This window comes from Chenopodium quinoa, unplaced genomic scaffold (assembly GCF_001683475.1).
Source record: "Chenopodium quinoa cultivar QQ74 unplaced genomic scaffold, ASM168347v1, whole genome shotgun sequence".
Taxonomy (NCBI): Eukaryota; Viridiplantae; Streptophyta; class Magnoliopsida; order Caryophyllales; family Amaranthaceae; genus Chenopodium; species Chenopodium quinoa.
The window spans coordinates 3,830,489-3,902,577 of NW_018744662.1; the positions used below are offsets into that span (position 1 = coordinate 3,830,489).

General features: G+C 35.8%; 3 protein-coding genes across 8 annotated transcripts; all 3 read left to right on the forward strand.

The window, feature by feature from the left end:
• The first annotated feature begins 26,290 nt into the window (after positions 1-26,290).
• On the forward strand, positions 26,291-28,120 carry LOC110702121 (S-type anion channel SLAH1-like). The gene is made up of 2 exons (XM_021879784.1): positions 26,291-27,389; positions 27,780-28,120. Exons 1-2 carry the CDS (start codon positions 26,508-26,510, stop codon positions 28,044-28,046), a joined length of 1,149 nt encoding a protein of 382 aa, XP_021735476.1. The 5' UTR covers positions 26,291-26,507; the 3' UTR covers positions 28,047-28,120.
• Positions 28,121-30,122: 2,002 nt separating this feature from the next.
• Positions 30,123-44,756, forward strand: LOC110702122 (reticulocalbin-2-like). 2 transcript variants are annotated; one of them, XM_021879785.1, is made up of 7 exons: positions 30,123-31,024; positions 34,081-34,183; positions 34,284-34,349; positions 40,730-40,912; positions 41,099-41,195; positions 43,891-44,021; positions 44,343-44,756. In XM_021879785.1, exons 1-6 carry the CDS (start codon positions 30,334-30,336, stop codon positions 44,008-44,010), a joined length of 1,260 nt encoding a protein of 419 aa, XP_021735477.1. In that variant the 5' UTR covers positions 30,123-30,333; the 3' UTR covers positions 44,011-44,021; positions 44,343-44,756. The 2 variants fall into 2 exon arrangements, with proteins under 2 accessions (XP_021735477.1, XP_021735478.1); XM_021879786.1 differs by lacking the exon at positions 44,343-44,756 and adding an exon at positions 44,121-44,136.
• An 830-nt stretch (positions 44,757-45,586) lies between these two features.
• Positions 45,587-50,068, forward strand: LOC110702124 (UPF0548 protein At2g17695). 5 transcript variants are annotated; one of them, XR_002507447.1, is made up of 7 exons: positions 45,765-46,272; positions 46,399-46,463; positions 46,558-46,734; positions 46,826-47,024; positions 48,364-48,413; positions 48,481-48,584; positions 49,626-50,068. XR_002507447.1 is itself a non-coding variant. In XM_021879791.1 (6 exons), the coding sequence occupies exons 1-6, from the start codon at positions 46,243-46,245 to the stop codon at positions 48,524-48,526; spliced, it is 567 nt and encodes a 188-aa protein (XP_021735483.1). In that variant the 5' UTR covers positions 45,766-46,242; the 3' UTR covers positions 48,527-48,740. The 5 variants fall into 5 exon arrangements, 4 of the variants coding, with proteins under 4 accessions (XP_021735481.1, XP_021735483.1, XP_021735480.1 ...); XM_021879791.1 differs by lacking the exon at positions 49,626-50,068 and having other exon boundaries at positions 45,766-46,272; positions 48,481-48,740; XM_021879788.1 differs by having other exon boundaries at positions 45,771-46,272; positions 48,364-48,584; positions 49,626-50,059.
• The last annotated feature ends 22,021 nt before the right edge of the window (positions 50,069-72,089 follow it).

A 72,089-nucleotide genomic window follows, 5' to 3' on the forward strand; every position in this document is an offset into this window, starting at 1 on the left:
AAGTTCCTAAGAAGAAAATAATGAATCACCCCTTTTTCTCCTTAAAAGTACATTTTCTTCGTATGTCTTTGACATATATATATATAGAAGCACTTTTATCAGCCAAAAGTCACGAAAACAACTGACAAATAACAAAAGCATAATGGAAGAAAACTGTCAGCCACAAACTGAATTGACTCGCGCCCGATCGGGCCAACCTAAATATTGAATTCGCGAAATTCTTCGTCTCCCTTGCGCCTGGTAGGGCGACGCCTGCCCGATCGGGTAGCGGAGATTAATCACAGGTCCACCCTCGCGCCTGGCAGGGCGAGCACCACCCTAACCGGGCGGCTGACCGGGCAGTGATAGGGGCTGCAATTTCAGCTTCTCTAAACCGAGAGCTGTAATACCTTCACCATTATTCTTTTGTTCTTCCCTTTAAACCAAGTTCATGCTTCTAATATTTGTTTAAAATTAAATTACAACACCTTAACCTAAGTAATTTAATTTAAACAACAAGAATCATGTCTACCATTCTCTAAATTATTCAACAATTACAACAAGTTTAAAACTTTATAAAAATCTGAAAATTATTTTAAAACACTTAATTAATCTCTCTTTTAATGGGTAATCAAACACCTTTTATTAAAATCACAACACTACTTCTTTAAATAAAATTCCAGCAATATATATTTGATTAAAACTCCTTAAAACTTCCTTTAAAACATGTTTTTATACTTAATTAATCATTAGAAATGCAATAGGAACAAAAGCACCAAATTAATTGATCATAAGAACCCTAGAATCTCAATTTAAATAAATTAATACCCTAGGTTTTTGTAGACATCCATTTGTGTCTCCCCAAAACCAAACCCGGTGATGAGTACCTTTCACATCGAATCATAATCGAATGAAGTAAAAGTGTGGAAAGTCTAGTGTTGCAGATAGTTTTAATTTTTTTTTCTCTTCAATCTGTTTTTGAAAATCTATTTTAAGAAAACAGTCAATCCAGTTTGGTTGGTCCATGATATGGGTCCAATAGTAGTGTAGTTGGATAGGGATTGAAAAGAGCTCTCCAATGATATATTATAAGCCCAATTCCGATGAATATTGAGGAAGTTTGGCCAAATTACTAAACTGAGCCCAGTTTGAGCCTTATGTGCGGCCCAATGATCTAGGGGAGGGCCTAATATGGATTTATCATTCCTAATGCAATTAGGAATGGTTTTAGTCTTCTAGAAGATTCTTTTCATTCCTAATTCAATTAGCATTGATAAATTGACTTTTGTTGACTTTTCAGAGTTTTAATCAGAATAAAATACTGGTTTTGAGGAAAATACGATTTTATCCTCCCGTACGGTTAATTTTTATCTGATTTTAGAAAACGCGTTAGAAATTTAATCAGCGCCAAACGCCAGCCATTAGCGCCTGGCGCTAATGTTAGCGTCTGGCGCTAACCTTGTTTTTGCGCGTCAAAACTCTGTTTCGATTTTCTATATTTTTGGCTGATTTTCTCTATAAATAGCCTTCTAAAAACTCCGTTTTGATTCATCAGTTTTCACCAATTCTCACCAATTCTCATATAGAATCATCAACTCTCTCTCTCTTTTCTAAACCTACTTTTTTTCATACAAAATTCCGCATTCACAAGACCTAGAGACACCTAGCCAAATTCGAAGTTGCCTTCGCCCTAGACGTGAAAGGTTTTAATTTCTGAGGGTTTGGTCCCAAATCTCTCTTTTAATTATTTAATTGTTTGATTTTATTATTTTTCCTTGAAGTTACTAACGCGTGTATTTTGTTATTAGAAAGAGGTACGAGGCATCCAAGTAAGTACTTTAATGGTTTTTATTGATGTTATTATGTAGAAATCACGGTTAGATTGTTATTTTGATTCCTTGTATCATGTCTAGGGTAACTTTAATATCATGTATGATTAAAAGTATGATGCTTCCTATGTTCTTCCTAATATTTATGATTGTTAGTATTATGTTAGGGTTAAAGCTTTGATTTTTATTGCTTAGTGACATGCTAGGGTTTGTTATTAATCTCGTTAGTATCATGCCTAGGATCTTGTTATTATGCTTTATCATGATTATTGTTATAATTATTATTTTATTTATTATTATGTTGCTTGATTTATTGTTATTGCTTGATCACACCTTTTATGCATGTTTAAAGGGAATTGGTGCTTGTAATCACGCTAAATAAGATATTTAATAATCTTGTTTAGGGTTATTATGATTATAATTCAAGTGATCGCCAATAATAGTTTTATTTGTGCATTAAATTCAACCAACATACATGCATTAAACAGGTTTAGGTTAATCCTATTGATTGCATGTTAGTCAGAAAGCGCACATGAATACGAACAGAATAAAGTAGAGGCCTATTATTAGGGCAGGTTCAATCTCTTTTAGGTTGGATTTGTACCTTCATCCCCGAACTACTAGTCATGGTTCAAGACCTATTGGAGTTAACGATCTCTTGGATCGTTAAGGGGTGTAACCTTCACCCTGTGAACGGTTTACAAGTTCCTAAAACTTGTTGGCAACTCTTTTGCTCTATCTTCTTTCCCTTTGGACGCCACCGTACTTTAGTGTATGATCACAGTGGGGTTCAAGCTGGTAATGCTTGAAATATTCCCCTACAGTTTTATAATTCATTAAATCTGAAAAATTAACAACAATTCTAAATCTAAAATTATAACTTTAAATCACCAAAATATAGTTTTTCATACTAATTAAATTAATTTCAAACAATAAAATAAAACCCAAAACAATTTAATAAACATTGAACAAAAACAAAAGGAAAACAAAGGAAAGAGAGAGAAGAGCAAGCAAGCAGCCACGTGGGCCGCGCTGCTGGTGGTGCGTCAGCGGTCAGGGGCGGCGGCGCCGGAGTCCGGCGGGTTGCAGGTGGCTGGCGGCATAAGGGGCAGCAGTCCGAGCAAGCTAAGCAGTGAGTGAAAACTCACGTAAAAAATGAAGAAGAAAGAAAGAAAAAGAAAAGGAAGAAAAAGGAAAAATAAAGGAAAAGGTAAATAAAGAAATAAAATAAAGAGAAAAGAATTTACTAACCTTTTTGTGTGGGGAAAATTTTTGGGGATGTATGGGATATTTATAGGAGAGAGAGGGTGGTGTGGGTAAGTAGTAAGATTGGGCCTCATAAAATTAATGGGTCAATTAAGTAAGTAAAGTGAGGTTAGCTTTGATAGTTTGGACATGAATTATAGAATGAAGGTACGTATAATAATTTATACCAAAATAATTTTCGACCCAAATTAAAAATTGAAACTTTTGAAATCAAATTCCGGGAAAAATACAAATAAATATTATAAATAAATATAATTTCATTTATTATATATTTAAAAATACGGGGGATTACAAGTCCATTTGATAAGACAAATGATGGAGTTTTATTGGAAAAATAAGAAGGATTTTCATATGGTGTTTATTGATTTAGAGAAGGCATATGACAAGGTGCCAAGAGAGATACTTTGGTGGGCAATATTGAAGAAAGGTATTTCACGAAGGTATGTGGACCTGGTGAAGGATATGTATCGGGATGTGTCAACATATGTGAGGACATGTGGAGGGTTGACAACATATTTTTCTTATTCAATCGGATTGCATTAAGGGTCTGCATTAAGCCCTTTTCTTTTTACAACAGTTCTAGATGAAGTAACTAGACCAATTCAAGATGAGGTTCCATGGTGTATGCTGTTCGCGGATGATATCGTATTGGTGGATGAAACTAAGGATGGGGTTAATGCCAAGTTGGAGCAATGGAGGCAAAGGTTGGAACCTAGGGGTTTAAGCTAAGTCGGAGTAAGACAGAATATTTGGTTTGTCGATTTGGTACTCATAGGGGGACAAGCAATGAAGTGGTGATTTTGGATGGAAAGAATTTAACCATGAGTGATTGTTTTAAGTATCTTGGTGTTGACACCCAAATGTGTCTCCCCAAAACCAAACCCAGTGATGAATACCTTTCATGTCATTTGATTATCGAACAAAGCGAAAGTGTGAAAAGTCTAATGATGAGGATGTTTTTATTAGAATATCTCTTCTTCATGTTTTTGAAAATATTTCTTTTCTTACCTTATTTTTGAAAAATGTGCATTCCAGTTTAGTTTGGTCCATGATAAGGGTCCAATAATGGTTTAGTTGGATAGGACTTGAAAATACCTTTCCAACGATATATTATAAGCCCAATTCCGATGAATAATGAGGAAGTTATGGCCAAAATACTAAACTGGGCTCGAACCGGATCTTACCTACGGCCCAATGATCATGTGGAGGGTCCAAAGGTCTAATCCTATTCCTAAACTAATTAAGATTAATTAGAAGATTCTATAAGTTTCTAAAATATCTTAATTATCCTTTTTAAAACTTTCCTTTTTTTTAATCCTAATTCTATTCGAATTTAAAGATGTTCAAAGACAGTCAGTTATTATTTTTGTGCCTCATAATATTTATCCAAATTTTATATGGTTGGATAGATCTTTAAATTATCTTTCCAATGATATATTATAATATTAAATCCGAGCTATAACGGAAAAAATATGAATGAGATATGAAACTCTATCCAAAACTGACACCGTCCTACTATTTCGGACATATAATTTTATCTAAAAAAGATTTAATCTTATTCTAATTGGGTTGGAAAGTAGACTTCAAGAGCTTTCCAACGACATATTATATGCCTATTTGGACTTCTGGATCAAAAGATATGATAAAAACAAAATCTGCAAAAACTGTTGTCCATCGAGTTTTATTTCGATTTGAATTCGGATTCTTTTCTTATTCTTCGACCCTCTTTTTTCTCCATAAATAGAGATCATATCTCCCCTTTTTCAATCATCAAATCTCATCAAGAAATCTCATCAAGAAATTCTTGATTCTCTCTCTCTTTCTAGCCTGGCTTTTTACAAACACAATTCCTCATACATTAACACTAGACATACCTAGCATTGTTTGAAGTTGTCTTCGCCCTAGACGTGAAAGGTTTTAATTTCTGAGGGTTTAGTCCCAAATCTTTATTTCAATTATTTAATTTAATTGTTTTAATCATTATTTTCCTTGAAATTACTAACACGTTTATTTTGTTATTAGAAAGAGATACGAGGCATCCAAGTAAGTGCATTAATTGGTTTTATTGATATTATGATATAAAAATCATGTCTAGGTTGTTATTATGATTCCTATTATCATGTTAGGATGCTTGATGTTTTGAATGAAAACAATGATTCCTAGTATTATGTTTAGGGAAAAGGTTATATAATATCAAATATGACAATTATGATTCATGCGATGCTTCTTATTTTCTTTCTAATATTCATGTTAGTATCATGTTAGGGCTAAAGCTTTGATTTTTATTGTTTAGTGACATGCTAGGGTTTGTTATTAATCTTGTTAGTATCATGCCTAGGATCTTACTATTATTATGCTTTACCATGATTATTGATTATAATTATTATTTGATAATATTGTGTTGCTTGATATTTATTGTTATTGCTTGATCACACCTTTTATGCATGTTTAAAGGGAATTGGTACTTGTAATCACGCTTAATAAGATAATTAATAATCTTGTTTAGGGTTAATTTGATTATAATTCAAGTGATCGCCAATGATAGATTTATTTGTGCATTAATATTTAACCAACATATATAAACAGTTTATGGTTAAACCTATTGTTTGCATGTTAATCAGAAAGCGCACATGAATACGATCAGAATAAAGTAGAGGCCTATTATTAGGGCAGGTTCAATCTCTTTTAGGTTGAATTTTTACCTTCATCCCAGAACTACCTGTCATGGTTCCAGACCTATTGGAGTTGGCGATCTCCTGGATCGTTAAGGGGTGTAAGCTTCACCTCATGAACGGTTTACAAGTTCCTAAAACTTGTTGCCGACTCTTTTGCTCTATCTTCTTTCCCTTTGGACGCCACCGTACTTAAGTGTATGATCACAGTGGGGTTCAAGTTAGGGATAATTCTTGAAATATTCCCTATAGTTTTTGGCGACTCCACTGGGGAGGATTTCTATTTTAATTCCTGAAATTTATTTCGGCAATGATTTAGAATGAGTGGATGAGACTCGAAAAATTCTAAGTATTTCATGTGCGTAATTTTGATTAACATTATTGTCATATGCATAAAAAAAAGATCTCATTGGAAAGACCATCCGAAATGAGTTAAAAACATAGGAATTTTACACGTAGGAAATTTGAGGAATATCTTTCACAACTAGGATCGAAATAATGCTGTGCGAAACTAGAAAATTTGATCGAGCACAGAAAGCTGCTGAGGCATGTAGGAACTAGCGTCAGCGAACAAAGATTAGCGCCAACATTTTGACTTTAGCGCCAGGCGACAGCTTCTGTTGCTAGGCGCTAAAGCCAAATTGTGGCGCTGGCCTCTGTTTGCTGGCACCAAGTTCTTCCAATACCGAGCCAGAAATATGCGTTCTAATTTTGACCAGTTTTTAGCACTGTTTGCTCGATCCTACTTCCTGATTGATTTTTTGTCACTTTTCTGAAACCCATATATGTTCTACATATGGACATAACCCCCTAGGAATTCATGCTCTATCTACCTGATTGAACGCTCTGAGCAACAAAAGGTACATCCGAGAATGTTGAATTAACCAAACCATGGAAGCGAGTTTTTCTGAACTTGCGGTGTCCCATCCACTCGCGCCAACCCTTCACGGTTAGGCTTCCGCGCAGTGCATCCGGACAATTAACCATGAACCCTCTTTGACTAACCCATATCCTAAACTTTAGAGAACTAGAGCCATGGTTAGGTTGCAAACTCATTGCATCATGTTGTGACTACTTGACTACTTGTGCATCTCTTACTTGTGCATACTTATTATGTGACTAAACTAACCATTTGGTTTGACTTGTGATTAAGCCTAAATAAACTAATTAATGACTAAAGGAATTTGCTTAATTAATTGATGAATTAATTTGAGCTAATAAATATGCCTAAAATCGAGTCATAGTTCCTTTAAGTCGACCTGGATTTTTATTCCCGTATACTGCACAAACGTCAAATTGTTTTGGTCATAGACGGAGTTCTAGGAAGAAATACGAGTCGTACAACCTATGGATCTGTAGCCCCGAGTTTTATCTTTAATTTGGCGTTGGTTTCATTCCAATCAGAGTCACAGATCAAAAGTTATGACTAAAATACCACATCCTGTCCAGTTTAATGCATATACGCGAGGTCTTAACTTAGTCTTTGTTCGAGTCTAGTCACATAGTCTAGCCACATGGTCATGACATGAGTCTTAACATGTCACCTACACTCACTAGTCTTAGAACACACTAATATGTATATGTCACCATGACCATGTCTTAGGTTCATGCATGAGTCGGTTTTTTCCGTCATTTGAGTTGGGGGTATATTCCATTCCTAATTTTTTCATATCTCTCCATCTACATCATCTTTCCATTCTCTACGTGCTTTCTCCATATCACAACCTTCATTCTTCCTACTTTCTTTCATGCATGCATGTTGAATCGAGTTTGAGTCATGTGATTGACACAAAATTAAAAAATGAGGGTAATGATGAAACAAATGCACAAGGCAAGCTTCTCACCAAGATTTCATGCTTTTTTATTATTTTTTTCAAACCCTTTCCCCCAATAAGTCTAGCATAGACACTTTTATTTTCCCTTAGATTAATTTTGTAGATTCTTTTTTTTCCCTTTTAATAAATTGAGCATTTATTTTCTTGCATATGATCATTTCATTACATTAAAAAAAAAAAAAAAAAAAATTCATGTCGAATTAAGCACAAGGTATACCAATGATTTGAGCACCCCTTGTAGCCACCTCATATTACCTTTAATCCTTCAAATATGCAATCCTTTCTTCATAAACCACTTTGAGCCTCGTCTAACGATAGACCCTTCATTTTTCAACCTATATCTACCTAACCTTGGGATGGGATTGTGTGCAAATTATGCAATTTTCAATTCATAAAAAGCTTGAGTGACTTCAAAAGATAAAAATAAATAAAAATAATAATAAAAGTGTACAAAAGGGCAAGTGTTCCAATGTCTTTGATATGAAAATGTCTTCGATATGAACACGTTTCAGATTGCGTCTCTTATCGAGTGCTCGGTACCGAGCCTGAGAAACATGAATGCCAAGTGAGTGATAGACCGCGTGATCGGAATTGCCTACACTTATAAAAATATAAAATGCAAAAGCAAAAAAAAAGAAGAGAGCGGAAATTAAAAAAGCAAAAAAAAAAAAAAAAAAAAAAAAGAGCTAAAAAAGAGTAGAAACTCAAGCATAAAATATAAATATTTCAAAAACGAGGTTGCACACCTTGTGGGCTTATCTAGGGTCTTGAGCCTTTATCCCCTTCTTCTTCAAGCCTTTAGCCTAACCACGTTACAACCCTTAAAAAGACCTTTTTGAGGTATACACACACTTGTGCAAGGTTCGGCTAGAGCTACGTTCGACCTGATTCCTAACGGATACGTAGGCAACCTCGCATCGAGGTGCGGCCGTAATAAAAATGCATTCATATTCACATTCACACACTCACACCATGATCATATCAAGGGATCCCCTGTGCTCATCCATATTCATTTAGAGTTAGACTTGGGGGCTTGATCCTTACATCATTAGCCTACCTAGCCTAAGAGTCACCATTATTTGACTCTTTTCAATATATTTTCCACATACTTAGCCCTTGCGGCCTAACCTTAGTGTCACTATCACACACATCACAGATACATGACCAAATATACTTCCCTTAGGAACCCTTTGTCATGAAATCTTAACACAACGTTGAAGCATGTATTGTCATATCAAAATCACTCATCAATCATAATCATCATTGCATCGAAGTATGAAGTGCTTAGCCTCCGCGCCTAAGTTACCTAAATACTTTCATTATCGAGTCAACTAGGATAGTCTAAGATGTTACAATCCTTGTACTGTGAGAAACAACATTTGACTAAGCTCATTCAACATGCACCTTCAAAAACTTCACTTCGATTCTTTTTCGTGTCTTTCTTTTTCGGGAGAAAGTCGGTACCATCTACAAAAATGACGGAAAATTTTTGCTTTTTTTTGCATTTTCGAGTCGCAGAATCATAATACAATGCACACACGGGTCATGAGTCACACGTGTCATTTCACTTCGAGTCGAGTCAACCTCGAGTCAATTACAGCGAGTCAAGTTCATACCTTGAGTCACAACAAGTCAATGAGTCAAGTTACACTAAGTCTTAGGTCAACCCTAAATAAAGATAAGCAAAGTTCTATAGTCAAAGATTAAATGCAGGTGCATCCCAGCAAGCAAGAACATTCCCGGATTTTTTCGAAAAAAACCGCGAATATGATACATGAGATTCTTCCAAGATGAGAGGAGTTTGAGCAAAATTACATAGATCAGTAAATTAGAGATGAAGAGCTTTAATTTACAAAAGATTTAGGCGGATTTGGTTGAAAGGAAACGACCAAGTACAAAGTTCGAAGCGAAACCGAGCAACAGCGGCAGCAAGAGCAGAATAGGGAAGACCCGACTCCAGCGCCAAACAACAACATTTGGCGTTTAGCAACAGATTTCAGCGCCTGGCACTAGATCTCAGCGTCTGGCGACAGAGCCAATTCTTGGCGCCTGATGTATCTATTTTATATAGTATTTTACCCCCGTCCCTTGGTCGTAATTAGAAGTGTTTTTGGCTCTTTAGAGCCACTTTTATTACTAATTAGTGTTTTCGTAGATTTGGTTGACTTTTGCAGGGATTTATGCTTTTGGAGTATTTTCCCGAGATATTTTGGAGCAATCACGAGCATTGGAGAAGCACGACCAGATTTAATAGCCCAGGGCCGGTTAGAGCCATCGAACCGGTGATTAAGGGCTTGGTATAGGTGATACCGGGGCATTTGGACCGAGTATTCAAGACCCAAAGAGGAAACCCAGATTGGCCCAAAGAATTGGAGCCCAATCGAAGTCCAAATAGTGGCCCAAATGAGCCGCCCGGCCAAAGAGGCTGGTGCCCGGAGGCGCGCCCGGCCGGGCGGGAGAAGCTTAGGCTGGCGCCCGGTGACGCGCCCGGCCGGGCGCGAGTTTAGTATTAGAGAGCAAAAAGGCGCGCCCGATCGGGCGCGTGTTTTCTTAGTAGACAATTAACGTAGTTTTAATTTGTTTTAGTTTAGGATTCTTGTACGGAGTATAAATACTCCTCCGTAATACGATTTTATCACTTCTTCTTCTCCTTTTTACTCTTTCTTTACTCTCTTAATTATTCTTTTAGAATTCTTTCTCTTTAAACCTTTGTCCTTAATTCTTCCATTAATTCCAGATTACTTTTTGGTAACAATTTCTTCCCCTTTAATTTCAGTTATTTTATTTACTCCCTTGATTATGCTTTTATTTATTTATTTGATTAGTTTAGTCATGATGATTTGTGAGTAGTTTAATTTCTAGGGTTTATGGGGATCTAATAAATAATATGAGGGGGTAAATTATTGTTGTTGATTATCAATGCTAGATTAATTTTCTATTGATTGATTTAATGCTCTGTGACTAGATTAGGCCTATCTTTTATGCATGAGTTTGACAATATTGATTCAAGATTCGAGAGATGAGAATTAATGTTTAGGTCTAGTTTCAATAGGCAGATTAATTTATAAATGGTTAAGTCGAGATTCGAGAGATGAGATTTAATACCGGTAGATTAATTCTGTGATTGTAATACGTAGCGAAAGCCCTTTACAATCTGGTTAATTGATGCATTGATGATTGACTATTATTGATTATTGGTATTGCATGATAATTTCTTATTGAATTGTTTTAACGTTTTACAATTGCGGCTTGTAAAAGTATAGCAATATTAAATTGATGAATCGAGCAGATGTTAATTTGATATTAAAGCTATTTTCAATAAGAACTTAGATCTAGTAAATTGCGAGAGCCTGTTAGATCTATGTTGATTAATAAATTGCGAGAGCCTATTAATCATGTTATTTATGCAATGTCAATGATTGATTACTATGTTTTACCCTGGAGTATTATTTATTGGTGAACCTATGCCCTAGATCCTTTTATATATTGTTTTCTCCCTATTCCTATTCTTTGTAGTTTAGTTTCATACTCAAATATAAATATTGGTTACTTAGATAATTTAGATTATAATAATTAATTAAGAGTAAAAAGACTTGTTTCCCTGTGGAGATCGACCCTACTTCCCTATCTACTTTAGTTAGAGGATTTAGGTATTTACTTTTGATTAGGGGATACGACTTTACCCTGTCAGCGCTAGTGATATTTCAGCAGCGACAGAGCTCGAAGCCTCCCAGAACGGTTATTTTCGACTTCATACAACAATTTCGGGTTCCTTGGTACGCCAGTTAGCCCCTATAAGCAAATTGACATGATTAGTAGTCGGCTCGATTACAATCGTAGTAAGTGATTGACCTGACAAAAAAAATGGTCTCACTTAGCTTAAGCGCCTAAGCACTAGCTCATTACAAGAACCAACGCATCGGTTTAAAAGCAAGCACTTAAACGACAATATTTCCAAGTACGGATTGTCGCGCATTCTTCTTAAACGACAGTATTTCCAAATATGGATTGTCGCGCATTCTTCTTAAACGACAATTTTTCCAAAAAAATATTTCCAAATATTGGATTGTCATCCCCAACTGACAATATTTCCAAATATGGATTGTCGTGCATCTTCTTCAACGACAATTTTTTCCAAGATTGGATTGTCATCTCTGGCAAAGTTTCCAAGCGTGTATTGTCGTGCTCCTTCTCTGTTTAGCAATTTTTTTCCAAGTTCGGATTGTCGTCGCTGGCAAGTTTTCCGAGATTGGATTGCCATACACCCAGTTCCCTATGGCAAAATTTCCCAAAGGATTGTTGTAGGTCTCTATTCATCATAAATTTCGGCAAAGGTTCCTCAACGTGGATTGTCATTCATTTCAGTAAGTGGCAAATTTTCCCGAAGTGGATTGTCGGTCGACTCTTTTTTGCAGATGTTCTAAGACGCGGATTGTCAATAGTGGCAATATTTTCCAAAAAGGATTGTCACATAGCATTGGCAAATTTCCAAGGTGGATTGCTTTCAAGAGTTATATTCCAATATGTGGTTTGTCGATCGTAGCAAAGTTCTTATGACAGATTGTTACGAAGCATTGTTAACTTTTCCCAAAAATTGGATTTTGGCAAATTTTCCGAGATACGGATTGTCGCTTCATCGTGGCAACATTTCCAAGGATGGATTGTTACGAAGCATTGACAACTTTCCCTAAATCGGATTGTCATACATCATACAAGAGTTGTGTTGGCAACTATTCCCAAAGAAAAGAGGATTGTCATCACAGCAAAATCACCGACATACTGGTTCACAAGCAGCAAAGCGCCGACGTATTGGCATAACAGTACTAAGGATCAACAAGCAGTGATCATTTCGAAGACTTATCACAGCGGAAATTGGAGGCAGTTACAGGCGTAGCAGTCTTCAAGCGGTATTCTCTAGCTTGCGGAAGATCGTCATAACAAATCGGTTACCTCTAGAGACGTGTGCTCGACGGTGCAAGATACGCGTTTCTTAACTCTCTTATCTGTTTTAACTAACGCTAGTTTTGCAGGTATCGGCGTTACAAGAATGATTTAGGATCGCAGAACGTTTTGAATCATTCTCCGTCCCTATCGACACTTTGACTTTCGTTTTCGAAACTTGCATTTCTCCAAACTCAGTCAAAGTATCTTGGGTTGATCATCCAGAAGAATGGTGACACTGATCAAGACGTGGTTCATAGGATTAAGTTGAGATGGCTTAAATGGAGAGCGGCCACAGGAGTTTTATGTGACCAAAGCATTCCTTTACAGTTGAAGGGAAAATTCTATAGGGTTGCCATAAGACCATCTAGTGTTGCTCTATTGTATAGATTGTTGGGATTCTAAGAATGAGTACATTAGAAATATGGAGTTTACGAAAATGCGCATGTTAAGATGGATGTGAAGTAACACTCTAAGAGATAGAATCATAAATGAAGTTATTCTCAAGAAAGTAGGTGTGGCAAGCAGAGATAAACTAATAGAAAACCATTTGTGTTGGTTTGGGAATTTAAGACGGAGACCCGAGGGTGCACCGGTCCGAAGAGTGGAAGAGTGGGACCATGGAGGGCTTAAATGAGGGAAAGGGAGTCCGAAAATGACTTAGTTGGAAGGAGTTAGGAAGGATATGAAGTATATGGATTTGCATGAGGATGAAGCATTGAACCGAAAGAGATAGAGGAGAAAGATTTATGTCAATGACTACACGGAATAATCAGCTTTGGTTCATGTTAGCCAACCCCACTTATGGGATTAAGGCTTTGATTGATTGATTGCATAATTAAACATTACCTTTATTAGGTCCCTCCCTTCTTCTTCTAATTCTGATGAAACATTTAACTCCTCCTATACAAATCAAACATTCATACATAAGTATATAGTTACTTACTTTCATAAATTTTACATAATTACACATTTTTTGAAGTTCATCATATTTTACTTCTAAATCGAAAGCTTTCCAATTCTTTGGAAAATTGGGGAGTTGAGTGACACCCGGCGAGCTCAATTCCGCGGGTGTCCCTTACAACCTTCAAATAAATTAAATAATAACTCTTTTATAAAATAACATAAAACAAAATTTGAATAACATAAAAAAATTTGAAGAACATAAGATCTGTTTATAGAGAAATTTTGGGCTATTTTATATTATTTAGTTCATTCTATAGTTTAGAATTATAATCATTCAAATTCTACTTAGTACTATTATTATGATCTCACATATGAATCGGTGCTATTACAACAGATCATACATGCTCAATGACCAAATATCTATGAGATAGTTGTTCATAAATTGAGGATAATTTATTTTATTTATAAATATAATTTATAAATTAACAAATTACGTGAAAATATATGGAATTAATCATCATCAATAACTATATACTAAAAGACACACCAGCAATGACACGTGTCATTTTCTAATGTGTCCTTAGTAGATAATATACGCAAAATAATTTTTTCTAAAATATAGGAAAAAATAGTAAACCAATATATTTACCAACTTAGATATCTAACAATGAATAATTAATATTTAATGTATATAATCTAATGTATATAAATAAAGTAGGCATTTTTTGGGAGCATTCGGCATGCCTAGGGGGTGAAAGTAATATAGTTTAAAACCAAAAACCAAACTTAACCAAATGGAACTAACAATTCGGTTTAGTTTTTTTTTTCGGTTTTTGGTTTGGATCAATTTCAAATCCAAAACAGAAATAATTCGGTTTTGATTAAGTTTGAGGCCTCAAAAAATCGAACACCAAAAATCTAAACCGAATTATGCAAAACTCAAATATCCCAGTCCATTTCCCTTTCATATATATACCTAAACCCTTATTTTCTCTTTTTCATGTCCCTTTCTCTTTCACTCTCTCATACACACTCAAAGATAATTGATCTATTCCCAAATGTTCAAATTAAGTCCATTGGTTAATTTTGTTTTCTTATTTTTCTCTAATCGTGTTGGTTGCTATGTCTGTTGTTAGGTTCGAAATAATCTCAAATCGTATTGCCTTTGTTAGTTAGCCACTTGTTTTTTTAGATTATACATCATACTTTAATACTTTAATTTAATTGTTTTGGTTGGGTTGTTCTGTATTTTAAGTTTGGAACTTTAAGTTAGATTATATGTTGTTCTGAATTTTAAATTTGTTGTATTATATGTTGTTCTGAGGTGTTTATATGTTGTTTCGAATTTTAAGTTTGTTGTATTATATGTATTTAAGCTCTTTTACTTCTCTATATATGGCTATGCATGGTAAATCTTTCAATTATTAATGCCTTAGTGACATGTATATTCTATACAGTATGAATTCGTTGAAGCTTTGAAGAGTTGAAGGCCCGAAGCTGCTGCCAATGTATGATGCTGCTGCCTGTTGCTGTTATCCTACTGCTGTTTCAATTGTTAAAATTGTTGTAATGTTGAACAAGTTTTTTTTTTTGGAAAAAGTGTGAATTTTTTTCCAGATTGCCCTTGCAACTCTGAACTTGAATTAGAAGTGTTGAACTTGTTTTAATCTTATTATGCTACTACAGTATTGGTTTATATGGTTTGGATTTTTGAAAAATTGCAGATTAAGGCCCAAATTAATAAGGCCCAAAAAAAATCGGTTGCGTTCGTTTTTTTTTTTTTTTTTTTTTTTTTTTTTTTGAAATCAAAATTTTTATGGTTTGGTTTGGTTTCAAAGGTGAAGTGGTGCGGTGTGGTTTCTAAAATTGAGAAACCGAATTAAAGTGGTTCAGTTTCGATTTCAGGTATAAACCAAATCGAAAATTAAACTTTCACTCTTAGGCGCGCCACATAAAGAAATAGTCTTATTTCGACCAATAAGAAAAAAGATTTGCATTTTATTTTTGCATTAAAAAATTATATCTAAATTTTAATGCCACATAGATTATAATTCACGAATTAAATTATTTAAATGAAAATAATAAAGTAAAAGATAGGAAAAGATACATCATTTATCTATAGATGTAGTAGGTTGACTGTGAACGAATTTGGTGATTATATCGAAATAAAAAATGGTAAACAATGAATAATGATTTAGGATTTAAATTATTAAAAATATTAAAAATTTATTTTTTTTCACATTAAATATGTTATATAACGGATAAATGATCATATTACCATTTATTTATATTTAATAAATTCTTTATGAATTACAGTAAAAAAAATTAAAATTAAACTTTTGTAATTTTGTCTGAAATTATTAAATACGAGTAAAATAATAATTAAAAACGATGAAAAAACTGTCCATCGCACAGGCTTTCATCTAGTTATTATATATTGTAGTAAAAAAAATCATGAATATAATCTTTCACCTACCAAAACATAATTAGTGAATGAAATATTTTGAAATATGAAATAAAAAATAGAAAAAAAAAAAGTTTGAATAAAAAAATATAATATGTAGTCAGAAAAGATAAAATATAATAGTAGTATTTTAAGTTGCTTGATTTGGGATAAATAAGAAATAGATTATGGACCAAATTATTTTTATATTTAAATATAGTTTTAATTGATACTCCGTAAAAAAATAGTGCATGGCACGAGATCTAACCCAGTAATTAATATATTCATATATGTTTGTGGCCCTTATATTTATTTATTTTTATTTTTTTTTGAATTTTTTTATTTGCAACTTAAGCATGGTATTGATAAAGATTTATGTTAAGGTTGTATGTAATTTTTTTGCCACTACTAAGTTTAGTGCTTTGAATATTTTACTTGGATCACGAGAATACGATACAACCATTGACATATGGTCATATCAATTAGTTGTATTTTTGCTATAATGATCCAAGGAAAAATCCATATAGCAACCATGCATGTTTGTTTGATTACTGAACTGTTTCAAACAAATCTCAGTCAGGGCATTTGATGTCGACTTTTGTTCACAATAACATATTTAGGTAAATTACATTCATTATTTAAATTATTTATTTTACATTTGTTTTTTTTTCAAAATTATTAGAAACTAATTAATTGTTATTATTTCTATAGGGTGTTGGGCACACCATTCGAATCGAGTTAGATAGGTGTTTCTGACATCCTCAACAATCTCAATGATGAGAAATCTATAAAATGGCAGTAAGTAAGTTTATTTAGAATTTTTCCCTATATACTCCTGAGTTTTTTGTTTATTCACCATATACCCTTGAAACTTTTCAAATTTACTATATACCCCTGAGTTGTTATAAAATTTCACCATATATTCCTAATGACTATAAGATGAGTGGAATATAGTTAATTATGCATCGAAACCACCTTAAATCTCTTTCCTCCATCCCCGCAATCACTCATCTCCTTACACCAACCCCCAAAACCACTCTAAATCTCCATAATTATATCCGTAAAATTGATTTTGAGGATGAGAAAAGGAAATTTGGGAGTGATTTTAAGGGGCGGGAAAAAAAATATCCCTGGTTTCGGGGTAGGGGAATGTATTTAGGGTGGTTTTGGGGGTAGAGGAATGTATTTAGGGTGGTTTCAAGTCACAATTAACCCTAAAGACGGACGAACATAACAATCATTAGTCATCAAATATATATAATGCATTTTTGTGAAAACTCGAGGGTATGTGATAAATTTAAAAAAGTTAAGGGGTATATGGTGAATAAACAAAAAAAAGTCAAGGGTGTATGTTGAAAACACCATTTAATTTATTTTTTATTTGTAAAAAGAATAATCATATACTCGTATATTTTAATTTAAATCCTAATAATTTCAAGAGTTCACTATTATGACAAACTTGGAATAGAAAGGAAAGGACCTGCTTAGGGTATGTAAGGTTTATACTTTTTGTTTTAAATTATTCTATTATATATTATTTTATATTAAATTTAAATAAAAAAAACTATTTTTTTCATAAACTGCCCACAATTAATCCTAACCATAAGATTTTGGCCAAGGAGACTCTTAATCATCCCTACTTTAGGAATCTGGAAGCTTGGGATATAGAATTTCAAACTTTGAGTTTTATTTTCTTTTTTGTTAAAACTGTCATATTGAGATTGTCAATGATGTTAGACCAATGTGGGTGCCAACGCATAATTGCAAAACCATTTTATCATATCTATCTTTCAAAATCTACCACTGACGGTATTATTTGTAATTCCTAATGTTAACAACATTTATATTGACCAATTAATGACCATTTTTAATTTTATATGCTACGACTATAAGATTCCTTAAGAAATGAGGAAATATCTAATCTTCTATCTTTTATATACTCTAAACTTTAAAATTTAGGCCTTTTGAAAATATGGGTAGAAGGATAAGTGAAATTCACACCTCAAAATGTGCATAATTCATTATGATACCACATCGAGAAGATTAAATTAGATAGACCTACCTTGGTGTGACAAAAGGAAAGTATGATAGGCATTTCATATTTGTTTGAATAATTAACACTTTGCATTTATTATTTATTCTCCTCGTATTTACTCCCTTTGATCTTCAATGATAGACCGAACTTTTACGTAGTACTGAAGTCCACAAATATTAGGACAATACTCTTAAGTATGCACGATGCCATACATTCACCTAGAATTGGTATGATAGAGATTATAAACTTATAATTGTATAGTGTATTGTTGTAATTTATATGGTTTAATGGATGTGCATGGACTAATTGAGTCGTACGTGCAGTGTTTTATTTGCAAGCATTTATTATTTTGCCATATTCTTGTGTATTGGATTGGAGCTACTCGTATTAAGCTTCACCATGGATTACTTGTCACTCATGATCGAGGGATTGTTCTTTAATGCATGGTTCCATTCTATCTTGTGTTGTTTGCAGCAAAGATTCGTTAATTCTAAGCTAGCTCAGGTCTTGCTTGAGGGAACCTCATTCATTTTAATCCCCGCCTTAAGTGTCAGCCCTTTGTTCCTTATAGGTTCATTGTTGACTCCAAGGTGCAACTCATGAGTCATGAGTGAACCTGCCAACTGCTCGATATTGAACTTGGTAAAGTCCTTAGTTTCCTGAAGGGTTGTCACCTTATCTCTCCATCTCTCATCCTGTGGGAGGCTTCAAAGGACCTTCTTGACATGCTCATCTAGAGGAATCTGTTTACCCAGGGAAACCAACTCATTTATAATGTTAGTAAATCAGATTAGCATCTCTTGAATTGTTTCTTTTGGTTGCATATCAAATCTTTCATACTTAAACATAAGTAGATCAATTTTTTAGAGTTTAACCTCATTGGTTCCTTCATGAGAAATTTACAACAAATCCCAAATTTCCTTTGCGTTCTTGCACCCCATAACACAATTGTGCTCGTGAGGTCCAAGTCCACAGTGGAGAAATTTTACAGCCATAACATTGATTTCCATTTTATCAAAATCCTCTTTCTCATATTCAAATATGGGCCTAGAGATTACCTCATTTTGAACGTTTGTTTTGGTAACTTCAAAATCACCAACTTCAATGACCCTCCAAACTTGGTAGTTCTGTGCCTTGATAAAGATCTACATTCGGTTCTTCTAGTAAGTATAGAACTTACCATTGAATATCAAAGGCCTATGAGTTGAGTATCCTTCATCGAGCTTTTCATGCGTATTCATCCTTTTCAAGATCTTTCTTCTTCATGGTTTCCTGATTCTTCGAGAAGTTAGGCTCTGATACCAATTGTTGTTTCAATTAATGCTACAAGAAAGGAGTTTGAATTGTAGTATGACAAATTAGTCAAACTTTTTGCGGAAATAAAACTAAGTAAGCTAAAGGAGCAAAAAGTTAGCTAAAGGAACTAAAAGTGCAAGAGAGATTTTCATGTGGAAAACTCCTTGGCCCTAATCAAGGATAAAAACTATGACCACTTGGGATTTTAAGAAAAGAATCTTTACTAGAACAGGGAAAATGATCCTATTACAAACTAAAAAGACTCCAACTTTGAGTTCCTCAACGAACCCAAAGCCCCGATGAACAAGTCACCCAACTTGTTACTCTTCTCTTTCTCTCTTCTCACTTCTCACTTCTCTTCTCACTTCTCTTTCTCTTTCTCTTTCCCTTATCTTTCTCTTCTTTTTATCACATATAGAAGTTCACTCAAACTTCCCAATTCTCCAAAATACAACTCGAAAATATTAACTTTAGTATAAGGACATTAGAACACTCTAATCCTCTAGGGTGGAATTAACTCTTAACTCGATTAAATAAAACAAATATTGAAATCTATTTGAGCAAGGGTAAGTTTTTCCATTTGAAATCAACAACTATTTATAGACCAAAATCCGTTTGGGAAAAACCTCTTTGTGCTGCAAATCCATAGCGCCACTACTCCAACCCATTAAGAAGAACATGTCCTAAAATTAAGGAACATGAACTCCTCAATGTGCAAAACCATGACTTAAGAAAGATCATGGGGAGTGTAGGGAATATTACAAGCATCCCACACTTGAGCCCCACTGTGATCATACACTTAAATCATGGTGGCGTCCAAAGGAAAGGAAGCTAGAGTAAAAGAGTCACCAACAAGTTTTAGGAACTTGTAAACCGTTCACAGGGTGAAGGTTACACCCCTTCACGATCCATGAGATTGCTAACTCCATAGTGGTCTAGAATCATGACTGGATATCCGGGGATGAATGTACAAATACAATCTAAAAGAGATTGAACCTGCCCTAAAAATAGGCCTCTACTTTATTTTTCTCATATTCATGTGCGCTTTCTGACTAACATACAATCAATATATTAACCCTTAATCTGTTTAATCTATGTTGGTTGAATATTAATGCACAAACAAACCTATTATTGGCGATCACTTGAATGATAATCATATTAGCCTAAACAAGATTATTAATAATCTAATTAAGCGTGATTACAAGTATAAATTTCCTTTAAACATGCATAAAAGGCGTGATCAAGCAATAACAATAATATCAAGCAACATAATAATAACAAATCATCATTATAATATAATCTCAATCTCATGAAAGCATAATAATATTAGCAAGAACCTAGACATGATACTAACATGATTAATAACAAATCCTAGCATGCCACTAAACATTAAAGATCAAAGCTTTAGCCTTAGCATGATAGAAAGAAATAGAACGCAACCTAACATGATGCGAGAAATCAATAAAAGCATCCTAACATGATACTAGGAATTAAAATAATCAAAGCATGCTTTTCTACATCAAAAGAATAATTAAATTACTTACTTCGATGCCTTGTATCTTTTTCTAATAACAAGATACACACGTTAGTAACTTCAAGGAAAATATTAAATCAAACAATTAAATTAAATAATTGAAATAGATATTTGGGACCAAACCCTAAGAAATTATCAACCTTTCACGTCTAGGGCGAAGACAACTTCGAACTTGGATAGGTGTGTCGAGAACTTGTGAATGAGGTATGATGTATTTTGAAAAGGGCTAAGCTTAGAAAGAGAATAGAGAGAGAATAAGCTTTATCTTAGAGAGAGGAGAGAGATGATTGGTGATTGTTGGTGAATAAAAATGAGGAAATATGACCCTATATATAGAGTAAATAGTCCGAAAACAATAGAAAGGAGTTAGAATTCGAATCGAAATAAAATTGGCTCATGTCACAAACGACAAGACCCAGCGCAAAACGACAGGAATCACGCATGGCGACAGAGTCTGTCATCGTGCGACAAGGCTGTCGTTTGGCGCTGCGACAGTTTTTTTGCGGATTTTGTTTTTAATCATATATTTAGATACAGAAGTCCAAATAAGTCATATAATATGTCGTTGGAAAGATCTTGAAGTACAATTTTTAACCCAATTAGAATAAGATTAAAATCTTTTGTAGATAAAAAGATATGACTGAAACAGTGGAAGGGTGTCAGTTTTGGACAGAGTTTCATATTTCTTTCATATATTTTTCGTTATAGCTCGGAATTAATATTATAATATATCATTGGAATATCATTGAAAAGATAATTTCAATATTTATCCAAAAATATAAGATTTGTATAAATACTATGAGGCACGAAAATAATATCTAAACATATTCCATTTCGCACAAAACAAAGATTCTCAAAAAGAAAAGTTTTATTCAATTTCGAATTCTTTGATCTTATATTTTCAAAAAAGGATAATTAAGATATTTTAGAAACTTATAAAAGATTATAATAAATCCTAATTAGTTTAGGAATGGGATTAAACCTTTGGACCCTCCACATGATCATTGGGCCGTAGGTAAAATTCGGTTTGGGTCTAGTTTAGTATTTTGGCCTAAATTCCTCATTATTCTTCGGTATTGGGCTTATAATATATTGTTGGAAAGGTCTTTTCAATACCCATCCAACTACACTATTATTGGACCCTTATCATGGATCAATCTAAATTGGAATGGCTATTTTCATAAATAGAGTAAGAAAAGGAATATTTTTGAAAACAGAAAGAAGTATGTTAATTAAAGCGACCGCATTATTCACAAGGCTTTTCACATTTCACCTCGTTCGATAATCAAATGACGTGAAAGATATTCATCACTGGGTTTGGTTTTTGGGGAGACACAATTAGATGTCTACAGGGAGTATGCCGCAAGTTTTGGAATACAAAACATATTTTATTTGTTTAACAGATTTTTGAAATTGAATAAAATAAAATCATTTTCATAAAATAAAGAGATAAAATTTAAACTCAACTGTCTTCCTAAAAACTAGCTTGCACAATATTATCTTTTTAGACCAATTCCACACAGATATTTTCGAGTGTAATATTATCCTTACACTTAAATACATCCTAATATATAAAAATATCTTAGTCTTCATGATTCTTTGCTGAAGCTTCTACTCTGAGGCTTCTGTTCCTTGAAAGGAAATTCTCTTCTCTGGCGAAGCATCCACTCTGAAGCTTCTGTTCCCTGAGGGAAAACTTCTCTTCTAAAGTCTTCATTTCTGAAGCACCAGTTCTTATGAGGGAACTCTTCTCTTTTGGATTGCTTTGTTCATGGCTTTCTCTTTCCCCATGGAATTTTCACAAGACACTCAATTCTCATAGCCATTGCAACTAATCACACACTCAAACAATCAAGCTCTTATTAGTTTGTAAATAAGTTAGGTTGTGTCATCATCTAAATCATTAAGTCCAACATGGTGTCAATTAAAAAAATTAGATGAAGTATTTAGGAGCTTATTGGGAAAAAAATTACTTTGTGTACATCTTTAATTTGCATTTTGTAATTAAATGGAATAAATTATTCAACTTTATAATTAAAAGAGAATGAAAACTGGAGAATGTGCACTAGTGTTAATATCTCAATTTGCACAAATTCTTATATGTAGTTGGCCACACCATGTGGCTAGCCATCATAGGGGTTAATTCGTTAGTGTTATAGAGGTTCCTTGGTTAGTGTTAAAGGGGGTAATTCCAAGTTTCTCTCCATGAGAAACAAGGAGCGTTTTTCATAGGGATAAACTTGTCTTTAATGCTAGTAAAACAGGGATTAAAATGTAATTTTCTAAAAAAAATTTCTCCTTTTGCACAATTACTGACATTTTTTGTTGTACCATTGAAGCAGCTTCCCTCCTCCATTGAAGCACCTTTTTCTTCACCATTGAAGCAACTTTTGAGGTTAAAAAGACATACACCTACCCTCTAATAGGGTTAACAATGCCTTTTCTTCCTCCACTTTTTCTTAAGGTTTTCGTAGAATTTGGCTACGAAGCCGCTGAAAACCGCGGAAGAAATTGCCGCAAATGATTGTCGAGATGGTGGGTTGGGTTGGTCTATGCTATGGTGGTGGCTTGTTGTCTAATCTGGGTAACGATTCCGCCATTGTCACATTGATAAGCGGTAGAAGAAGGAAGTAGGAGAGAGAAGGGAATGAGGGAGAGGAGTGAGTCAGCAATCAATAAATAAATTAAATATTAGTAAAATTGCTTTTATTTACAATTCTTGCCATTTCAAAAAAAAATTTATGTTTCTCAAGAAGAGAAACTAGGGCTCCCCCGTGTTAAAGGGGTTTTACGTACTCGGTCAGTGTCAAAGGGGTTACTCGATCAATATTGTAAGGATTACTCGATCATTGTTATAGGGGTTACTTTGTTATTTTAAAAGCGGTCACACAATGTGTCCAACCGCACACAAGACATGTTGTAATTACTTTATATTTGCATGATTTTCAATGTACATCGCTGACTATTAATATCTTAGGATACATATAATTATATAAGTGAAAATTATAAAAATTTGATTTTTGAAAAATAGCAAGCACTAAGTTAAATCTAATAATTTCTTTTTTTTAGGAAAAGGAATCTTATAAGAATGTACATGCTAATTACAACTCAACAATGCTCCCCATTATTAGTTATTAGTCTTTGATTAATCTCCTCTAATAGTCTAATGGATGGATTACACATATGGAAACATTAAGGTTTCTATTTATATATTTAAAAATTTATATTTATAGCTCTTAAGTCAAGTTGATTAAAGGTGACTCAAGTTGATCAAAGGGGGCAGATATTGTGTCCAAAAGCCATAGAGAGCAACTCTTGTCTTGACCCATTAGCATGTACGTCACCATTGATGTTGCTATAATTAATAATATATACAGTATATGCCATATTCATAATATTTTAATGTATTTACATTTTTGTTGCTTAAAAAGAAACGAGTAATTAATAAGGAAATGCTATATGTAGCCCTAAGGGCTATATATAAGTATTAAATATACTCTTAAAATTGTATAAGATTGGAAATTCATGACAAAAGTACGCGTAAATCAGTGTAATTAGTGTTTATATTTTTATAATTTATTAACTTTTTACGATTTTCAAGTGTAAATTTAATGCTTATATGTAGCCCTAAGGGCTATGTATATATAGCATTTTTCTAATTAATATGCTCTTAACTCTTAAGTCTTAAATTCATAAGTATTGAACTTTATATTTGGGGCTATAACACAATGTACATTCTTGTCTTAATTAAATCCTAATTTTCCACCTCATTATAGACCAGCACTAGTGCCGCGTCATCCAAGAAGAGATCTAAACGCAATTACATTTTCATTTCTAAATTTTAATTAAAATTTGGCTAGAACTAAAAATAAAAATAAAAGATCTAAATGAAGTGGTGTGGTAGATCAATAGAATAGTTTACATTCCTTTTTAATTGATAGGCTGACGAAGTACCTAACTTATGGCTGCATGCGATATTTGATCGTATAGTTTGATAGGTTATCTAAATCTTGGAAGATAATAATAAACATAATTATAAAAAAAAAAAAAAAAAGACATGAAATATAATTGGAGGTTTAATTTGGCCATTAGGACATCAGATTAAATGATGTACGTGAAAGGACTTTATTAGTAAAATGGAGTCTTAGGTGTAAAGCTCTTTAAAAACGGGTCATAAATATAATTGTTATAAAATAAATAAATAAAAACAAATATTGGCCTTTATTTGTAGTCCTCAGTGGCAGCAATATGCAATCCTACTAACCCCTATCTTACTTGCTTCAATGTTGAATGTTGTTTGGTGCACTACCAAGATCGATTTATTAGGTCATTTTTGGGGTGATATAATATTCCTTCTTGTTGTATCTTGGTCGTCAATCTATACACATATATTCTTCCTCTTATTTCATAAACTTATTATATATTTAACGAGAATTATTAACATCGTCATCTTATTTTTGGGTATGTTTAAAGTTAATTAAGTGTATAATTGGAGGCTGAGAATTCTAAACAACAGTAATGATAAAATGAGTACCTTGAAAGATAAATTAATAAAATACAAAAACCTTGGACACATCATTCTCTAAGTGTATTTCCCATATAGAGTTTGTATCATTATCCATAGGTTAATAATTACGTTCATTATATGTGCTCACAAAGCATGCTTTAGATTTCTAAATTAATACAAAATACTTCATTCAGTTTTTTTCACTGACCTATTTCCCGTTTGTCCATGCTTAGCTTAAACTATCAATGTCTTTAATTTTCAATTATTAAAAATTAAAATACCGCCTCTATTTCATATAAATTATATATGTGAAACAAATACCTTGACAAGGACTTCTAGACAAAAATTGTTTGAGTGCTAAATGAAGAGAGAAAGATGGAGATGCATGTGATGAGAATAGAGGTAGAGGGAGATGATAACTTCAAAAGGAAAGAAAACATTTGTTGCACCTACTATGCAATGTCCGTTTTTAGTCAATTCTAAGAAGATCTGCATGACGATATTTTTCCTTACGTATACTCGTAAATCACAAAAACAATCAAAGAGAGTTAGTGATTGTGGCAAAGTCAAACTAAGTCATCAAATAAAAAAGACTAGAGGAAGTGTACACAAACCATTTTTACAAAAAAAGTGAAAAAAGGAATTCTTGATATTTCACTTGGAGACCACTATCTCACCCCGGCCGACCATTGACTTATATGAAAGAGATAATACTACTTTGCATATCTCATTAATGCTCAAATTTTACTGTTATATAAGATCGATGTTATTTTACACTCCCTTTTCTCAAACAAACTCTAGTAAAATCTCGTGTAGAAACTAGTGATGGGATTATTGGACGGTGCATACTATATTAAAATAGAAAATTAAGAAATTGTGTTAATACACATTTTCTTGTTAAAAGTCCTGAAATCGACTTTTTGGTAGTGGACTTTAGGGTTTATGATTTAGTAGCCTATCTTGGCTTAGTTGTAGAGCAACATGTACCCTGCACTTCTAGATAGTGTTATTTATTTGGTGTACGTGATCTTGCACTCCTATATAAGAAGCACCAAATACATGTAGTTTCCTTAACTTGCATATCCTAAACACTTCCCTATTTATACCAAATCCTTAACTTACATATCCTCATTACAAATCAATACATTGCATGCATCTCATTAGTTACAAATTAAACTAAGCTAGCTCGATCGATCAATCCATTCATTCATCCAATATAATCATCCCTACATACATACATACTAGTATATAGTTAGAAAAAAAAATGGATTCAAAATTAGGTGCTAATAAAGCAGGCATAGAAGTTGTTATCGACGATGCACCCATGAGTAATAACGACCATAAGATGGTTGTTGTGGGTTTTTACGATCATTTCGTGTATTCCATATTAGCAAATTTTCATGCAGGGTTTTTTAGAATAAGCCTTGCCTTATGTGCTCAAGTGTTATTATGGAAAAACCTAGTCCAAATCACCAAAGACAACCATGCTCGTCAATTTCACCCTATGCTCTTGTCCTTCCCATCGACGGCCACTCATTTATTATGGTCGACGGCCTTACTCGTTTTGATCTCGTTGTCTATTCTCTACACGTTAAGGTGTTATTATCACTTTGACAAGGTGAAGGATGAGTTTTTGCACCATGTAGGGGTCAACTATTTGTTTGCTCCTTGGATGTCAAGCCTGTTATTGCTTCAAACTTCGCCTATGCTTGTCGTTTCTGATGGTAGTATTTGCCAACAATTAACTTGGTGGATGTTTGTAGTACCTATAATTATGCTCGATATCAAGTTATACGGGCAATGGTTTATTAAGGGGAAACGAGTGCTAACCAAGGTGGCTAACCCGGCTTGTCAACTATCCGTTATAGCAAATTTGGTAGCAACAAAGGAAGCTATGTATATGGGATGGTCGGAGATGGCGTTGTGCTTCTTTGCATTGAGCATGGCTCACTACTTGGTGTTGTTTGTCACTCTATATCAAAGACATCCAGGGAGCAATATTGTTTCGCCGTCACTAAGGCCGGTTTTCTTCTTGTTCATCGCGACTCCAAGTATGGCTAGCATAGCATGGTTCTCAGTTGTCGGGACCTTTGATGTTGTATCGAAGATGCTCTTCTTTCTCTCCATGTTTCTCTTCATGTCCTTGGTAAGTATGCACTATTTTTCCTATCTTTTCTACTTTAAAATTGCCCTTTGAGTCACCGTAGAGTACGTACTTGTTCCACCACACCTCTTAGTGGTACTAATAGTATGTAGATTTCTATCTCACCGACAAACACGTGTTTAGCAAGAAAATACTCTATAATCCAACAACCTTTTACATGATAACATTTATTTTATTTCTTCATTATTACTTCGTAGTTAAAAAATATATGAATTGTAAGACTTTAATTTACGATTTTATCAGTACAAATGAATATTGATGTTGAATAGAGGATCTGACTCAATAAATTACACTGTCCAATCCGTATATAAGAGTATATGTAGACGTGTTTGTAGTTGATTTATTGCTGACCGGTGTTTGCTAATGTTGCAGGTATGTAGGCCAACATTATTCAAGAAATCACTAAGGAAGTTTAGTATAGCATGGTGGTCTTTTTCACTGCCATTGACAACACTGGCTTTGGCATCCGTCAAGTACGCTCAAGAGGTGAAAGATGGCGCAGCACAAACACTAGCACTTGCCTTATCAATTGTTTCTATGATAATTATCCTTGCTCTAATGGTCATCTCCACTATCAAGATCAACAACTTGTTCCTTGCTACTCATAAACCAAAATCAAATACCAATAATCCTAACTAATTGTTAGTGTAATTATTGATTAATTAATGTACTAATTGGTTTCATATTTCCTTCCTCTTTTCTTTTATCGGGAATGGGGAAATTAAGATATATATATATATATATATATATATATATATATATATATATATATATATATATATATATATATATAAATATATATATATATATAATAAGTTGAGCATGATTTCAATCATTTTTGGATTGAAACAAATATAGTATAATATTTTAATTGAAAATCCAATACTATATGTGTTACCAATTGATGTACTTATTTATAGGTATCATTATTCTTTTCTAAATCTCGAAAATAAGTTGAGCATGATTTCAATCATTTTTGGATTGAAACAAATATAGTATAATATTTTATCATAGAATACTCATTATAGTTAAACACTAAAGCTTTTGGGAGTGGCAAACTAATAACAGTGGAATTCCTCTGAATCCTTTCCCCATATTGAGGTAGTAGTGGTGAGTCGAATGACCTATGATACAGTGTAAAAGTTACAAACTCTAACAACTGGTATAATATAGACATTTTTTTTGAACAAATATACTATAGAGGGCATTGAATAACAACATCTTGATTTTTATTGAAGAACACTATTTTGGATTTAATTCTTTTAATTTAATGTTATATTTTAGATTTCATCAAAAACTGACTTTTATAAAATAATTATAAAAATAAAAAATAGATTTGTCAAGGGTAAAATTAATATTCCTTAGATAATTAGATTATACTTTTTATGCACCAATAAAACTAAAATTAAACACCATTGTTGTAATCCTTAATAAGGTTTTCACAAGCTGCCACATCACATATACGTTGTACATATAATCTGCGACGATGAACCCATTATTTTCTAGAATTCATGCATGGTAACTTAAGAAACTAAAATGATGATCATTATTTACAAACATTAACCAAGGGGGGAGTTGAGAACTCTGAGACAGATTTAAAGCTACATAAAGAGTTTACAAAATGGGTTTTTCTCATTTCTACATGATTTTCATTATTTAATTTGAATGTTTAGGGTTTGTTTGACATCGTTTTTTATTTTCATTTGTCAGTTTTTTGAAAACCAAAAACTAAAAACAGGAAACAAGAAAAAGGTGTTTCCATTTTTCTGTTATCAGTTTTCAAATTATTATGATTTGAATAAATTTGATTTTTTTTATTCAATATATGACATCTATTATATGATTTTGAAAAAAAAAAAACTAAAAAAATAGAAAACAACAACAATGTTAAACGAGCCCTTAGTTTTTAATATAGAGTAGTAGTCTAGTAGATACTCAACTTCGTGGTAAGATGACCCAGCCCTGCAATATAAGACTTTCCACAATACTTATACATTAGTTATTGTAATTGGTGCATACAATAGCTATACAATAACAAAGATGACAAAAAATGAGTTATGAACAAGTATAAGCAAATAGCTAGGCCCGGTCAAGATGGGCTCGACTAACTTGAGCGCCAGCCCAACCCAATTTTATCATATTTACCAAACATATTTATTAAAAGTCAATGGTCAAATAACCAATATAAAAAGCCAATACAAACAACTAGACCAGATCTGGTTCCAAACTCGTTTTATTGAGAGAGAACCAAATCCCGATCCCGACCCAAATGACCCAATTATCATAATTTGTAATGACCCAAGCAATCCAAACCACTTGAATCAAATGACCCAAATAATCCAAAATTTGACTCAAACCTGACCTGTTGACCCGAACTAACAGGTCTACAAACAGCTAATCAGACCAGCTAAGAAAAACAACCAACATCCAATAGCAAATTGCCAAATAAGACCATTGTAATTATTCTTTAAACTTGGGCTCTTAGTCCTTAGTCCTCTATTGCTCAAACCAAAGTATCAAAGTACGTATTTGGTCATGGACTTATCGTTAATTTATATTGACAAGAATGACCTAAAATGGGCTTTTGAAACAAGTATAACCAGTTAACATCACATGAGTTAAGAAATTGACCCAACCCAAGCTTGTCATTTATCTTCCACCTTAATTAAACAATTAAGAAACCAAAATTTGTGATTAAATTAAATGCAAGTCCAAAGATTAGTAGGAGGAATTCAGGACACTACTAGTTTAGTACGTACAAAATCCCCAGCAAACTTCAAGATTTGCCTTCAATCTTCAGCAACAATCAATCAATCTGCACGGCTACCCCGTGTTACACCATTTCTCGCTCCCTCTCTCTCTCTCCTCCATTTTTATCTCAATCAGTCCACATTGTCAACTCCATTCTCTCTCCTCTTTCCCAGCAATGGTGAAACTATCTATAATTCTCTACATTATCATAGGAATCTCTCTCCTCCTCTTCCTCTCCCGTTCTCCAACCCGTGACGACTCACACGGCCACCCTGACACCCACCGCAATCACCGCCGTACCAACCATCGTCGTCTCAAACTCCGGTCAAACTTCACCTTCACATCGCAAGACCACCTTGAACACCCTGACCCACACTTCGAATTCCGCCACCATCACCATGACCCAGTTGCGTTCGATCCGGTGGTTGCGGAGATGGAGCGCCACCGCGAGGACAAGGAGTGGGAGCGGATGTACTTCGAGGAGCACCACCAGGAGATCGCCGGACTTTCCCGGCACGGGGAGGAGAGAGAGAGTGATCATCATCAACACGGCCGTGTCGAAGAACATCACGCTCCAGGGTATGAGCAGCAGCCGGAGTGGGAGGATTTCATGGATGCTGAAGAGTATTTGAATGATGAAGAGAGATTTAATGTGACTAGTAGATTGTTGGTGTTGTTTCCGAAGATTGATGTGGACCCCATTGATGGGTTTGCCTCGGAAAATGAGCTGACTGAGTGGAATTTGCGACAGGCTGAGACGGAGGTTTATCATAGGACTCAAAGGGAGATGGAGTTACATGATAAGAATCGTGATGGGTTTGTTTCGTTTTCTGAGTATGAGTCTCCTAGTTGGGTTAAATCTGCAGGTTTACTTTCTTTCCAATTTTTATGTTTTTGATTGGTTTTTATGTTGAATTTGTTTTTGTGAATCTGTAATGTATGTTGAAATTGAACCAAGAATGTTTCGGTTCGTATCGGCTTCAAAGAGGCTGGTGGGTGTGTGGTGTACTGGTGGTGGTAGTGTTTAGGATGGGTTGATCACATTTGGCTGGATTTACTGAAATTGATTAGGGTTTATAATGTACTATGGTTTTTTTTCAAGTGCAGGACTTGTTTTGGGTTCTTGGTGGCTTATGTTTGATATTGAAGATGCTGAATTATGTGATTGATTTGTCTTTGATGCAACATTTTTTTTTTGGAATGGTGTGGTCTAGGGTTTGGTAGTTTTCAGTAATTTTGAAAATAAGATACAATTTTTGAATAGTGTGGTCTAGGGTTTGGCAAGGTCTCTAAGATAATGCAGCTTTCAAGGTATGACTTGAGTAATTTGCTTTAGTCTTGGTGGGTTAACAGAGAACATTTTGGTTTGCTTCTCTTGTTTCAATTATATTGTTCTTGATGGATATTATTGCTATTTGATGGCTAGGAAGTTATAGTTTCTGTTTCCAGTAAAGGTCTGATTTTTAGATGCTGGGCAGGTGAATCCTGAATCTAGTTTGGTTTTTGTGAGTTTGACAGTTATGTTATTGGATAATCTTTTAATAATGAAAGTCCCCTGCTTATCAAGGAAATGTATCTTTAAAGAGTTTGAAATTAGAGCTTTCTCAGGGGAAAAGAAAAGAGGGAGGGGTTTGTATATGTAAAATCTTCTTTACTCACAATTTAAGTTTTCAATGCACTGACGACTCCCATTGGTAAAAAAATATTGGTTTATCTTGGTATGCTGCTATGGTAAATTTATAATGGACCCCTTAATGAAAATGAGATAGTCACACCATTAAATAACCTAATTGAGCAAGAATCTTGCATAGCAAAGTAGTTGCTGCTTGATGAACATAGCTAAAAGTTGATATTTTGCTGGTGATTTATCTCAGATTTGTTTCCAATAGATACTTCTATGACTGCTGTAAACATATAACCATTGAACCCCATTGCTCGGTGACTCGGTGTTTCTAACAACATGTACAAAGAAAAGTAATTTTTTGTGATCCTTTGTAGTCCTTTTCTAATCATCAATACTGTATCTGTTTCAATCTATATTACACTTTATCAATATCTGTTAATGTGCCTCGTATATCATAAAGTGTGCTTACCAAATTATTGAATTTAATTGCTGTAGTTGTTAATTTGTTACTGAGTTAGTGCTGTCATGAGTTGTAAATCTTGTAATGGTTTTTAGGGTTTTGGGAGCTTAACTTACTCATCGAGGGTGTTGGTTGATGTACTTGTGTTTACGTTCTGAACCTACTTATGCTTAGGGGCATGAATGTTGGCTCTGCTTGCCAGCCAAATTCACATTTCATATTGTTGTTTGATTTGACTGGGTTGATATATTAACTGGAATATGGGAGTTGGTACTGCATTTCAATTGTTTATATGGTTTGATCTTGCAATCTCCACAATTGATTTCCATTCAGAATATCTGAATCTTGATATTTTATGGAGTATTACTCCCATTTCACATATTTTGCCATTCATCCATGCGCTAGTGCTATACTGCTACCAGCCTACATTACGTCCATACCTACTACTTGTATAATACTACAATCTTGCCTTAATTACTGAATGACATCTAAATCTGCAGATAATAATACCTTTGGATATGAAATGGGTTGGTGGAGGGAGGGGTTTGTATATGTTAAATATTCTTTACTCACATTTTGAAGTTTTTGTTGCGCTGACTCCTATTGGTAAAAGTATTGGTTTATCTTGGTACACTGATATGGTAAATTGATAATGGACCCCTTAATGAAAATGAGATAGTCACACCATCAAATTGCCTAATTGAGCAAGTTTCTTGCATAACTCAGTAATTGCTGCTTAATGAACATAGCCAAAAGTTGATATTGTGCTTAGATTTATCTCAGATTTGTTTGCAATTGATACTTTTTTGACTGCTGGATACATATAGCTCTTGGACCCCATTGATCAGTCTTTCTAACAAGACGTGCAAAGAATTACAGTGTTTTGTGATCCTTTTATAGTCATCAATAACGCTAATCTCTGCACACGTTTTCATTTTTTTCCCCCCAAGTCTTGATTAATATCTGTTAATGTGCCTAAAATCATCAAGTGTATGTACTAAACCATTAAAATCAATTGCTGTAGGCCATTCTTCAGAGTTACTTAGTGTTGCCATGAGTTGTAAGGTTTGTTAGGGTTGTGGGGGCTTTATTTATCCATTGAGTGAGTTGATTGATATATTTGTGCTTTACATTCTGCAATGCCTCCTCTACCACCACCCGTGACTATGGTGTACAGCAGAAGACAGAAGAGGCAGAACAGCACTTTACCAGCAGCAGATGCAAGTGAGGCAGAAATCCGTTAGAAAAACACAGGGGACAAGATGCTTTTACCTTTTGTCTGTAATATAGACTAAAGTAGTTAAATGCCAAGATGGTAGTACTTGTAGTAATTAAGGCTTGATTGCCATATTGATGCTTGTATTGTTAGTATAAGTAGTGTTGGTCTAGCATTTGGGAGGGTATTCAGAAAATTGTAAGGAAACACTTGGAGAGTAATGGCCTAAAGCCATGTTTATCATTCGCAAGCTTTGAGCTTTATCAATCAATCATTCAACCTTTTGGCCTAATCTGTGTTGAATCACGCTAGTCCGTTGCACATTCTAAACCCACTTATGCCTAGGGGCATGAATGTTGGTTGTGCTTGCCAGAAAAATTCACATTTCACATTGTTGTTTGATGTTACTGGGTTGATATTTTAATGGGAAAAGGATGTTAGTACCAAGTTTCAATTGTTTATTTGGTTCGATCTTTTCTATATCCACAATTTGAATTCCATTCAGAATCTTGATATTTTACAGAGTATCATATTTTGCCAATTATCCAGGTGCTAGTGTTAAACTGCTATCATATTTAATATAAACTTTGCCTTAATTACTGAATAACATCTAATTTTGCAGATAATAATACCTTTGGATACGAAATGGGTTGGTGGAGAGAGGATCACTTCAATGCTTCTGACATAAATGGAGATGGTCTTTTAAATATTACAGAGTTCAAGGAGTAAGCTCCATTGTTACATCTGTCTAAAATTCTCACTTGTGTCGTTGGGTGCTACTGGTTTTTCATATATTTCCTAATCTATTCTCTTTGTAATTGATAGCTTCTTGCATCCTGCTGATACAAAGAACCCAAAGTTACTCCAGTGGCTGTGCAAAGAGGAAATACGGTATGTTGAATAGTTTTCTCTATTCAAACTGGAAGACATCCTTTTATCATATTTTTGTCTTATCTTTTATGTTCTTTTGAGTTTCTTCAAAACTTTTCGCATGTTTCCCACGGAGTATTTCTGAAGTTTGTCCATGCTGCAATGGGCTGCACTAAGTCTATACCGTTCACTGATAGGGTGTCTTGCAACAATATTACCAGTTTACGAAGTTGGTTCCGTTGTATGTTTAATGAATCTTTTCGGAAATAGGCTGTAACGAATGCTAGGTGTGCTGGGAAGAGCAAGCACAAGGAATGGATCACTTACAAACGTAGGGGAAGGAGGGGACTGACACAAGCACACCAAATACCTCAAGCACAGCAGGAGCAGGGGAATTTTCCTAACAATCAGTGACAGCTGCCTTTTTGTCCTTTCTATTCTTGGCTTGTTGTGTAAATATAAGAAAGGGGAAGGGGGAGTGTGTTGGGTAGGCAGTCATTTTGTAATTCCTAGGTTAAGGAGATTTGTACCCTAAAGGTGCTCCCTAGAGAGTGGTGGCCTGAAGTCACTCAGATCCAAGACTCCATTTTTAGCTTTCATTAATCAATCAACTGCTTCCTTCTCTCAAATATTACTTCTTTATTGCTTTATTTCTCCCTAAAACTGTTACATTGAGTTAGTGTGTTGCAAGTGGTATCAGAGCGGCGGTCTTGCGACCACCGGAGCCGGAAACCACCAACCACTGCACCAACTCCTATTACCAAAAAAAAAAAAAAAACATGGTTATCTCTGCGACTCAAAGGTGTGACACCTTGGAAGAGCAGATGATCGGAGTTCAAAATCAGCTGGGAGCCCTAGAGGCGGCCATGAAGACTTAGGAGGACATCCTGAAGAAGTCGATGGAGGATGCGGTTCAACGGCTGGACCACCGTTTTGAGCTATTCTGGCAACAGCAGGAGGCTCAAATGACGGTGAATACAACCACCCAAGCTCAATTTTTTGAGGAGTTGCGCAACCTTGGGATGCGCAAGGTAGCAACTTTGGGATGCGCAACTTCAATGACTCAAATGGTGGCGGCGACCACCGCTGGAAGCCAAGGAAGTTGGACTTACCCCTTTTCGAAGGTACGGACCTTGATGGGTGGATATTAAAGGCGGAAAAGTACTTCCAACACTACCAACTCACTGAGGACCAGAAGTTGCAATCCGCCATCTCCGCCATGGAAGGCGACGCGTTGAGGTGAATGGGAGAATAGACGTCAACCCATACCAAGCTAGGAGAACGTGAAAGTCCGCGTCTTACGCCAGTTCCGGCAGACCCACGCCGGAAGCCTCCACGAACAGTGGTTGGCGGCAACCCTGGAGACCACCGTCCTCGAGTAACGCAAAAGATTCATCGAACTTTCTGCTCCTCTAGAGGACATACCTGAAACACTAATGATGGGCCATTTTATTCAAGGTCTAAAGGAGGAGATTAAGGCTGAAGTAAGGATCTTGAACCCGTTTAATCTGGAGCAAGCCATGGAGATTGCGGGTCGGGTCGAAGAAAGGAACCGGGTAAGTGGGTATAGAAGGGGGTATAGAAGGGGGTCCGGGTTTCTTGGATCGGGCAAGACCACTGGAGCCCAAAGTGGGCTTAAGTTTGCAAATGGGCCGACTTCAACTGGGATCAGCACATATGGCACTCCGACCCAAAGCACAGCCTCTTTCAAGGGATGGCCTAATGCTCCATCTGAATCCCAAGCATCTGTTAACTTTCCCAAACCCACCAGCTCCTCTTCGATGAAAACAACTGAGCCACGGAGGTTGACGGACGCTGAGCACCAAGAGCGGAAGGCTAAAAGCCTCTGCTTTCGCTGCGACGAGAGATGGAGTGCCAGCCACCGGTGTAAGAACCAGGAGATGAGCGTGCTGCTCCTCGGCGGCGCGAACAACGAAGACGTTGGACCCTCCAAGCCACCCGATGGCGGCTCTAGCGACGAAGAGCTAACACCAGGAGTTTCTCTCTCGTGGGCCTTTCTAGTCCATGCACCATGAAACTCGAAGGCAAGGTGGGACCCAAATCGGTGGTGATTTTAGTAGATCTGGGAGCCACCCATAATTTCATTTCGGAAGGGTTGGTGGCGGAAGTGGGGGTGCCCGTGGATGGTGCTCGAGAATTTAGTGTGTCTCTTGGAAGTGGCGATGTCATATGGGGAAGAGGGAGGTGCCGAGGAGTTAGAGTCGTTTTACGTGAAGGCTACGTAGTGGTGGAGAATTTCTTACCACTACGTTTGGGGAATGCTGACTTAATCTTGGGGATCGAGTGGCTGGAGAAATTGGGTCCGGTTGTGCATAACTGGAAGACTCATATTATGAGCTTCATGGTGGGAGAGGAAAAGATAATTTTGAGGGGAAATCCGGCCTTGGAACGAACTAAGATCTCCCTCAAAGCTATGCTCCGCACCCTGCAACACGAAGGAGGAGGGTTGTGGTTGGAAATCAACTGTGTGGAGGTGGCTGCGGCCGGGGCTGAGGTGGGATGCGCGGCGGTGCTAGGGTGGCTGGCAGAAATTATTGACAGAAAATTTTCGTAGCTCCGAAAGGATTGCCACCAAAACGGGGGCATGAGCACGCTATAATATTGAAAGAAGGCAGCAATCCGGTGAGTGTGAGGCCGTATCGATACCCCCAATTTCAGAAAGATGAAATTGAGAGATTAATCAAGGAGATGCTTGAGGCGGGAAGAATCAAACCGTCGGTTAGTCCATTTTCCAGCCTGTTTTGTTGGTTAAAAAGAAGGATAATTCATGGAGATTTTGTGTGGATTACCGTGCTCTAAACCGAGAGACAATACCCGACAAATACCCCATCCCTATAATCGAGGAATTGCTCGATGAGCTTCACGGGGCTGCTATTTTCTCGAAACTCGACCTTAAGTCGGGATATCACCAGATTTTGGTACGGGAGGAGGACACACACAAGACAACTTTTAGGACCCACGAAGGGCACTACGAGTTTCTAGTAATGCCCTTCGGGCTTACTAACGCACCGGCCACATTTCAAGCACTTATGAATGAGGTGTTTAGACCGTTCTTGAGAAAGTTTGTGCTCGTGTTTTTCGATGATATTCTAATTTACAGCCCCGATAAGGAGAGTCATTTGGGGCATATGAAGAAAGTGCTCTCCACATTGGAGGAGCATCAATTGGTGGCAAATTTCAAGAAATGTGAGTTCGGCCAACAGAGAGTAGCATATTTGGGGCACATTGTGTCGAAGGAAGGAGTGGCAGTAGACTTAGAAAAGGTTAGGGCGATGGTGGAATGGCCTATTCCTCGGACGTTGAAGGAGTTGCGGGGCTTTCTCGGGTTGACGGGGTATTATCGAAAATTTATCAAAGGCTATGCTCAGATAGCAAGGCCCCTGACCGAGCAGCTACGCAAGGATAATTTTGGGTGGTCAATGGAGGCCACGACAGCTTTTGAGAGGCTGAAGGGAGCCATGACTTCTGCCCCTGTACTCACCATGCCTAATTTCAGTAGGATGTTCATAGGGGAGGCCGATGCTTCCGGCTATGGGCTAGGTGCGGTATTAATGCAAGACTCTCGGCCTGTGGTTTTCTACAGTAAGTTGTTAGGCCCGAAATCACAAGCTTAGGCCATCTATGAGAAAGAACTAATGGCCATTTGTTTGGCCGTGGTTAAGTGGCGGCATTATTTGCTCGGGCGCCGCTTTGTGGTGCGAACCGACCAACAAAGTTTAAAGTATATCATGGAGCAAAGGGAGGTGGGCGGCGACTATCAGAAATGGGTTCGAAAATTATTAGGGTTTGATTTCGAAATTCAATTCAAACCCGGGGCGAGTAACCGAGTAGCAGATGCCTTGTCACGGAAGGGAGAAAGACTGGAGGAACTTACAGCCATGGTCACTACCTCGGGAATTGATTGGGGGGAGGTGGAAAAAGAAGTAAAGGCTGATTTGGACCTTGGTAAATTAATGGCAGAGCTGTCAGCCGGGCAAGAGCCACAAGGAGGATTTTCACTCGAGGGAGGGAGATTACTCTTCAAGGGGAGAGTAGTGCTTCCTAAGGGATCATCCATGATCTCTAAATTGTTGAGAGAATACCATGACAGCCCGGTGGGAGGGCACCAGGGCGAGATGAAGACTTATTTAAGGTTGGCTGCCGAGTGGTATTGGAAGGGGATGCGAAAAGAGGTAGCAGCGTATATGAAAAAATGTGCCATTTGCCAACAAGCCAAACACTCTCAATTGCAACCGGCTGGGTTGTTGCAGCCCTTACCAATTCCCGAGACCATTTGGGAGGATATCTCAATGGACTTCGTGGAGGGACTTCCGAATTCAAAGGGTGTTGATTCGATCTTAGTAGTAGTGGATAGGCTATCGAAGTACGCACATTTCATCGGGTTAAAGCACCCTTATAGTGTTTTAACAATTGCGGAAGTGTTCACTAAGGAAGTTGTGCGTTTACATGGGATGCCCACATCAATTGTGTCGGATAGGGATCGTATATTTCTAAGCATATTTTGGAAGGAGCTGTTTAGATTACAAGGTACGGACCTTAAGAGAAGCACCGCTTACCATCCCCAAACCGACGGGCAAACCGAGGTTGTTAACAAAACCTTGGAAACATACTTGCGTTGCTTTGTTAATGGCAAGCCCAAGTCATGGGGAAAGTGGCTGCATTGGGCGGAATACGCCTATAACACATCCTATCATGCTTCTATTGGTTTTACACCTTTTCGGGTAGTGTATGGGAGGGATCCACCTAAGCTGATCAAGGTGGGCAGAGGGCAGACCCCAGTGGATAAGTTAGAGGAATGGTTACAAGAAAGAGATTGGGTGTTAGACGAACTACACTTGAATTTGGTCCGAGCACAGCAAAGGATGAAATACCATGCGGATTTGAGGAGGAGGGAGGAAGAGTTTCAGATTGGGGACTTAGTTTATTTAAAGCTTCAACCCTACCGACAAAAATCCCTTGCAAGAAGGCCCAATGAGAAGTTGTCTCCGCGCTACTACGGGCCTTTCAAGGTGATTCAGCGGGTTGGTCAGGTGGCTTACAAGCTCGAGCTGCCAGAGACTTGTAAGGTTCACCCTGTGTTTCATGTGTCTCAGCTTAAGCGAGCCTTAGGGGAGCAAGTGGCCAGCCCTACCATTCCTGTGCAGCTGACAGAAGAACTGGAGTTCAAGACTGAACCTGAGAGCGTGCTGGACTCAAGGGCTGCCAAGGGAAACCCTGACATTCTAGAGGTGCTCATTAAGTGGCACGGCTTGCCTTTAATTGAAGCAACCTGGGAAGAAGCGGCAGTGATTCACGAAAGGTTTCCCACATTTCACCTTGAGGACAAGGTGAATTTTGAAGGAGGGGGAGGTGTAACGAATGCTGGGTATGCTGGGAAGAGCAAGCACAAGGAATGGATCACTTACAAGCGTAGGGGAAGGAGGGGACTGACACAAGCACACCAAATACCTCAAGCACAGCAGGAGCAGGGGAATTTTCCTAACAATCAGTGACAGCTGCCTTTTTGTCCTTTCTATTCTTGGCTTGTTGTGTAAATATAAGAAAGGGGAAGGGGGAGTGTGTTGGGTAGGCAGTCATTTTGTAATTCCTACGTTAAGGAGATTTGTACCCTAAAGGTGCTCCCTAGAGAGTGGTGGCCTGAAGTCACTCAGATCCAAGACTCCATTTTTAGCTTTCATTAATCAATCAACTGCTTCCTTCTCTCAAATATTACTTCTTTATTGCTTTATTTCTCCCTAAAACTGTTACATTGAGTTAGTGTGTTGCATAGGCTATTCTTTTTTGTCTCGTGTTTGCAAGAAAATTCTATTGAATGATTGTCCATTTATGAAGCTGCAATGGGTATGTTATGTGTACTGTGATATAATGTTGATGATCCTCTCCATTTTAGACAAAGGGGAAGGGTTTCTGCTATGAAATCTGTGTACATTCTAAAAGGTAAACCAAAATTTTGGTCTACCTCAATCAGGCTCTTAACCCAATCAATGATTCAATTTCAAATTCATTTCCCCTCATTTGAGTGCCACTTTTGGAGTCACGTACTTCATTGCCTTTGAATCTTTTATTGATGCATGCTAGTTTCTTATTATGAATTCTGTGAGTTAAGAACACAGTAAATTCAGAAATTCTTTCAAATATCTTGTTTAAATGAACAGCATTGATGTGACTGGGAAGTGGGAACATTGCTGCAACAATGTTCCTATCTTGATAATTTTAATAAGACTATCGTGTGTTTCGTAACTTTTGTCTGATGGTGTATATGTTGTGGTGTTTGTCTATATTTTAAGAAACATTTTAACTGGTTCTAGATTTGCCATAGGATTTTGTGGCTTGATGGTCAAGGATCTTTCTGATCTTCTTGTGTCCTTTTTAACTTGCAGGGAAAGGGACACAGATAAAGATGGCAAGGTCAACTTCAGCGAATTTTTCCATGGGCTTTTTGATTTGGTGAGAAACTACGAAGAAGATGGGCATGTGCACAATTCTACTCATCATTTAGATGATTCTACTGAAACTCCTGCTTCTAGGAAATTGTTTAACGAGCTTGACAAAGATGGTGATGGGTACATCTCAAAATTCTGTGGATTTTTTATATGTGCAGGACTCCTCTTCTTTTCATTCCCACATACTTTGTATTACAGATTCCTCTTCCTGTTGATTAAGCTCTCTGATTTTATTATTTTTAGGGCTCTCTATTTATGGCATGTAATAATTCCTTAGGGTAAAACATGACATATTTCTGCTTACAGATCATTGTCAGACCCAGAGTTGTTACCTATAATTGATAAGCTTCATCCTTCAGAACGCTACTATGCCAAACAACAGGCAGATTACATCATATCTCAGGTATTCCTTTTAACTTAACTTTTGTTATTCTTATGCATTAAGTTCTACTTTTGGCTAGAACAGTGTTGATTTGTGAGAGCATTATGCTATGTTTTTACTTTTTGTATGATACTCAGAATTCTGCTTAGTGCTAAAGCTTCAATTCTTTATCATATTTAGCAACTGTAGTGTTAGGTTGGTAACACATGATTGAGTTATCACCCGGTGACTTGTGATTGTGGTGTGGTTGGTTGGTGTCATGGTATCATCGTTTTTGCTGAAAGCATTAGAGCACTAGTTTGCTCAGTTTGATGCATATAGCTGAATTGGCAAAGTCATCATCAGTTCTCCAGCTGTCAAGTTTGGCTTTTCAAAGACAGTAGTCTAGAAAGAAATAGTAGACTCAGCTGTGTAGAACTCATTGAAATATGGCTACAAGCTATGTTATTCCTAGAGGGAGGATGTTATCTAGCTGTTCGTAAATTGATTACCTGAATTTATAATGTTTTACATTTGATGTAGATGTGGTCTAACATTAAGTTACAGTGTGAAAAGAGGAGTCCTGGTCTAAAGTTTAGGTTTCTCATCAACTTATTTAGGTGTCGTTCTCTTTGACTTAGTATATTTATTTGAATTGTTTAATGCTAGAACGCTTCAAAACAAACTCTGAACTTTTTAACTCTTTTGGAACATTGTTAAATGATTCTTAATTTGTAAGTTTGATAATTACTGCCATGCTCTTATGGCTTTGACTCTTCTTGGAACTTCCATTTTAGAAGTGATCTTCATTAGTAAGGGGTTAGGGGAACTTTGTGAAAATCCTCATCGACCTCATGAGTGATTGATGATTCATCTGGCTCTTTCACATGCTGCTTATTCATAGCTACCTACAAAGCTCCTAATCTATAAGTTGGCCATCTGTCAACCCTTATTTGGAAGGCCGTAATGGTTAAGTTTGTCTTTGTCTGATGTAATGCTAAATTGGAGTGTGTTAACCTCTAAGCTTGAGTTGTTGTAGAATTCTCGCTCTTATTTTGGGTAGAGGAAGGATTCAACCACATAAGAAAAGCTACTGCTACTACAATAGACTAAATCAAGGCCATTCGATTATGCAGTATTTGGATTAGGATTTCAACTTCCTTTTAAAAATAATTTAAAATTTATCAATTATAATAGGTATTTAGGTATGAATCCTCTTATAATCAGGAGAGTGAAAAGCAGAGCTCATAATGAGCTATCTTATTGTTTTCATTAAATGAAAGGAGGGAGGAAACCTCTTTATACAAGAAGAGCTTACAAAGCTTTGTTACAGCAGAATCTGGAAATAAAGTGAAACAAATTACTAAATACCCACCTCTGCATGACTTCATTAAAGTAGAGAATTACAGCTTGTAACTCCCACATAAGTAAATTATAAGTTTACTAACGTTATTGGAATCACTAAAAGCTTATTATAAGCGCAATTTGTTTTAAGTTGCCAAGGTTCTGTAAAGTTGAGGCATGTGGCGGTAACACGTATCATACGATTACCCACACATTTCGCATTTTTACATGTTTTTTTTTTTTCCACCTAAAATACAATCCACAACAGGTCAACAGGTCTTGATAAACCATGTTTGTGCATAAGCTTAAATTTAGGTGTTGGTGTCTGGTGATATATTTCTGAAAATTTGTGTTCAATGGTCCCACCCAACAATCTAGTCTTCCATTGTTAATGTTGTGACTGATTAAATGAAGTTACTGACAATGCATATCTGGGGGTACTGAAACTGACGGTGTTATTGACTGTGCATAAAATGTGATGCTGATAACTTGATGAGGCTACTGGACATGCATATATATGGAGTTACTCATTTTGATAAGCGATGAAGTTGGTGCTAAAGATTCGATGGAGTCAGTAATAAAGTTTTAGAGGAGTTTACTGATAATGGTTTGAGGTTACTGATTTTGTCACACCGTCAATTCAGCATGTGAATTTTCACTTCGAAGAGCAGCTGCCCATTTTTTCTGTCTGTTATTTATGTCATCCTCAGTTTTTGAATAAATTTCATTTGTAAAACAAAGAGTAGAAAAGCTTTAACAACGAAAAAAATTTTGAGGGAGGATAGAAATTTTTGTGACCTTTGGCCTATCTGAGAATTCAAATTTCTAACATTTATATGCTGTTTCTTGGTGGTGTCACCCCAAATTTCTGGGTTAGTGTATTTCAAATGCTAGTCCTAGTCCCTAGATATACGTAGTTGGGCTGAAGATGAGAAGAAAGGATAGAAAATTGATAAGCAGAGGGACACAATAGAAAAGAAGGGAGAATTGAATAGGCAAGAATGAGTTATTGGTTATTGATAAATTGTGAATCTACATGAACAAATGGTAGGCTGTAAGTCGTTGAAAGTTGGAAAACATCTCCCTGCCATCAAAGAAATTGGACTAAGCCATTCCTTTTGTAGTGCTGGATTGTCTGTAATTTCTATAATCATGGCTGTTGGTAAACACAATCTACACCATGTTTGTTAATATCTCTGTTGGCTGTTGGTCTTGCTACCATCCGCGATTTTTTTTAAGCTAGCTCATTTTTCTCCTTTTTGGAAGGAGTTGTGGTGGAGAGTATTCTTCTGCTGATTTCTGCAAGTCAGCCTAGTAGTCTTTTATTTTTTTTTCCCTCTTCCCCTCCTATATGTCTTTGGTAGTTCTAATATCCCTGCTCCATGTATCTCAGGCTGATACAGATAAAGATGGACGGCTTTCACTGGAAGAGATGATTGATAATCCATATGTTTTCTATAGTACTATTTTCAGTGATGAAGACGATTATGACTACCACGACGAGCTTCGTTAATTTTACAATAGGTGATTGACACATTATCCATATAGTAACAATTCCAATCAGAGCTTCTTACAGTATGTTTTATCTTTAATCTAATGATGGTTACACTTCTCTGCATGCAGAACGGTTTTTTTTTTTTTTTTTTTTTTTTTTTTTTTTTTTTTTTTGTTCACTCAAAATTTCAAGTAACACTTGCAAGTTGTAGAGTTGGTATAACAAAGATTTAAATGTGATTAGGAGCTCAACTGTCCAGATTTTTAGGTGCGTCTCGACTCTTTTATCATCATGCTATAGTGTAAAATAACTTGGAATGTTGTCTCTGATGTTATTCATCTATTCTGCAGATTATGGATCTCATGCTGTTTTCAGAACTTCCTCGGAGTTAGATGACATCAAGAATTTGACTTTGAAGCGATGACATTAGTTTTTGCACCTAGTTTAGCTACATACTGTTTTTCCATGTATGTTTACTAGTAATCTGGTATGTTAATACCTGTACGATAGCCTCTTATTAAAGGGTCATATAGTTGAAATACATGAATAGAGAAGGTAGGTGATTTGGGGGGGGGGGGGGGGTATGGAGACAGTGGCCTTGGTTGGCAATTGGATGTTGGCTAATTTGATAGATTGTTTGTAATGGCTTATTTGTTTGATGTCTTGACTTTTTATTTGTTACTGGTACAAAAATTATTGGGTCAAATCAGTTTTTAGATGTTTTTATGCCCTCCAATTCAAATCAAGTGCAACACTTTTCTTTATTCTTTGTTTATGATAAATTGCAACTCGTTATTGTATATTGTTCATTTTTTTGTAGATAGTAAAACAATGAAGGAACTAAGGTTTGAGAATCAAGGTTGGCCTAATAGTTAGAGGCCCTCCTTCCACCCCTGTGAGAGGGGTTCGATTCTCACCCCGAGCAAGTTGGATCTTTTATTTCCCCCCAACTTGCAAGGGAATTCTAAACAAAAAAAAAAAAAGAAAAAAAAAAAAAGAAAAACGATTAAGGCTTTATTTATCCAGTATGGCCAACCACCACGGATCACTCGGTTAGTGTTGGGTTACTCTGTTAGGATTGTAAGGTTAACTAAGTTAGTAATATAGAGGCTACTTTATTAGTGGTGTTTGTAAGGGTTACTTTGTAATTTAAGAGTCATTCAATAAATTTAATAAGATGTTAATCTATCTGTATAATGTTACTTTGTCAGTATTATAAAGGTCACTTTTTTTATTTACAAGCAACCACATGAATTGGCTAGCTGGCATTCTGGCAATAAACGCACTAAATATATATTTTACTTTAATCACTTTAAAATGTATCTCCATTTAAACACACATTGTGCAATCAAACTTTACATGAAATACAAATTAAAGTTACTTAAATTTTGTTAAAATTACTTTCATGTTGATTGTCTTAATAAAATTAATTAAAGTCCGTCTTATAGAGATTTATAAAGCACCGCTAATACGGAGTAAAACCCCGTTGATTTCACTTTATTTTGCTAAACTGAAATTATTTTTATTGAATTGAAATTAATTTTACCGAATTATTTTAGCAAATTGGATCAAAATTTGTTTCCGATAAATGTACGCTTCCTTAATTCATGTGCTCGTGCATTTTGTTGGTCTTGAAAGAAAAATCAAATGATTTGTTCTCTCTTAATTTATCACTACTTCCACAAACCACTCATCAGTGTTGCCACTTAAGTTAGGTAAAAGTAAAACTCTTTCTGAATTTCTTCAATTTTCTTTGGTTTGAATCTTATTGCATATATCTTTACTCTAAAATTTGCATCAATTCTTAACATTATAGCATTTTTATTATTTTATTATGAAGTATTGTTCATTTATTGGTAACTAGGATAATTGATTTGCATAAAGATTGCATTTGTTTTTTTTTTTTTTTGAATAAGATTGCATTTGTTTTCCCTTTATTTGGGGCTGTTGTTGAATTGTCAAATGATGAGTATTGCACACCAACTGTTTGATATATTGTAGAAAATTCGAATCATTTCTTTATGTATGTAAACACCAATTGAGCGGAGAGAAATGAAATTTCACAACTTCTAACAAAGTTGCCCTTTCGTCGAAGGAAATGATACTTGTATTATGAAATATTCTTAAATCCAATGAAATATGATGTTGCATGTATTAAGAAATGGAGGAATTAGTTTTTAGTTGATGAATGTACTTTATAAATATGGAAAATTTCATTCAAGAGAATGAAGATATGGGTGATTTTTATCAATGATTTGGGTTATTTTTAATGATAATGGGGTGATTTTTTTTTTTACTTTCGTGTTTATACATTCATCTTATTCTATATTGGCGAACAAGTTTTTTTCTTTGATTATAGTTTGAGCAGACTCCTTAAATCTAAGAAACATCAAATGCTTTTGACAGGAAAGAATGGTTTTCCTATGTTGGAATCGTCCGTCATTGAAAGATCAAAAGGCTTGCTTGGAAAAGTAAATCAAGGTTTTAATTTCTGTTTTATGCCTTTGTTAACTTTCGTTTGTTTCTCAAGGTGATTTCTTTTTGTTTCTTTTATGTTATTTGCAGGACTGATTCATTCAATTATGATCTTAAACGCATAGGAGCTACTGATAGATCAATATCTTCACTGCAGAAAGATGATCAGTTATCAGAAGAGGGTTTTTTATTAAATCATGCTCGCGTTCTAATTGGTTCTGGTCAAGAGACGTATGAGAAAGGAAAGAATGCACTTCAGAATTGGAGGTAGTTTCGTTCTGTACTAAGATTAAGATAGTGTGAATATAAGAGCCCTATCTTTAATTGATTGATTTCCCTGATCGTCATGTATATACAGGCATTTCCAAATGAACTGGACATTTGTTGAACCTACAACTCCGATCAAAAGTGGGGTAAAATTTTGTGTTTGTGTCAAGGAGTTCCTTCCATGGTTGATGATGCCTCTTCAGGTGGTGTATGTGAATGAAAACAAGCGTTCTGGGAAAATGAAAGCCTCCTTCAGCTTTGGTAGTGGCACCCTTCAAGGTCACCTGTTGGTCAGTATCTTTTCCTTCTTCACTGCTCTTCTATACCTTTGTTCTGATTTTGTGGTATTTCATACATGATTGAATTTTGTAATAACTTTGCTCTACTCTAGTGGGTATGTGATTGAATTGTGTACTATTTTTCTCCTTTTCCCCACAATCCCCTTCCTTCAACCCTCCTCCTATCATGTTACAATGGCAATAATGTGTTCAAATACTTGAATATTAAGGTTTGAAGAACCAAGTTTGGACCCTTTGAATGAATTAAATATTTGTGAGACATCAGATCTGTATATCCAGAATTGCGTCACATGCTATATGTTTAGGAAGTTCCAGAATGTTGGCTGTGGATTTCCTTATTGCTGTAAAACTACTAGTTTGGTCAAGTATTGTTGATATTGAAGGATAATAACAATATATAGAACATAGGTTTGTAGACCAAATTGCAGTTTATTGGTTTCTAAGTTAGGATAAGGTAATTACTTGGTCGCTCACTCATCTGGGTCTCACTGAGTCTTCTTTCCTTGGCAAGATCTAAAAACTGCACAAAATTTTTTGTGGCCTTTTTATAGGTTAAAGCTTAGAGGGATAACATTAGATTACCACAAATCAAGTCGTGCTAAGGTTTGCTAGGCACATAGGTTCAGGATAAACCATTTCAGAAAATATGAGATACATAAAAATATCAGAATTTGACTTACAATAAATTGTGAAGGGGTTCACTTCCAAACTGTTCACCATCTTATTTTCCTTTGCTAGCTTAACCAAATGGACAGGTCTCTAATATTGGGTAACTGAGACACCTGAAATAGCCACTCTTGAATCAGTGAATATGGATGCTTTCTCCCTGCACACTCTAATCCAATGTGAAAACTAGATATTCTGCCACATTCTAGCCTGTAGAATTAGAGCTCCAGAAGAAATCTCAAACCCATTGATCATTTCTGGTCCTTCACACCCCTCCCATCCCAGTTGAGAAATATGTGGTGGAGCTGCGGAGGTGACAGATTAAAACATGTTCAGGTCAGAGAACGTCAGGGGCTCATGATTTTTCATGTAGGAGCTTTGAATTCTTTCTAAAGGGGTGTTCTGACATAGTTAAATTCTTGGGTGAGCTAATTGTTTAGCTTGATAACCTGGGTATAAGTGATGTCTTTTTGTCTGAATACTCAAAGGTTCCTTCTCTTTCATAATCCCCGAATTGTGAATGCCAACCAGGATGGCTAGGGAATGTTATTCACAATATGTGAGAGGACAGCTGTTGAATTTGCATTTTGTAGTGATGAATATTTTATCATAGGGATTCTAAAGTAGCCTATTTCACCAAAGTTCTTGATGTTTGCACACACAGGCCGGGGAAGAACGCTTTTCAGTAGAGCTGGATGACAAGAATCAAGTGTGGTATGAAATACTTTCCTTTTCAAAACCTGCACATTTCCTTTCCTTTATGGGTTATCCTTATGTACAGTTTAGGCAGAAGTATTTCGCAAAGAAGTCTACAGATGCTGTATTGAAGCATATATCTGCTGAGTGATACTAGTTGCTATTGTTGTGTTGGCTGGTTTTATGGATGTAAGCTCTTTATATGAATCTTTGAGCATTTAATGTAGTAATTTGCAATTGATTGGCTTGATTCTATGTTAGAGTGAACTCTTGATGTACCAGGGTATGTAGCATCAGTCTGGTAATTACTTCGTATTATATTGAGTCACAACTTTGCTACAAACCTCATATTCCATATGTTTACTCAGCGTAAGTGATGACTTCAAACAATCATAATTTATAGGTGATGTTTGAACTCCTAAAGCATTACAGCTTAGAACTCAATGAACCATGTCAACGTTATAATGCAAATTTTCGATTTCAATAAAACAAATGCCATGACCATAATTGTTTCTAGAACAAATATTGGCTTACCAGTTACAACTTATATATTGGCTTACCAGTTACAACTCAGGGAAATTCATACATATATATATAAGCATTCTATTTGGAGCATAGTATAAAAATGAGGTAAGTTGTGGTGTCACGGTAGTGTTGGTCGCGGACCGGTCGCGATTGTAGCGGTAGAATTTTATTAAAACTTATTAATCTAAGTATTATAATTTAGGGTTTAAAATTAATTTGTATTTGAGTTTTAAATTAAATAAATACGAAGTACTTTGTATTATTTATGACTTCAAACCAAAACCATACGTAAACTCACCAAAGCTTGTTCATGGCTTATATATCCATTGACAAAAAAACCCACTTGTCATAACCTCTGGCCCACCGTTGTCCCACATTAATATATTAGGATAACTAAACTCATTACCTCGATATTTACACGTGACTTACTGACTTTTTCTTTATAGCTGTCCCACAATACACTTTCTCTCTCTTCTTTTAGTCTAGATGACCAGATCTAAGAACTTAATCATCAATTTTAATGGAGTTTTTCACCATTTCTATATTTTTTCTTTCCTTTTGTATAAAAGTGAGTCTTTCCTTTGAAAATTCACCAAAATAATTATGGTTTGGTTGTTCGCTTAATTCATACGTTTCCTTTTTTTTTTTATTGAACTTATTTTTTTCTCACTGCTAAGTCACGTGACTCACCATGCACTCATATAGATCCGCCACTGCCAGCATCAGACCTTCTCATGCACATTGACGACATCGGCTACTTCCCTTGTTCTAAACACGGTTCCACCTCTGACTGTCAACGAAGCAACAAGCTAAGTGGGTGAACAATTTTAAAAATGAGTGTTGGGCATGCAAACCACTAAAACCTACCCAAAAGCTAGCGCCGAACACGCCCTGTACACTAATAAAGGATTTTCTACGTAGTGTCCTTGTAGAAGCAGCTTTTCAATGTTGTTTCCGCAATTTTCTAATATGTATATTACACTTGGTAGCCCTCAAGAATATTAGAATAGTTCAATAATCCATTGTATCCTTGCCGAGTTGCCATTAATCTCCAAATAAGGACTTTTGTTAGATTTATGTTTTTTTCCATCTTTTAACCCTTTTTGGCACCTCTTCCTATTTTTGGATTTTTTTTTTTTGCCAAAAGTACCTCAGTTCCTTTTTATAAAATTCATGTTTGATTGGTATTGAATTTAGAAAATTAGTATTCAAATAATCAACAACTAATTATTTTTTTACAAATTAGATTGTAGATTGTTGTACAATTACTAAGTGTAATAAAAGAAAGGATGAAGACGCTTTTGTGACATTCTTACTTTACGGTTTTCTTTACAACTACACTTTCTTTATCTTTCTTTTTGACATCATTAAAAAAGGAATCAAACTACGTTACAAAGCTAGACAAACAACTTCTGCAACTATAAGCTAACATGTGCTAGGTGAACACGATTCCTGTCTACTTTCCAAATGACATACTTCTCAAATTTAATCCCCCATTTCCAAATACCTTCCATGGTCCAGTGAATGCTAATGTGGTTGGACACCCCGTTGCTGAGTATATTCACCAGTTCACAAGAGTCTGTAAATGACAACGTTAGTACAAAAAGTAAGGGCCTATTTAAGCGTATAGAGAAGAGCAAGGGCCTCCGCATGTCGAGCTGAAATTGACCTGCAAAAGGAACCTCCACCTTCATGGAAAGCCACCCCATCCATGGAGGCAACCCACCCTACACCCGCATTACCCGTGTGCTTTTGGCAAGAGCCATCAATCAACACAGTCATTCCCATCCCCTCGTTCGGTGGCCTAGCAGAGTGGAAAGCAAGCTGTCCTATTGAACAGTGAAGGAAACCTGGGGGATTTCCTTGAAGCTGGGTACCTGAGAGCATAGATAACAACTTGCTTATCCCAAAGCTCCATCTCCATTACAACCATTGTTGCGTGAAAATGAGTTAGAGACTCTCCTTCGTCCTTAAATACTCGAGAGTTCCTAGTAACCCAAATACTCCATAGGACAATGAAAAAGTCTCCCATCCTATCATTATGTAATTCATCCTCACTATAAAACAGTAGGATATAGGTATGAATCCATTATCGCAGTGGAATAGATTCATCAAATTCTGATTGTAGGCGCAGAAAGCACGTACTCCAAGCATGTTGAGCTAAAGGGCAAAGCCGAAAGAGATGCTGCACATTCTCCTCGCGTCGTCGCCCTCACAGTAATTACAGATTGAATCAACATTAATTCCTCTATGATGCAATTTGGCTTTAATCGCAAGCCCATTCATAACTAGTTTCCACAACAAAAGGCTCCATTTAGGGGGGATATTAAGCTGCCATAGCACTTTAAAAAACTCCCAACTATTAGGAAGCAACGGAGAGTCCCAAACCTTTTGGATAAGAAAAGCATACCCGACTTGAGAGTGAACCTCCCATATTTATGATGCAACCAATACAAAAAATCATCTTTTTTCTATTCCAGGAGTTCAATATACAGGATTTCTCTGGCATTTCCCCACTTAATTTTTTTTTCTAACCAACCCAACATTCCAAGAGCAATTCACCATTAGATCTATCCTTCACCAACCCACTGCCCACTCCTCGCAAGGGCTGATCAGATTTTACAATGGGGATTTTGCCATTAACCCTTAACATCCCTGTCGATTTGATCCTATCACCTGAGCCAACCTCCCAGCCGATCCCACTCATGAAACTAGTAGAAGATTGGTGGAGGCCTCTCCTTCCCCATGAAGGCCTCCCTGTGAGACACCTTCCTAATACATAAAGAGAAACTACCCTCCGAATTGAAAACCCTAACACTAGGAGCTGGGGTTGTAGTGCATCTTGAAGGTTTGCTTAAAGAGAAGAGCATCATTCAATGCCCCCATAGACCTGACCCCCAAACCTCCTATGCACTTGGGAAAATGCAATATATGTCTCATTCTCCGAATTGAAAACCCCTAACATCAGGAGCTGTGGGTTGCAGTGCATCTTGAAGGTTTTCTTAAAGAGAAGGGCATCATTCGACACCCCCATAGACCTAACCCCCAAACCTCCTATGCCCTTGGGAAAATGAAAGGTCTCCTTGTTGACCCAATGCACCCCCTTGACCCTCTTTGAAGCCTAGAAGAAGCGAGCAATAAGGGAATCGATTGATTTGGTGATCAAAATAGGCAATTTGAAGCATTTCATCACATGAGACGAGATCCTTATTAGAACTGTATTAATAAGGATCAACTTTGCTGCCTGAGATAGCCTTAGGTTGCTCCAACTAGTTTTTTTCAAGGCTACCTTATCCACTAGAAAACGAAAGATATCACTCTTCTTAACTTTAATATAAATAGGAGCCCCGAGATGGTGTTCCAGATTGTTCACCGTAGGTATCCGTAGAATGCCCTTTAGCAATGCTTTCTCAGGTTCAAGGATAGTCGGGCTGAACTTCACAAAAGGCACCCTTTCAAACCGTTATAGGACTGTAACAATGTTCTGACATATGAGAAATGGGCGGTGCTCTTTGCGAGACCCACACTCCTTTGATTAACTTAATCTCTTCAACCAGTAAAAGCATTCTAGACAAAACATCCATACAAAACAGGAACATGTATGGAGATAAAGGATCCCCTTGTCATAGCCCACGTGAAGGGGTAAACGAGTTAGAGACCCTACCATTAATAATGAGGTTTTTTTACGACATAATGGAGATGCATTGAGACACCCATTGAACCTAAATTGTAGGGAAACCATAAGCAGTTAGGACTTGGAGAAGAAAGTCCAAAGGTCATACACCTTTGACATATCTAAATTGAGGATTGCCATGGGTGTCTTGGTTTTACAGGCATTAACATGATGAACCAGCTCATGGCTTAAAAGGATGTTATCCTCGATGTACCTCTCCGGTATGAAAGCGTGTTAATACTCCATCTGTAATAAGAATCGGAAGGGTCATCTTCACCTTATTGACCAGACACTTTGCAATGCATTTTTAAATAGTGTAACAAAGGCTTATAGGGAGAAAGTGAGATGCCACCTCTGGGTAATCCACCGTCAGGATCATCACAAGAAGAGAATCATTAAGCTCCTTTAGAAGAAAACCAGATTGAAACAAGTGTTGCACCACTTTTATAACCGTACTCCCAGTAATATTCCAATGAACATGAAAAAATTCCGCAATAATCCCATCTGGCTCCAGAGATTTCAAGTTATGGATTGAGAAATTAAAACCGCTTCTCTAACTTGGTAGGGAGGAAAGGTCTAACCAAGTCGGAAACCATCTCCGTATCCAACCGTGATAGGTTAAGCTCTCTAAGAATCAACCATGCACTATTTTCCGGATCATTTGAGAGTTCCAGGTTGGGGCTAAACACCTTTTCTATGTTTTGTTGGATTAGAAAAGCAATATTATCTTTCCCTGTATTCCAATCGTCTGTATCGTTACATAAAGTAACAATTTCCCTTCTCTTCTTCCGTTGCTTGACTTGGTTGAACATCATGGAAGTAGGCATGTCACCAAACTTCACCCACCTATCATTAAGTCGTTGCTGCCAATACAAAAAATCAACCTTGCACTAAGGAACCAACCTATTCACCGAGGTAACGAAATTAACCCATCCAACACCGAGGCTACATCATCTTCTTGGTGTAGCAGCTTTGATGGGACTTGGCGCCAATTGACCCCCATGTCCGTTTTTTGTCCAAGCACCATTTTTTGCTTTATTTCTAAATCCCTTCAAATGCTTGGCTAGCATAAGCATGCCCAAACCCCTCACTTCAACATGTCATATTTCCGAAGCAAAACTTTTAATTTCCGGATTATTCAAACACTAACTTTCAAGTTAATTAGTAAGGTCTATTTGATTTTAGGGTCGTAGGATCCGTATTGTAAAGGATGACGGCATGATCTGAAACAATGACAGGCTTGTGAAAAACTCGACCTTTTGGAAACTCATTAAACCAATTCGTGAGTTTAAGTATAAGAAGCATGTTCTTATCACACAATATTCTAATTAGAGATTGTAGGAATGAGAAAAGAAGCATGAAATTCCAAGTTTAATGTTTCTTCTGATTTATACTAACAAAGTCATTTGCTACAATCATTTATAAACTCATTTTTATAACCACTAGTACAACAATCCACTTTGAAAGTTAAATGAATGGTCATGTGAAATAAAACACTAAATAATAAAAATTATGCGAAGTATATAATTATTAGAAGGGAAAAAAATACAAGTAGTGTAAATAAAAACACATTGGTTGAGAGTTCCGTCTTTGATATCAATTTCTCGAAATCATTATTGACATAGTCCACATGAATTATACTATAGTTATTTATAAAGTAATAAATTACATGAAACTTCTCATATATTGTATTCTTTCATAAAGATTTAGTAATACATACCCTCTGCCTTTCAATGGAGTATTCGTTGTTGATTTTAGACCACAAATCATGTCGGGGCCTGCAGCTTGGTTTCTTAATCTTGTCAAGACTTTTGAATATCACTAAATACCCAAATGTATATCAAATGATAACTTCTTTGCTGAAATCCCCATGTAAAGGCAAAGCCACGAACATTCATAATGTAATAAACAGTAAACAATTTGATGCTATCATATTTGTCAAATGCACAAAATCTTGGTTTTAGATATACCTGCATGATTTCAGATATACAAATCAATACAGTACTATTAAACTTATCTTAATTGAATACAAGTATTTCATTGATCTTCCAATCTTGTAGGTCCAGGGAAAAGGTTTGTTTATGGCCTCTTCAAGAACACCTCTAAAAAACTAGCCCTATACTTCCCATCATCATATAAAACAATCTTCATAAGCATAAATGTATAAGTTTTTGACATCTATGCCTAGAGTTGTCAATTTAGTGTTACTAAACATTAGGTTTAATAACACGTACTATTGACCTTTCAATGGGACAGCTCTAGTCGATTTTAGGACACAAACTATGGTAGAAGCTGCAACTTGATTTCGTAGCCTCGTCAAAATTTTTGAGTAGCAATTCATATCTGTACGCAGGTCGAATGCAGGGTGCTAAAATTTTCTGATAGTTGCATGCATTCATTTTGATCTTCTTCTTGTTGCATGCCCTTTGATGACAAAACCATCACCAATATCTCCCCCATATCCATCTTCATATTCATCAATTCAAAATGTCAGTTATTTTTTAAAAATAAAAATAATTTGGCTTTAATACCTTTGTAAAGATTTTTTTTTTCTTGCTTTGCATTTCTAAGACTTGAAACTAATGGGTGGTGCTACTATTATCAAGGCATTCCCTTTTGTTAGAAAACATGTACCATTACAGAAACAAAAGAAACATTAATATCTATATAAGAAAGCTCATTCTTATCTAGATTACGAGTGTTTTTTTTTCCTTTGATTGTATATTGTTATTACTATTATCAATTAAGTTTGATGTAAATTATAAAAAACAATAATAAGGAATAGCATTCCATGTTGCACTGCAGAAGGTAAGTGTTAGTTTAGATGAACTACTACGAGAGGGGGGGTGAATAGTAGTAGGTTCCAATCGCGGAATTTAAGCGGAAATAAACAATAAAAACATAAAGAAACTTAAAGCACACAACAAGTTTTACGAGGAAACCATCCAGTGCCTAACTGGAAGTAAAACCTCGGCCCTATTGGGACTTATAAACAAATTCCACTATAATAGGCAACTCTCCTAGTACAACCTATTACACAGACCTTTGCTTCGCAAGTTCCTCCTAAGACACTTGTTGATTGATAAGAACCTATCCTATCAGACCTAAGACAAACTCAGGAACCTTTTTCGACCCAAGACACACTCAGGTTCCTTTCTCGACCTAAGACACACTCAGGTTCCTTTTTCCCACTATGCAACCCAAGACACACTCGGGGTGACTGACTACCACTCGAATTTTAGAGAATTCAAACTCATACACTCAAACGTGAATTTAAGAGAATTCACAATCTCACCCCAAAACCAATTACAACTCAAAGACACACTCTAACACATAAATGAAAAGCTACACATGAAACCTGAAATCAAAATGATAAATCTTAAACCTTTGGCAAACTTACTCTTAAGCACTAAGTGGTTTTCACGCTTAAAACTCTCATTTTGCTAAGCTGAAATACTTCTATATTTATAGAAGTTTCTCAGCTTCTCAAACTAGGGTTTTCGCAAATAAGATAGATCAAATAGAAATCTGATCTTATCTTCTTTAAAAACTAAACCAAACATATTTAATTTAGCTTTTCTGAAAACCAAATTTTATCAAATTCGTTTTTGTTAAAAGATAGAATTTTATGAAAAAGATAAAACCAAGTTAAACCAGATTTTAAAACATAAAATCAATTAAGTACTTTTTCATAAAACATATAATTATCTTTTACGAATTAATTAGTTTGCCAAGCTTTATCTGATTTCTAATAAGTTCCATGCATATCTATCATTTTTATGTTTACATCATCCTACGAAAACAAACTTATCTTTTACACAACTATAAGTTATGAAGTCCATCTTCTTCAGTTGATATCTTGATCTTTGCATTGATTCTTGGTTATTGAGGCTTGCCCCAGCATTACACCGGAACCAGGTCGTTACAACCCGTTTTGAAGTTCCTGTTGAGAAACTTCTGGAAGTTCCATTGCTGGAACTCTTCTTCTATCTTTTACTTGTCCTCATGGATCTTCTAAAGTTCCTTTGTCCCAGTTCCTACTTCAGCCCTCTATGCTTACTGAACCTGCCAACATCACAACACTAGAAAATCCTTATTAAAAGTAAGTTTGCTCAATTCTTAACATCATCATCAAAACCTCATAAGGGTCAACAATTTCCCCCTTTCTGATGATGACAAACTGAGCAAACTTCTGAGGATGATAAGTAAAGAAACAGAAGGTTAATTTTCCAATTTTCCATTTTTTTCTTTTTCATATTAAAAGACTTAACAGAAACAAATAACAGAATGAATAAGAATGAAAAACAAACAGCAAGCAAGTAAAAATTAAGAGAAGAGAACAACCTTTGTTACTTACTCAACTGGAACTAGAACAACTTCAGCTTTCAAGTTTGCTCCTGATTTTCCCCCTTTTGGCATTATCAAAAACGTGATTTTTCAAAGTTTTATTCATCTACTCATAGCCCCACAGGCAATTCATCGAATGTGGGAAGCTGGAAGCAGCGCTGGCTAGCTCTCTTAAGCTAGTACTTTCACACAAATTTTCCTGTTTATTCTCAACAATGCATGCAAGTATAGACAAAGTTCCATAGTATTTAACAAAACCAACCATCCAGAGTACTTAAAAATATTACAGACCAAGTTCCAAAATATTCAAAAGCAAATAAAGTTCAAAAACATTCATGAAAAACATATCATTGTTCCAAAAACCAACAGGAAATATATTAAGCTAGGGAATGGCTAGGGTAAGCTGCAGAGGTGATTGTGGTTCAGGCATCAAGCGCTTTCAAGATTTGCTCAAGATCTGCTTTGTTGTCATCTTGAGCTTTCTTCAGTTTTGCTTCCAGGCTTGAGATGGCTTTATGGAACTCCTTAGCCTGAGCGACATCAGTCCTCTCCATTGCCTTCATCTTCCCTGCCAAGTCAAGGAGTTGTCCATCAACCTGCATAAGTCTATTAGACAAATCAGCTACTAGCTCATCAACTCCTCCTTCACCTTCGCTTAACTCCAGGGGATCAACAACACTTGTCTTAGCCTGAGTTCCAACAGAGAGCCTTCTGTTCTTCCTAACAGGAACTCTCAGCTGTGAATCCTCTTCCTTCTCCTTTTTCTTCTGAGCAGCCTCATATCTCACACACTTCCCCCTCACTACAGCAAGACTCAACCCTCTCAGAGTGGTTTCATTTATCACATTTTCTCCTTTCTCCCTCATATGCCCATAAAAATCTCTCAATTGCACACCTAAATCTTCAAACACAGAAGCAAGAATCGCAGCATATCCAACCTTTATTTCCTTTTCTATGCAATGCTCTAAGTGTTGGATCATAATTGCTGGGAAATTGATTTTAATTTTCTTAGACGTGCAAAAGATTAGAGCCATATCTAAATATCACAATTCATTTTTCTTTTGTGTCCTTGGAACCAAGGACTTCTTCACCAAATTAAACAATAATTTGTGCAATGGAGAGAGATCATTGTGATTCATTACACTAACATCGTTTTTACCACCCAAGTAGTTTATAATTTCAGTTTTAGTGTGCCCTGCCACTTTTACAGTCACAACCCCTTTCATATAAGCATCAAACCCCTCACATGGAACTTGCAGAATAGACCCTAGTCTAGCAGCATCAAACTCAACATCAACACCATTAACTTTGCTATAACACACACCATCTTTAAATTCACATTCCTTACAGAATTCATCCATAGCCAACGGATACAAGTAGTTTTTTGCTTTAACAGTACACATGAAATCCCAACCCTAGAACTTAAGCAGATCTAAAAATTCGAAATACACCTTACTACACCATGCATCATCAATTCTATAGCCTACAACATACCTTTCAGCTTGTTTTCCCAGAGCTTTCTCATCTTCTTTCCCCTCAGAATTTTCCTTCCCTTCTTCAGGCTCCTTGTCTCTCACCATCATATCGATTTCAAGAATTTGATCTTCCAGCGATTTTCCCGATTTTTCGGCTTTCCTCTTCTTCCATAAGCCAATTCGATCAAGGACGGTGGGCAAACTTCCAGTAGAGGAAGTTGCAGTTTCCTCAAGGGCTTTCGGTTTGGTATTTTTAGGTTCTGAGGTGGTTTGGAGTAGCACTATAGGAATTTCTTGGTTAATGGGTTGTGGGCTAGGTGATTTTGAAGGTGATCGCTCTTCTTGGTTCTTAGGGTTTTCTTCAGCCATGGTTGATTGTGGTTTAGCTGTAGAAATTTTGTGGTTGAGAGAGTTCAAGGGATTTAATTTGATGTGACTGTGAGTTAGTGGAGTTGGTTGGGTAGTATTTATAAGGGGGGTAAGTATTTGAAGCGGTGTATAGAAGTTGAGGTAAGTTTAGGAACAATGAATTTTATCTGATTTTTGAAAATCAATCTGGATGGAATTTTTACAATTCAAGAATTTACCAACGGTGACATTCCCGTTATGTTTATCACACCAAGTTTGTGATAGATGTTTTATTCTTCTAATTGATCTTGTTAATTGACAAAGCCATATCTAGGAACTCCAGTTGCAATCAATTCAGCTTGATCATCCCAAGTTCTAGTCTCGTGTTCTCAAAGCGTTCTCTGCTCAAAGGCTTAGTTAGAATATCAGCAATTTGATTATCAGTAGGACAAAATTCCAACTTAATATAGCCTTTTTCCACATTATCTTTTAAGAAGTGGTGTCTAATGTGGATATGCTTAACCTTAGAATGTTGCACTGGATCTTTAGATATACAGATAGCACTAGTATTGTCACAATAAATTGGAACACATTCAAATTTTAAACCAAAATCACATATTTGTTGTTTTATCCACAACATTTGTGAGAAACAAGCTGCAGCTGCTACATATTCAGCTTCTGCTGTGGATAAAGCAACTGTATTCTGCTTCTTGGAACCCCAAGAAACTAAGCATGGTCCAAGAAATTGAGTCATACCTGATGTTCTCTTTCTATTTACTAGATCACCTGCATAGTCAGCATCTGGGTATCCAACTAAATCAATTGATTCATTTCTTGGATAGTAGAGACATAAGTCATCAGTTCCTTTGAGGTACCTAAGTATTCTCTTAACTGCCTTGAGATGAGATTCCTTTGGATTGGCTTGGAACCTTGCACATAAGCCTACACTGAACGATATATCAGGTCTACTAGCAGTTAGATATAATAAGGAACATATCATACCTCTATACATCTTTTGATCTATGCAGGTTCCAGTTGTGTCTTCATCCAGTCTGATGTTAGTTCCCAAAGGTGTTCTTAAAGTTTTGGAACTTTCCATTTTATATTTCTTTATGAGTTCCTTCACATACTTTTGTTGGTGAATCATTATTCCTTTCTCAGTTTGCTTAATTTGCAATCCAAGAAAGAAGTTCAGCTCACCCATCATGCTCATCTCGAACTCACCACTCATAAGGTCAGCAAAATACTTCACCAAAGATTCGTTAGTTGCACCAAAAATAATATCATCTACATATATTTGCACAACTAAAATGTCAGTTCCTTTAGATTTCAAAAACAAAGTTTTGTCTATTTTACCTCTTTTAAAATCATTATCTAACAGGAACTTGGACAACCTCTCATACCATGCCCTTGGTGCTTGTTTCAGACCATAGAGAGCTTTATCAAGTTTATAGACATGATTTGAGAACTCTGGATCTTCAAATCCAGGAGGTTGTTCCACATAGACGTCCTCTTTTAATAGACCATTTAGAAATGCACATTTGACGTCCATCTGAAACAACTTAATTTTCATAAAAGCTGCAAAAGCAATAAGAATGCGTATAGCTTCTAACCTGGCAACTGGAGCAAATGTCTCATCAAATTCTATTCCTTCTTGTTGATTGTACCCCTTTACAACCAGTCTAGCCTTGTTTCTTACTATGATTCCATGTTCATCAAGCTTGTTTCTGAACACCCACTTTAGACCTATGACTTTCTGATGTTCCGGTCTAGGAACTAGGTGCCAAACTTTGTTTCTTTCGAATTCTCCTAGTTCAGCTTGCATGGCTATGATCCAATCTGCATCTTGTAAGGCTTCATCACAGTGCTTTGGTTCCAAAGTAGATAGGAACGAGAAAAATGCACAGAAGTTCCTTAACTGTGACCTAGTCTGAGTTCCTTTGGTTATGTCACTCATAATCATGTCCACTGAATGAGACTTTTGATGTTTCCAACGTTTATGGGTAAAGTCTTTGATTGGATACAACTTTTTAGGTTCAGCATCATTGTTTCCTATCTCTTGATTCAGTGGTTCCTGATTCTCAGGTTCTGGATTCTCAAGCTCAGGGTTTTCCTCTTGTGGAACTTCTGTTTCAGTTGCGGTTTGGTTTTCAGCTACTGGATTCTTGTTTTGCTGCTCCATGGATATTGTTGATTCCTCATTAAGGTCATGTCTTCTTACTAACCCTATCTCGAAATCATCATCATCCTGTACATCAATCACATAATTAGTTTCATCAAAAATTATATGTACAGACTCTTCAACACACATTGTTCTTTTGTTATAAACTCTGTAAGCTTTACTATTTAAGGCGTATCCTAATAATACAGCCTCATCACTTCTTTCATCAAATTTTCCCAAGTTTCTCTTTCCATTATTGTGTACAAAGCACCTGCAACCAAAAGATCTAAGATAAGAAATGTTTGGTTTTCTTCCTGTAATTAGTTCATAAGGTGTCTTGTTGGTTATTGCTCGAATGGAAACTCTATTCAATATGTAACATGTTGTGTTTACTGCTTCTGCCCAGAAGTTCCTAGGCAGTCCACTGGAAATCAGCATAGTTCTTGCCATGTCTTCCAAGATTCTGTTTTTTCCGTTCAACTACTCCATTTTGTTGCGGAGTCCTGGGAGCAGAGAAGTTGTGGTCCATCCCATGTTCATCACAAAACTCATCAAATTTTGAGTTTTTGAACTCAGTTCCATGATCTGACCTCAGGTGAATTAATTGATGACATGTTCTTCTCTGTTCTTTCTTCACAAAGGTAACAAAGTGATCAAATGTATCATCCTTTCTTACAAGAAAGAAAACCCTGGTATATCTAGAAAAATCATCTACAATAACCATCACGTACCTTTTTCCACTCTTGCTTTGTATCCTCATAGGACCACACAAATCCATATGGATAAGTTCCAAAGGTTTTGTGGTGCTTACCATATTCTTAGATTTAAAAGATATTCGCGTCTGCTTACCTCTGACACATGCACTACAGACTTTATCTTTTAGGAACTTGATGGATGGAAGTCCTTCCACAAGTTCTTTTGATCTAAGTTTATCAAGCAAAGAAAAACTAGCATGGCCAAGTCGTTTGTGCCATAATAAGGGATCATTCTCATTGACACTAAGGCAAGTCAAACTACTACTTGGAACTTCATTGAGATCCACAATATATGTGTTCCCCTTTCTGGTTCCTTCAAGAATAATATTGTTAGTGTCATTGTTAGTGATTCTACAAAGATTAGAAGTAAAGCTAATTGAGTTACCTTTATCACAAAATTGAGAAATACTTAACAAGTTGTGTTTTAGACCCTCGACTAAAAATACATTTTCAATAGCATGGGAACTTGACCTTCCTACCTTACCTATAGAAATGATTTCACCTTTCTTATTATCACCAAAGGTCACAGTTCCACCATAGTAGGCATCCAGTGAGAGAAATTTAGATTTGTCTCCAGTCATGTGCTTAGAACAACCACTGTCGAGGTACCAAGTGTTGTTCCCCCTCACTGGAACCTGCATGAAAACTAAGCGTTAGTTTCTGGAACCCAGGTTTCCTTGGGTTCCACTGTTTTGGAAGAAGAGTCAGATTTCTTCATCCAGACCTGTTCAGCATGCTCAGTGTTATTAAGAGTATCTTTAATTCTCTTAGGACATGTAGCTCGAAGATGTCCTGTACCACCACAGTAGTGACATAATTTTTGACTGGGTAGTTCTACATACTTCCTATTTCTCCTAGATTTCTTTCTATATCCTAGTCCTTCTTTATTTTTGTTTGGAGCATTAGCTATCCAAGATGGAATTCCATTATTAATCACTTCTTTGCCTTTCCTAGCTCTAGCAAGTTCCTCCTCCAAGGTTTGATATTTTGTTTTGATTTCTTCCAAATCTGATTTTAATTTCTCAAAATTTGGAAGTTGGTTTGCAATAGGAACTTCAGTGTCAGGAAAGTCAATTCCAAGTTTTAGCTGGGCCAGCTCTACATTTAACAGTATATTGTCATGTTTTAGTTTTTCAACTTGTTCTTTTAGAAGGACATTTTTATCATATGAATCAAAGAATCTAGTTTGAACATCAGCTTTCATATTATCAACCCATTCACTATGTTCTTTGTGGATTTTTAAAGCTTGATCAGTTTGGAACTTTGACCTATTTAGTTCTTTACAATCCTCTTGAAGTTCCAGAATAATATCCATAAGATTTTCTTTATTTAAATGTCTGAGTTGTCGATAGTCATACCATACCTCAGATTCAAGTTCCTTCATACGAGCTTCATCATCAGTTTTAGCCATTAAACACAAGTTGGTTGTTTCTTCTACGGATTCTCCTTCTTCATCTTCTGAATCAGAGTTTCCCCATGCAGCCATCATGGCTTTTATTACATCTTCCTTGGAGAATGATGATTTGTAATACTTGTTCTGTTCCTTGACTTTGTAGTTAGCTTTCTCGTCCTCCTTAGGATTTGGGCAGTCTCTGAGAAGATGTTCTTTGGAACCGCATCTGTAGCATTTGAATTCTTTGGAACTTGGTTGTCCTCGTCTGTTCTTTTCTCCTCTTTTTCCTAGCATTCACCTGAACCTCCGTACAAGCATGGCAGTTTCCATATCGTCGTTTTCAGAGTCGCTTGATTCATAAGACTTTAGAGCAAGGCTCTTGTTCTTGGAACTTTCAAAGTTGGCTCCAAGGTGGAGTTCATGAGTAAGCAAGGAACCATTGAGTTTTTCAAGGTTGAACTTGGTGAAGTCCTTGGATTCCTTCAGGGCAGTGACCTTGGATCTCCACCTCTCATCTTGAGGAAGACTTCTAAGAACTTTCCTTACCTGTTCATCAATGGGTATGGACCTGCCTAACGATTCTAACTCATTGATAATGTTAGTAAATCTAGTGAACATATCCTGAATGGATTCTTTGTGTAGCATTTCAAATATTTCATATTTTGACATTAGTAAGTCAATTTTGGAACGTTTAACTTCATTCGTTCCTTCATGTGTTACTTGCAGCAAATCCCAAATCTGCTTTGCACACTTACAACCCATGATTCTATTGTGCTCATGAGGTCCTAGTCTACAATGCAAGATTTTTACTACTTGAGCATTTAACTCATATTTTTCGTAATCTTCTTTATCAAATTCAGCTATTGGTTTAGGGATTACCTCTTTGTTTGCATTGGTTTTTGTTACCTCGAAGTCACCACTTTCAATGACTCTCCATACTTGGTAATTTTCAGCTTTGATGAATATCTCCATTCTATTCTTCCAGTATGAATAAAACTTGCCATTGAACATTGGTGGTCTTTAGGTAGAATACCCTTCTTCAAGTTTCTCGTGAGCATTGATCTCTTCAGGACCTTTACTCTACAAGGTTGCTTGTAACTTCGTGAGAACCTGCTCTGATACCAATTGTTAGTTTAGATGAACTACTACGAGAGGGGGGTGAATAGTAGAAGGTTCCAATCGCGGAACTTAAGCGGAAATAAACAATAAAAACATAAAGAAACTTAAAGCACACAACAAGTTTTACGAGGAAACCATCCAGTGCCTAACTGGAAGTAAAACCTCGGCCCTATTGGGACTTATAAACAAATTCCACTATAATAGGCAACTCTCCTAGTACAACCTATTACACAGACCTTTGCTTCGCAAGTTCCTCCTAAGACACTTGCTGATTGATAAGAACCTATCCTATCAGACCTAAGACAAACTCAGGCACCTTTTTCGACCCAAGACACACTCAGGTTCCTTTCTCGACCTAAGACACACTCAGGTTCCTTTTTCCCACTATGCAACCCAAGACACACTCGGGGTGACTGACTACCACTCGAATTTTAGAGAATTCAAACTCATACACTCAAACGTGAATTTAAGAGAATTCACAATCTCACCCCAAAACCAATTACAACTCAAAGACACACTCTAACACATAAATGGAAAGCTACACATGAAACCTGAAATCAAAATGATAAATCTTAAACCTTTGGCAAACTTACTCTTAAGCACTAAGTGGTTTTCACGCTTAAAACTCTCATTTTGCTAAGCTGAAATACTTCTATATTTATAGAAGTTTCTCAGCTTCTCAAACTAGGGTTTTCGCAAATAAGATAGATCAAATAGAAATCTGATCTTATCTTCTTTAAAAACTAAACCAAACATATTTAATTTAGCTTTTCTGAAAACCAAATTTTATCAAATTCGTTTTTGTTAAAAGATAGAATTTTATGAAAAAGATAAAACCAAGTTAAACCAGATTTTAAAACATAAAATCAATTAAGTACTTTTTCATAAAACATATAATTATCTTTTACGAATTAATTAGTTTGCCAAGCTTTATCTGATTTCTAATAAGTTCCATGCATATCTATCATTTTTATGTTTACATCATCCTACGAAAACAAACTTATCTTTTACACAACTATAAGTTATGAAGTCCATCTTCTTCAGTTGATATCTTGATCTTTGCATTGATTCTTGGTTATTGAGGCTTGCCCCAGCATTACACCGGAACCAGGTCGTTACAACCCGTTTTGAAGTTCCTGTTGAGAAACTTCTGGAAGTTCCATTGCTGGAACTCTTCTTCTATCTTTTACTTGTCCTCATGGATCTTCTAAAGTTCCTTTGTCCCAGTTCCTACTTCAGCCCTCTATGCTTACTGAACCTGCCAACATCACAACACTAGAAAATCCTTATTAAAAGTAAGTTTGCTCAATTCTTAACATCATCATCAAAACCTCATAAGGGTCAACAGTAAGAATAAAAACATTATGTCACATCTAATTCCATTACAAGAAAGTGCATCTTCTTTATATATAGCCTAGCATTGTTTTATTTTTCTTAATTATCAAATTTCATATCAAGCTAGCCAAGTTTTATAAGCAAACCTAAAGAAATATATAGTGTCATGTTACGACTAAAGTGGTTATGTTCATTCATACTAATATATATAGCATGTTATTGTTTTTTAGTTTTCTTATCAAATTCTATATCAAGATCAGTGGCAAACTTAGTAATATTTTCAAGTGGGTTTATACATACTAATTCTAATTAAACTTAAATATGTTTATTATACTATTTTTTGTACACATATTATACATACATTGTACATATATCATATATATAAATATATGTAATTAAATTTGGGTAACTTATATTTGTCGATCGAATGCGTTGTTTGTCCAAGATAAGTAATTTAACCGTCTTCTCTTCTTATTATAATTGATTAATGTAGCAAACTCTTACAAGAGTGAGTTAATAAGCGGGGTCAATTTATCCCGACCTATTATCTTAAACATGGCTTCGACTATTTTCAAGATATCCAAGTTTTATAAGAAAACCTTAAAAAGCATATAGTGTCGAGTTACGACTAACATAAAGTTTTTTTTTAAAAAAAAAAAAAAAAAATTAATTTTATAACCAAGAGTGATGAGGATGAGGCTGAATTGTGAAGTTCTATTTAAGTCAAGTACAAGTTAATATAATTATTGTAATACAAGTAATAATGTTAAGTAATGACACGTTTGGTAAGTGGTCATAATAACATGTTTATGTCTAATAGAAGTTTTGTGTGCGGTACTAATTCAGTCTAATAAGCAACAAAATATTGTTGTTGATGACGATGATGTTGTGCTAATTTGTCAAAGGTGTATTGTAATTTCCAATTGTTAAATGAAAGCACAATTTATGTACTTTTCTTGTAGGGCCTTCAATTTCAAACAATTTATGTATTGATCACCCACAATATAATATGTCATCTATACTTCGACATTTTTAATTTATACTCTGTGTAGGTTAGACAGTTCTCGTTCAAAAACCTTTTCTACCATGTTTTGTAGATTTAAACACATATATACACATTTGGGTGCACGATACACTTGAGGTTGATTTTTAACTCATTTGATCTTTTTTTTTTCTTTTCTCATTTTAATATTCTCAAATAATCAATAAACATTAAATGTGCATACTCTAATTTTTGTGTATCATGTGCCTTTGTGTATATAAAATAAAAAATTTCAAGTTTAACTTGATTGGTAATATGGTTTCCTTCCCCCCTCTCTCTTTTTTTTCAACTTGGGGAATTAGAGAAGAAGGCTATTGCAAATCATGAAGTTAATTACCATTATTACTCCGTACTAACATCCATTTAGCAAATGTGTTACTGGTTTTAAACCATGCTAGTTGTTGTCTTTGTAAATGCTAAGCTAATTACCATTATTACTCCGTACTTATTTGGTCCAAATCCATTTTGACTTTTTTTATTTTTTATTTTGTTATTTCTTTATTGCCCTATCTCTACAATAGTGTTGTCCTTGATTAAAAAGACACGTATGAATGACATTTATTTAAGGCCATTCAATTATTGTCCTTTTTTTGTTTAGTACTCCGTACTTCAGTTGAGTATCAATTGATCCACGTTTTTCTTCCAGTAATAAGTTTTTTTTTTTTTTTTTAATTTTCTATAGCTAGTTCAATGTATGTAGTAATGTTTATCCTTACTATGAGATAAGTTTGCGGACTAAATTAATTGACGAGGACATTTAAAAAAAAAATAAAGTCATCAACAACTAAACATTGGGCCGGCTATAAAACGAGTTTTCTCAATACAACTCATCAACCCAGCTTCATACAAGAAAATCATTCTGTATATAAAAAAAATACAAGTCCTATAGTTAGAAGTCCGAGATGACCAAAAACATGAAAGTTGGTCAAATGCTATTATTCATGGTTGCCATTGTTGTGGTAGGCACCATGACACAACCAACTTTGGCAGTGCGCCGAACTCCGCTCACCACAAACACCATACAACAGAATCCCCTCTCAAACATCATGCTCGAAACGGTCAACGACGGAGCTGCTGGTTGGTGCCAGCAAAGGAACGAAATCTGTAACGCTTACCTTAAGTGTTGTCCAGACCTTGTATGCTACACTCGTGGAACTTGTGGGGATCTGGTCTAACCATGAGCCGTCTACATCACTGCCACCGCCGCCGCTGTTGACGTGAAGAAATTTATATAATGTATGTTGTTTAAATTAAGAAAAATATATGATGTATGTTTAAGGTAATAATGAAGCTAAATGTTTATGCCGTGCTTGTCAATGTAATGCATGTAGCGAAACAAATAAAACCAAGCCATAATATTGTTGTATTGAATTTTGTTATTGTTGTATTGAATTTTGTTATTGGATTGTCATATCACTCAAATGCAAACTTTAGCTTGTGCTCTACATATATTAGAACAATAAAATGTATACAAAGTGAATTTATATTTTATCTCACAATTTTCATATTTAGTAAAACACTAAAGTGGTCTAATCGGGTCGATTATGTTTGAATCTGATATCTTCGAGTCAAAATTATTCTTTTAAATTGGGCTGGGTCGGGTCAAGTCAAATTTGGCCAATACCGTACCGATTCAAATCCTTTCCGTATTTGTCTATATTTTGGTCAAGTTGATCAAATTTAATATACAAATAGATCATTTTTCAGCTAGAGTAGCTATTGAATTTAATCTTTACCTTATTATTGGGTAGATATCAAGTCATTCATGTGTACTTTCTCATATTGCGTGGTTAATTATTATGAAATGCGAAGAATTAGTTTTCTCATTTAATAATTCTTGTGGAACTTTTATCTTAGAGCAAAGTGTAAATTGAATAATTATCGATGAGTTATCATATCTACATAAGTGAGACGATTAATAATGAACTAGTGATAGACTGATAGATTGATAGTCGCATATGGTGATGATATACAAAAAAGAATGTCCTTTGCTTAAGGTACTACTCTTTAATTGTTTAATCTTATGAGGCTACCAGTACTATTAGTTTGCTTTATTACTAATTCAATCATTTGTATAAGATATTTGTTAGAGTTTTAAACTGTCTAAATTTATAATTATTAGTAAATTTGTAAATATATAGTAGTATAAGAGCTTGAAAAAAGGGTTAATAATAGGTTATGTTTAAAATTATGGCTGGGTTAAAATCGAATCGGGTTAATATTTGTTCGTGTTAAAATAGATCGGATTAAATCAGTTATTTGTCAGGTCATTTTCGAATCAGGTTGCATTCAAGTCAGGTCAAATCTGTTCGATTTGTGTTCAAGTCGGGTCATATCGATCGGGTTCGGGTTGAGTTCAATCAGTCGGGTCAAATCGGTACCGGGTTAGTTTAGATCGGGTTATATTCGAATTCGGAAAAAGTTTAGGCCGGTCATAGATCGGATTTAGGTCCTCAATTACTCAGGTTAAATCGGATCGTTTATAGTTCGAAACAGATGTTTTTTTGGATCGATTCGGCTTTGACACCTCTACTTACAATAGACCATTGTGTACACGTGATAAAAAATTAGAGAGAAATTAAGAGCATAGCCATTGATTGCTCTTTTGTAGTGGGCATGAGGAGAGAGAAGATGAAATAATATTTAAAAAATAAAATTTCATCCATTTTGGAGAGAGAAATGCCATGACCTGGTCATGGCCATGATCTTTGGCAAAAGGTAGGCAAAGAATTAGAGTCCGCCACTTGTCCTGATATAATTGGCTGATAGTTTTTTTTTTTAATTTTCTTTTTAGTTATTTAGTACAAGTATAATTAAGAAAATATTTATGACCAGGGTAAGTAGTGGACAACCAATGAGAATATATGGGTATAAGTGAGTATGAGAATTAGACATAAATGAAATAAAAGAGAGAGATATGAATTCAATATTTGATGACCATCATTGGCTTGGGCAACCAATGACTTTGCTCTATGAGGACATAGCTTCACTTCTTTACGATGTAGGCCCATTTCTGTAGCGTTGTTACATGGATGCATTGTATTAACTTTAAATTTTTCCACACACGATTTTGACCATTAGTCTTTATTTATATACTTTGTATTAATTATATACGAAAAATTTATAAATTTTAATTACAATTGTAAAATATATTAAGGGGTCGTTTGGTTCACTAAGGGGAAAGGGAAAGACTAAGAGAAAGGGAAAGAGGGAGCATGGAAAGCAACTCCCTTATTTATTATAGGTTGTTTGTTCACACTTCACAAAGGGGAAAGGGAATGAAGATTGAACTTCATGGAAGTACCAACTCATTGCCAACAACGAAACTCCAACCACCCTCCTCCCAGCGGCGCCGAGCTCCCCCACCCCCTTCGTCGGTCCCCACCCCTCCCTGCCGGCAACCTACTCCCCTCTAATTTCCTGCAACACCGCCGCCCTCTATCGTCCACCGCGCCGCCGCCTCTTTTCCTTCTAATTGTTGATGTTGTCCCTCTTCTCTCTCTTTTTTAAATGATTTTTTTGATTGATCTAGTAGGTTGTTTGTTAATAGAGTGTCATATGTTGTTTTTTGGGTGTTTGGGTGTTGTTTATGGGTTTTTTTTGTTGAAATGGTTAGGGTTTTTGGGTGGTTTTTGGAGTAGTTTTTGGAGTAGTTTTTGTAGTGGTTTTCATGGTGGGTGTGGTGATTTTGTGGATAATGAGTGGTGAACGTGGTGGGTGAGGGTTAATTCCAATGAAGTTGGGTAATTAGGGGGAAGATGAATTTTTTTTTCCGGGTGGATTTGGGTGGTTTCGGTGGTTTTAGGTGGTTTCGATGGTGGTTTGTTGAGCGACAGGGGCGTCGACGATGTTATGGTGGTTCTGATGGTGTTAGGGTAGCTGGATGGTGTTTAGGTGGTGGTTCTGATGGTGTTAGGGTGGTTGGATGGTGTCTAGGTGGTGGTTCTGATGGTGTCAGGGTGGCTGGATGGTGTCTAGGCGATGGTTCTGGTGGTGTCAGGGTGGTTAGATGGTGGCTAGGCGGTGGTGTCGGTAGTCAGTTGGTGTTTTCAAGAGTGGTCAAGGTAGTTAAAAATTTGGTCAAGGTAGTTGGGTGAAGAAGAATTTGGGGGTTTGAGTGATTCCCTTGGGGGGGGGGGGGTGGGGGAATGAAGATAGAGGAAAATGGGGTAATGGGAGGGGTAAAGGGAATGATTGATTTTGTCTATCAAACATCAACAAAGGGATTCATGGTAGTTGATTTCCATTCCCTTTGTTGAATACCCCCAACCAAACGGCCCCTAAGACTAATTTAACAGTAATGACATGTAAATATGTACTTGTATATAATTTTGCTATGTCTTATAATTGACCAAAACTATACTACCTCCGGTTCTTATTACTTGCAATAAAGGGTTATTATTTATGAGACATAAAATATTTCTTTATTGCGAGTAATAAGAATCGGAGATAGTAATTAAAGTATAAAGACCATTCATCTTAATTGAAAAAACTGTAGCTACACGTTAAACAAAGATGGACATATTTCTTAATAACTGGAGCATCAAAGATGGCTTGTGTGTGTGATTTTTTTTAAATAAAATTAATTCATTAATAAAATAGCATATGAGTATACAACATCTATAGAGAAGATTTACGATCATCGACATATATTTGAAAACTCGGTAGTCTTTGCAATCTCTCAAACTTTTTCATGGACGAAACAATTTCATTTCACGAGAATCCATTAGATCTATTATTATGAATTTAAAATTAAGAAATTTCTCCTATCCTAGAAAAGAGGAGATAAATCTTATCTTTTGCAAGAGATCGAAAAACATTATCTTTCGTATAAGATTGAAAACCTTTTTTCGAGGGAGAAAAGTTCAGTTCCTCTCAGAAGGAGAAAACATTATTGTAAACTTAAAACACAAATGAAAGTAAAAAAGAAAACTTTTTATTATAAGATTTGGGGCTTTCTTACGAGTGAAACATCTTCAAAAATCAACAGTTGAGGATAGGGTTTATAAGAGAGGATGGAGGAGTAATTGGTAACATAATATTAAGGCTGTACAGAGTGCGGTTTAGACCGCACCAAATCGCAAACCAAACCGCAATTTTGCGGTTTGGTGCGGTTTGAAAATTGTGGTTTGCGGTTTAATGCGGTTTCCAAAATTATTGAGACCAAACCGCACCGCTAACCGAACTTTAATGTGGTTTGCGATTTTTATACTATATTTTCATTAAAATTATATAAAAGAACTAAAATATATGAGCTAATTTTTTACTATTAGTTAATTAAAGGTTAATAAAAAGAGTTTAATATTTAAATTATCAACTAATAATTATAATATAAAACAAAAGTTTTGCTTTAAAAAGAATAATTACGATTTTAATAAAATACGGTTAAACCGCAAATTGCATCTTGCGGTGCGGTTTGGTGCGGTTTTTTTAAAAGTGCGGTTTGGTGCGGTTTGAAAAATTTACAAACCGCACTTTTTCTGTTTGGTGCGGTTTATGATTCAAACCGCATCAAACCGCA

Bases quoted from the DNA above. Each gene is read 5' to 3' on its own strand.
- LOC110702121 (XM_021879784.1), top strand. From the start codon at position 26,508: ATGGATTCAAAATTAGGTGCTAATAAAGCAGGCATAGAAGTTGTTATC. The intron at 27,390-27,779 runs GTAAGTATGCAC...CTAATGTTGCAG, and splicing joins TGTTTCTCTTCATGTCCTTG to GTATGTAGGCCAACATTATT.
- LOC110702124 (XM_021879788.1), top strand. From the start codon at position 46,243: ATGATTTGGGTTATTTTTAATGATAATGGG. The intron at 46,464-46,557 runs GTAAATCAAGGT...TGTTATTTGCAG, and splicing joins CAAAAGGCTTGCTTGGAAAA to GACTGATTCATTCAATTATG. The intron at 47,025-48,363 runs GTCAGTATCTTT...TTGCACACACAG, and splicing joins CCCTTCAAGGTCACCTGTTG to GCCGGGGAAGAACGCTTTTC.
- LOC110702122 (XM_021879785.1), top strand. From the start codon at position 30,334: ATGGTGAAACTATCTATAATTCTCTACATTATCATAGGAATCTCTCTC. The intron at 34,350-40,729 runs GTATGTTGAATA...TTTAACTTGCAG, and splicing joins CTGTGCAAAGAGGAAATACG to GGAAAGGGACACAGATAAAG. The intron at 40,913-41,098 runs GTACATCTCAAA...TTCTGCTTACAG, and splicing joins CTTGACAAAGATGGTGATGG to ATCATTGTCAGACCCAGAGT.